This window comes from Vicia villosa, linkage group LG1 (assembly GCF_029867415.1).
Source record: "Vicia villosa cultivar HV-30 ecotype Madison, WI linkage group LG1, Vvil1.0, whole genome shotgun sequence".
NCBI classification, from domain to species: domain Eukaryota; kingdom Viridiplantae; phylum Streptophyta; class Magnoliopsida; order Fabales; family Fabaceae; genus Vicia; species Vicia villosa.
The window spans coordinates 39,016,367-39,088,455 of NC_081180.1; the positions used below are offsets into that span (position 1 = coordinate 39,016,367).

Below are 72,089 nucleotides of genomic sequence, written 5' to 3' on the forward strand. Positions count from 1 at the left end.
CCGTTTCTTCGTGCATATCCGAATTGGCGTAGAGCTAAAGAGGGATCGTAAGTGATGCCTCCTTTGATGCCAAGGAGTGGCACATTGGGGTACTCTCCACAATGGTCAATGATAGTAATGTCTCTTTGAAAGAAGTTGTTCCACCGGATATCTGAATGAGACAAAGACATAATCCTGCGAGACCATTGCATCCTTTGTTCATTTCTCAACACTGATCGGGGAAGGTGTAATGTAAACCATCTAGCCAGTAGTGGTACACAGCACATAAGAGTTCCTCGTTTCTTCAGGGTACGAGTGTGTAGAGAATGTAGAATGTCTCCCAGCAAGGTTGGTACCGGGTTACGGGTTAAGAAAAGGTTGATAATGTGCACACTTATGAACTGGTCGGGATTAGGGAATAAAACCAACCCATAGATCAAAAGAGCCACAACCTCCTCAAAAGCTGGGTAACTTTTGTTTTTTAGTAGTAATCAAGCCTTTTCCATTAAGAATTTAGCAAGCAAACCCTCGATTCCACTTTTTGTTTCCCAATTGGACTCGATTTCTGACTTTCGCAAGTGTAAGGCAGCAACAATGATTTCAGGTTTTGGAATCCTTTCTAAACCAGTGAAAGGTAATTGATCTCGAACAGGTAATCCAATTAGTTCAGAAAACTCTTCCAAGGTGGGCACCAACTGGTAATCCGGAAAGGTAAAACAATGATGTTCGGGATCAAAGAACTGGAATAGGACCCGTATCATGTCTTCTTCAAATTTTGAGGTAACCAAATGGAGTAGATGACCGTGCTTTTCGGTGAATTGAGCATTCCTGGGAAATTCTGATATTAAGTCCTTTAGTTCAGATGGCACTGTTGAGATGTTGATTCGGATGTAATCTTTGGTAGCGGGAGCCATTACCTGCAATAACAGAACAAAGGTAAACTCTTCGATCCTTGAAATGATTAGTGAAAAAATGATATGCTTATGATGCTTATGATGTTATGATGTCAAACATGTGGCACACACAAACAAATCAAACAATAGCCTTAGGTTTAAAGGCTTGCATGAAGTTCATAGGTGATACCCTCCCTACTGAAGTTGAGTTGGTTAAAACCTGTCCTAGAATAGTATTCGGGTTCTATGATCCTTGGAGTCAACATCTCAATACGGCGCTCGGACGGCCGATCAAAATATTCCTCGAGGATAACTAACTTCGATCAAATTCAAAGCTAGCCACTTAATAGGCCACAAGTCAAGTTCAACTAAAGGTTCTAAGACAAATTAGTGTTTAATGATATTTCGGAAGCCTAACATACTCCTTGATCGTTTTTCAAGGGACATCAGTATAAACCAAAGTATCGCACTAACGGTGACTACCAGATCAACCGTATCGGTACATGCCGTACAGTTTCCTTGGTCTATTGTCACATACTTAAGGTATCTCGAGATTCGGGTTAGAATCTTTCACACAAGCAAAATACCCATACAGACCTTTGAAAAAATAGAACAATCAAGTCAAGCAATTGAAAACATCGAAGTGATCTATACTCTAAAGGTAACCCCTTTTGAAAACATTTTGTTTTTAGAAAGTATGTCCCCAGCAGAGTCGCCAGTTCTGTCGCCCTCGGTTTTATACCGTACCTCTCGTGTGAGAGATACACGAACTGACACTCTTCTCTTTTTTGCTTTTGTGTTTTTGAAAATCAGAGAGTCGCCACCGACTTTTATTTTATCCAATTAAGGAAAGGTTTATAAAAGAAACAGAAAAAGACCTTTAAGAAATTATGGGTAAGGGGGTAGGTTATACAAAGGGAAGGTATTAGCACCCTTTGTATCCATGGTTATCCATGGGCTCTTTAATTTGCTTAGCTCACTTGCTTTGAATCACTTTTCTCTTGCCTTGACATGCTTGTATGTGGTTTCAAATACTTTTTGCAAATTGACTTTGTAATGATCCTTGTGCGGATGTATACAAAGTGTTTTATCTTTCGAAAGATGTTTTGAAAAAAAGAACGTTAACTTCGTAATGATCCTTGTTAGGATATATACCAAGTATTGTCTTTTTTTGAAAGTTTTATTTTGAAAAACAACGGTATATGAGACATTTGTTTGTTTTGATTTGAGCAAGCAAATTAGGAGGTCTACCCTAAGTTATAAGGTCTTTTCCTATTTCCTTTAGAAAATTTTCCTTTCACCGGATGTAAACGAAAGTTCGATTTTGCATTTGAAACAGTAGAATTTGATTTTGATTTTGAAAAGAGTAAAAGAAGGATTACCCTAAGAGGTGCAAGTGTGATTGTGTTTTGATTCAGATATTTTATCTTTGAAGTTAGTGACCTAACGCTTCAATTTTTTATCTTTGACAATCACGCAGTTTTATATGTACAGAAATTAAAATGCGGAAATGTAAAATGCGAAAAATAAATCTACGCTATTACATCGATTGTGCGGGAAATGTAAACTACGCTATTTACATGAATTTGACAACCTATACACTTGATCTAGGAATTTAAATTGCAAGAAAATAAAAGAAATATTTTTGGATTTTTTGATGATTGATTTTAATTAGAATTAATGAATGATTAATTTAATTAAAAGGAGAAAGAGGTGGAAATAAAATTTAAACCTAAAAATTAAATTTGAAATATGTTCAAAATGCTTGTCAATTAATTTTAAAATAAAACTAATTTTTTTGGATTTTTTGAAATTGATTTTGAAATTATTAAGTTAAATAATCATATAATTATACAAATAATTACATAAATAATTAAAACTTAAAGATGAAATATTCTAAATATGTACAAAATTAGTCTATAATATATAAACTATATTTAATATAAAGAACAATTTTTTTAATGATTTTTTGATTGGTTGAAATAATTAAAAGATAAATATATACATATTATCTAATTAATTATACAAAATATTTAAATTATGAAGAAAAATAAAATATTTTTATATCAGAAAATAATATATTATTTTATCAACTTAAAAATATTTTTTGTGTATTTTTTGGATTTTTAAAACTATTTGAAAATAATTTTGCAAAGAAAATTAAATAAAATGAAAATATATTAAATTATGATCTGGTGTGGTTGGCTGGAAAGTCCATGGTAAGGACTAGCATGTTTAGTGCGTTGGATTGATGGATGGATGGATCTGATGGTCACTGAAGCGAAGGCGTATGGCACTCAACACACCTGCAAAGCACTGGATTAGAAAGTTTTAAATTTAAAACGCGCGCGCTCTGTCCAATGAGGTGTGGACACCTCATCATCTTCAACCTCTCGCCAACACATTTAACAGCGTCTTTATGAGAAAAGCGCTGTAATAGATGAGTTCTAAACCTGCAAAATAGCGAATAGGGGTAAACATGAATAGAAATTTGGCGCGACATGTCCATTCGATTTGGCTTGATTCACTGAGTTCAAATATGCCATTAATTTTGCTTAATTTTGCTTCTAACGAAAAACCCTAAAATAGAGTTCACAAACCCTAGAATGGTATCTTCGTGTATATGCAACCAAACTGCAATTAACTATCCAGAAATGATCAGAACACCAAACTAAACTTAAATATGAGTCTACATCTTGCTAAACATGCAAGTATGATGAGATTTTTGTAAGTTTTAGTTCGAGCAAACCGTGAGGTATAGGTACGTGTTCTTGATGATTCAAGGCTTGCAATTGATCTGGTTATGTTTAGTGAGGGTCAGGGAACGTGTTTGAGTATTTAGTTTGTATTGAAACAAGCTAGAAATTAAAATTCGAATTTTAAATTTCTTTGAAAAATTCAAGTTGATACAAGTATGTTACAAGCATATGTCTGGCTCTCAGTTCGTGTCTCTCTTATTACGGAAGTGTCCTAGCCCTCATATAAGCAAAGAAGTGCTTAAAAACTAAGCTAAAAGCATTAAGTGCTTTTGTTGAATTTTGGAGTTTTTTAATATATGTAGCTTTGAATTCAAGCAACCATGGCTTGAATTTTCCACACCTCTTGCTCTTAGGCCTGCTGTACTTCCTTTGCTGCAGAGCTTTGATTGATTCTTTGATGACTCATGCTTAGAAAATAAGCTACATATTATCCTTCCATTTTCCTTTTTTAATTTAATCTTAAATGTGATAAAATTAAATCAAAAAAAGAACAAAAATGCTATGGGCTTTGTCTTGGTCGTGGGAGGCCCTTCACATTATGGGAAACATGTTTGGATCATGTAAATTAGGTCTCATTTGGAAGAAAAACATTATTGATCAATGTTGATTTCATGCATTTTCCCAAAATTTAGCCAACTTCAACAAGGCATAAATCCCTCAATTTTTATCATATGAAGGAGTTCTTGTACTTTTTGGAAACCTCAAAGAGTCCTCTAACCAATGTCTTTGGTCTCATATCAAAATGATTTTCCATGCTCCTTGTGTGTCCTTTTGAAAAAAGTGACTTTTTGTTGACTTTGAAAATGACCTGTAATGTCTTGATTCATATTTTTCAAATGGTGAATCTAATGACCATGGGACCAATTGCATTTGAAATATAATTGAATTTCCTTCAAGATGAGCTTCGGTTTGAATTTTTTGGATGAAGGATGAGAGAGTTATGACCAGTCAAAGTTCAGTTGACTTTTTAGGAGAAAACCCTAATTTTGAAACTTAGGGTTTTGTTGATTTTTGATCTTTCCTTGATGAATTATGATCAACCAATGATCAAATGATGAATCTTTTAACAAAATATGGATGTTGACAAAAAATTTCATTTTTGACTGTCTGTTGACTTTTTGGTCAAACGGGTCGTCTGTTGACTGTTTGAGCTGCTGACTGTGCGTCTGAGTGAGTTGAAGTTTGAAAATTTGTATGGTGGTACTTTGAGATATATGGAGGTCCATGAAATCCATTTGAGGTCTCAAAAACTTGTTCTCCTGAAAAAAAACAAGAAACCCTAGTTAGGGACTGTTTGTGTAGGAGACAGTTAAGCGTACCTGATTTTTGTGCAGTGCTGAGTCTATGCTAATCATGTGATATTCAGAAGACTTCTAGAACAAAAATCTTGGAATTTTGAAATGCAAAAGATTGATTTGATTGATGGTACAAAACACGGAGAATTGTACTGTCAGCGGGTTTGATTGTCAACTGACTGTCCGGGTATTAATGTAGCAGTTAAGGTGAAAATTCAACAGTCAAAGTTAATTTTTTTGTTGTTTTTGTTTTGTTAATGGTGAAAATTTATTTACATGAGTTGTTAGAAAAACACAAACATAATAAATAAATAATATACACTGTATGCGAGCAAAATTACCGATAATAACCCTGAAAAACATTTAATGCACAGAAAAATAAATATTTAACTGGAAGAAAACACACAAAATATTATCTGGATAATTAAACTACAGTACAACAGATAGTACGACATTTAATACTGACAGTACAAATATTACATACTATAATGAACAGTACGACGAGTAAACGGTACATTAAGAAATAAGAGATACGACAAACTTTAAGAATGACGATTAATAACCCATGCTACAAATAATAACATATAAATGATTGGGAGTGTAAACATCCCAGGTCCATATTTTTCAGGACTATGCAGACAGAAGAAGGACATGATTACCACCACGGCGGTGATGACCATAAGAAAACACGTTTCCATCCGCTTCACCATTTTGCTAGGGAAGAAGAGAGAATGAATATGAAGTAGAAATTTGAGAGATGAGTTAGAATTTGATGTGAGATTTTATGAAAAAAATGAGAGGTATTTATAGAATGAAAAGAAAGATAGAGACGTTGGGGAATGAAGTGATTCCGTACAAAAGGTAAATTTGAGTGGAAGTAGGATTTGAAAGAAAGTGTATGGTAGGGTTTGAAAAAAGAGATGTATAGAATAAAGTTAGGATTTGATTTTGAAAGAAAGAGATTTTGGAAAATAATAGAATATAGTACAAAAATTAGTGGGAAACAAAAGTTAATAATAATTTACTTGTTACCAGTACAGTCTGAATCCCCGGACTTTGCGCCTGCAAAAAGATTTAGTTCTGTACCAATTGCGTCAGTACTATTTATCTGTAAATAAATCTCAAATAAATAGCGTGTGTGAAGTAATAAACAGTACTTGGCGTTTGTGTAAGAATAAATTCAACAGCGAGCCAAAATACCGTATAAGAAAAATTCTAAAAACCAAGTATTCATAAATCAGGATATTTATGGGATAAAAATCCAAGATTATATGAAGCTCTTAATTTTTAGATTGAAGTTTTTTCTTGAAAAAAGATGCGGGAAAATTTTGGGGTATAACAGACTGGAAGGGATTTGAGGAGGGCCTCATACCTAGGTGAGACTTAGGTAGAAATCATAGGAAGTGTAGTGATTAAGTGAGAAGGGTAGACTGGGACTGTTTAACTTCGAATTGATACTATCGGATATTGATTACATCCTGGATTGATATCCCCTCGAGTAGGAAGGATTGTTCCGAACTAGGTAAACATATCGTTGTGTTATTTACTTTCTGCAAGTTTATTATTGCTGTTCTTATTCGTGTTCACAACTCAGATATAGTGTCGTGACATCTCATTCGACATCTCATATCTGATACTCGAATTTCAAAATGGATTCCACGCTTTTTGAACAATAAACAACAATCAATGATTCACGGCTAGAATCTTGAGCTATTCAGTTCCCTTGCATTAAACACTTAATGTGCTTAAGTATCACGATAATATCACTACATTTAATCCCCCTGTAAAAAAATATCAAAAAGAGATAAAAGGAAAAAAAACAAATACTATACACAACAAGATGGATCCAAAATTACATACAAGCATATAGAAAATTCTATGCAATGACAGATCAATTTAATCTATGAACATCGCAACTGAACACATGAATGCATAATCAACGCAATTTTAGAAAAGAAAGATACAAAATAATGGCAAAATCACATCATACAAAATATAATCCAGATGATCCTAATATCCAAAATGTACCAGAAATAGAATCAAAGATCATCATAGTCATGGACGATAAAAACAAAACATAATTAAGCAGAAATGATAATGATGTTGATGATGAATTGATATGATATGGTATGCTAGCCTATGAGAGGTTATATGGGTAAGGATCAAGAGCAGGCTCAAAATAAAGATCAAGGCCAAAACCCAAACCCTTAAAAGACTCAATGGTTTCCTTGATGCTTGTTACCAAGTTGATCATTTGATCCTCTCTAGCAACCATTCGGTATTCCTTTGCTTTGGATTTAATAGCTTCCGAATTAAGACGAGTAATCAAACGCTCCTCCCTAATCTAGGCCAAATTATGAATATGCTCAACACAAATATTAAAATAGGCCTTCACAATAGGGGGCAATGCATTTAAAGTAGCAACAACAGGATGAGCATATGAGGTTCTTCTGGAATCATAACCTTCCAAAGCTTTATTGGCAAGAAACTTGTCATCATATGACTTTCCATGAACATCCCAGTAATATCTTCCATCTTTATCTTTGTAGTATCTCATACATTTAACAATATATGAATCAATTACCTTAAGACCTTCTAGCATATCATCAGGTATGTGAGCAATGTTGTTGGAGTCAAAGAGGTACTGCATAAATTATGTGTAAAAGAGAGGTCGCTTGGAAGAATTCCTGGACACATTCCTTTTGTGTAAGCAAAAGCCACGTGAGATAGAGATCAAGCTCATCAACTCTAATCAGTTGCTAGGTTTCCTTTATAACACTTTGATGGTTACATAGTGTAACATCTTCATGGCATACTTCATTTGATTGATGTTGAAATTAAAAAAAAAAACAAGAAGACCCTTAAAAAAAGTCTTACAGATTTGCTTGACAAACTCAACACGATCAAAATCTGGAGCATTGAACAAGCATACTTCAATGCCTTTGTTCTTGAGTCCAAACAAAATCTTAAAATCCACAACAATGAACTTAATCAATTTCCTGTCAAATTGACAGTGAATACCTATGGGGGATATCTTAGCATGAAAATATAAGCTTTCAAATGATATGGGTTAAACTTTTGGTGGAGACCAATGAACTTTAGTGAGTTGTGGTCTTCAAATGGTTTTAGAAAGTCAATTTTAATTTCCTTTTCAACATATTTGTCAACATTGTACTCAGCTACTATAGGCTTGTTGATAAAAGATAGACATATGGTTTGTACTTGTGGTTTGATACCAGATGACTTACTATCAGAAACACTTATAGGTTTCTAATGTGAGCATTTTCTTTAGAAAAATGTGTGGGATAAGTGGGATAAGGAACCTTTGAAAGGTTTTGATGATTTGGATCCACTACCCTAAGCGAGAATCCTGACTCTGAAACCTTTGGATACAAACATCTTTGTTCTTCTTCCTGTAGGAACTTATGGATTGTCAGATGTTAACTTCCACTTACCTTGTGGCTTCTAAGACAAGTTCTGGTTGTTTTCCATGATGAAAATTGAGAAGTGAGATGGAGCTTTAGAGATTAGAGGAGTTTTTGCGTTTAGTCCTCTTACCTTATGGCTTCTTGCAAGTTAGCGAGTTTTTATGTTTAGTCCCTAATTTTTATTGTAGGTCGGAGTCCTTATATCTCACTTTTTTTGGTGTTGGTCTCTGACGTTATAATTTTGTTACAAAAACGCATCTGTGGCTAACGGTGCTAACGTGACAAGCTTTTATATTTTCTTTTTTATTTTTGATATATTCCATGTAAGCTATAACACTGACGTGGCAAGCTTTTCTTATTTTGGTCCCTAAAATTTTAAAATGTTAAACTTGAAAAGTGGTCTCAACTTTTCAATACCAAGCTACTCGCCATCCACTAAGTCAACTTACCATCTTGTATAAATAACTGCAATAGTAATATATATATATATATAATATATATATATATATATATATATATATATATATATATATATATATATATATATATATACACACTAGTCAGAGACCAGTGCTTCCGCACGGGTGATTTTTTTTCTGGTGTAGTATTTTTTTAATGATATGAATAATATAAATAAAAGGAATTATAAGCAATATGCATAATTAAAAGGAATTGTTTTACTTGAATAGAGTTAGAGTTTTATTGATTGCTCTGTTATACTCCCAATTCTTTGAAAACCGAATATCCATAGGAATCATTTTGAAATTTGAAAATAAATACTTTAGTTTTCAAATAAAAGTCATTATTGTTTAAAATAAAATAGGCATTATATTGAAAGTGGCCCTTATGATTAAACATTATTATCGTATTCATGTGCTAATTTTGTGTGTAATAAAGAACCATATAAAAAAGGACATGTGAGTTGGAGAAAAAAATAAAATTTTAACAAATGCAAATGTAAAATTGTAAATATAAATGAAAAATATGAAATAATTTACTTAATTGTAAATTTAACAATAATTATATAGAAAACAATGATCCACAAAAAAAATGTTTAAGATAGGTTAAGAACACAATAGCAAAATTGGGTCAGGTAATTTAATAATTGACGGTCCAACAACAATTAAAAGAAAATGATATAGATCACTATGGTTTAATTATAAATGAAAAATGATCATATAAATTCAATTATATTAAATAATCATATAAAAAAATACTATAAGATGGAGATAATAAAAATGAAATATTAACATTTAAAAATAAAAACTATCTCTCAAGTAATAGTAATTGTTGATTAAAATAAAATAGCTACTATGTTGATAATGACCCGTGAAATAAAAAAATAATTTGATGTGATATAAAATATATTTAAAAACAAATGTAAAATAAACAATAATCATGGAAATTTAATTGTATTAAATAATGATAAAAAATCGTGAGATTGAGAAAAAATAAAAATAAAGATATTATCTCTCAAATAAAGACAATGATTGATTAAAATAAAATAGACATTATGTTGATAGTGACCCGTGAGATAATAAATAAATAAATAAATAAATAGAGAAAAAAATTAAAATGAAAGTAAGAAAGTGTGAAAAAATGTGAGAGAAATTTGAAATTTTAATTAAGATAGAGAAAATGTGTAATGATCGATTAAAAAAAATTAAATATTGAGTTGATAGTGGCCCGTGAAATAATTAAATATTTTTGAGAATAATAATTAAATGATCGATTATTAATATTTTTTGCGATAATAGATAAATGTAGAAAAATTAAAATGAAAGTATGGAAAAATGAAATGTGAAGGAAATTTGAAATTTTTAGTAAGATTAAAATTTAAAAATTGATTATTAATATTTTATGTGATAATAAATAAATTAAGGAAAATTAAAATAAAAGTAAGAAAGTGTGGGAAAATGAAATGTAAAAGAAATTTAAATATGACTTCCATCATCCATGGCTTACATGTGATGTCATCATTCATGCAATAAAGTTGTAGGGAAAATGTTATTTAATTTGGACCAATGAAAAGCTAACACTTGGGACATCCATTCAATAAAGTTGAAAGAATGAATACTTAATTTGTTAGTTACAAAAATGACCTTTTATTAGTGCAAATAAATTTTGGTGAAAAGGTAATTTAGGCGATTTGGTCAATTTATTATTATTGAATAGATAGTATATATATATATATATATATATATATATATATATATATATATATATAATATATATATATATATATATATATATATATATATATATATATATATATATATATATATATATATATATATATATATATATATTACATAAATGCTTTAATGTTACTAAAATAGTTTATTAAATAGTTTAATTTTTAACCCTAAGGGTTGGTCTAGCGGTGGAGGATTGGATCTTCAAAGTGCTCCTCTCAATGTCCTAAGTTAGAATCCTGCTAGGTGCTATCAATCTTTGTGTGAGATGAATCTATACAGAACTCTACTCTGGCTTTAAACGGGACCCTCGCTAGTGGACAGTGGGATTGATTCCTCTTAGATTAGTCGGTTGCAAGGCCAGATATCAAGATTTCCAACAAAAAAAAATCAATTTTTTTATATCACATATACATTATTAATTAATAAAATAATTTATTAATTAGTTTATTTTATTATTATTTTATTAAATAGTAAAAATAACATAAATTATGTTAATATTTTATAAACTAAATAATTTATTTACGGTTGAAACTAAATAAACTATTTAATAAACTAAATAATTTATTTATGGTTGAAACTAAATAATTATTTAATAAACTAAATATTTAAATATTATTTAGTAAGCTAAATTTTATTTCATATTATTTTATAATATTTACTAATTATTTTATATTATATTTTAATTTTAATTTAACTAATATTTCAATTATTTAATATTTCTATTAGTATTGAGTAATAATTAAAATATTTAATTAACTAATTATTTAATAAATAAAATAGTTGAACTAAAGTATTTACTTTAAATATTTAATATTTAATATTTAATATAATATTTTATTTTTAACTAGTTTATTAATATTTAAAATAATTAATTTATTAATAATTGATTTAAACAAAACTTAACATTACTATAAAAAATTTAAAAAACTAAATATTGATATTGATATTTGAAATATTAATAAATTATTAAATATAAATATTTGAAATTTTAAAAAGTGAAAATATTTATAAATTAAATAGTTGAAATACATTAGTAATTAAATATTATATAGTTTATTTCAACTATTTCAACTATTAGTCTAAATAATAGTTTATATATTAAATAAATTATTAAATATGCGATTAATAAATAATTTTAAACTAAATAATTTATATTTTATTAAATATATAAACGTTATTATTTCAACTATTTAATATATAAACTATTAAGTATTAAATAGTTTATATATTTAATAAATCTATCAACTATTAAATATAGTTAATTAATAATTAAATTTTTTTAAACTATTTAATATATAAATTACTGTAAATTATTATTTTTTAGAACAAAACAAAAATTAATACTCAAAATAAAACAAATTTTATTTCAAACCAAATTATTGCCTTATGTAAGATATATACATTTGCATTGTTGTTGTTAAACATAAAACTCAAATGGTGTATGTTAAATTTCACAAAACTATCTTCATCTTCTTTCACGGTGAACTTGGAAGATTAGATCAACGAGAAGATGATTCTTCCTTCTTTCATAACTCTTTCACAAAATTCATACACATATAACATAGGAAGGGAATTGTTAGATTTTCATATAATCATCATAGAAAATTTTAGGTTATGGTACAATGTTCCGACTACCTACACACAACTCAAAAGTTTGCTAGTTCAATCCTCGATGGATTTAATTTTATTGAACTTGAATCCTTAAATTTAAGAATGATTGATACACTAGTACTGGAATAATTCCGTTTACTTTAAGTTATTCAAATGATGATGTGAACCAAGTATCCAGATGACAATGATACATATTTTTTTTTTGATAAGCAAATATTATTATTATAGAGTACAAGGGGTACTCAACCCATACAATATCATGAAGCAGTTTACATCCAGCAAAATCATGGTTCATACTACATTATCCACCCTCCACTAAACAGAAAATCTAAACCAGTCATAATATGGAATACCATTGTTGACAGTAGAAGTCAGATTCTGCCATATCCATGAATTTATCTTGCAGTTATTGATAACATCTTCAACATTAAACTGAACCTGATTAAAATTATGATCGTTGCGCCCTTTCCAAATCGCCCACAACACAGCAAGCCATAAAGCAGTTCTGTTTTTCTTCTTCATCCTTCCTTTAAGTTGTTGATTAAACCAGCAGAAATGTTGATACACAGATGCCGAATTTCCTCCATTTTGGGCCCCAATCCATTTTCCTATTTCTCCCCATATTTTCTTACTAACCCTGCACTGGAAAAACAAATGAATACAGGATTCCTCCCCACTCGAACACAACACACACTCACAATCGGTTGCTTGAATTACGCCCCTCTTCAACAGTTGGTCCTTGGTAGGCATTCTATCCATTATGATCCTCCACCCAAAAACTTGTATCTTTGATAAAGTCCCCGCCTTCCATATAGATTTCAACATTTGAGACTTCTCCTCCTGCAGCGTGTTATCTTGAACCAAAGTGTCAATATACCTATCATAACATGATTTAACAGAAAAATTACCGTCTTGCTCAGGCCACCAGCTGATCACGTCCCTCAGTTCAGAATTTAGTTCCACCTCTGTCAGAATCTCCTCTAGCACCTTCAGTTGATTCAGTCCCTCACTATCCAAATTCATCAAAACCTCCCTACTGATTCCTAAATCCCACTTCCACATAAGAGGATCATTACACCATAACTCACAGACTTTGCCCAGTTTGAGAGAAGATTTCTCATAAATCACAGGGAATTCTTCCTTAAGCCTCTTGTCCCCAATCCACCTACTGTGCCAAAACCATGTACTGTTTCCTTCTCCCACCTTGTAATTAATCCTGTTACTAACTAAATCCACCAATGTGCCATCATCATACTTTATCCTACCCACAGACATTACATCTCTCCACCATATAGATGCCTTCTTCAATCTTGTTGGATCCACCTCTGTAATATTCAGAAGAGATAAATCTCCATACCTAGCTTGGAGAATCTCCCTCCAAATTGTTGAACCTCCCTTCACCATTCTCCATCTCCACTTGCATAACAGTGCTGAGTTGAATCTCCCTATGTGTTTAATCCCTAACCCACCTTCCTCCTTTGTCCTGCATACATTCTCCCAACTCACCCATGCTATACCCCTCCTATCCTCATTACCCTTCCATAAAAACCTACTCTGCAACTGAATAATTTGATTAATGATCACCTTGGGAGCTCTATAAAAGGACATCACATAAACTGGCAGTGAATTGAGAATGGAATTAATTAAAGTAATTCTCCCCCCAAAAGACATATTTCTGTTTTTCCAATTGCTCATTTTCCTACGTACACCATCCACCACCCCCTTCCAAGCACTAGCCCTCCTAGGATTTATACCTATTTGAATTCCCAGGAATTTAAAAGGTATCAGTGCTGCACTGCAATGCAGGAATTGAGAAGCAGCATCCATAGTGTTGCTAGATATATTGATACCATATAACTTGCTCTTGAAGAAATTCACTTTCAAACCAGATATCATTTCAAATCCTCTTAAAACAGACTTGATGCTCCATAGGTTGTTCCACTCTCCACCTCCCACAATCACAGTATCGTCAGCAAACTGTAAAGTGTGAATGATCACCTCCTCATTAACCTTAAAACCTTCATAAGCCCCTATTTGTATAGCCCTTTGCATCATCCCATTTAGTCCCTCAGTCACCAAAGTAAAGAGAAAAGGTGACAATGGGTCACCTTGCCTAAGTCCCTTGGTCACCTCAAATTCCCTAGTTGGGCTTCCATTCACCAGTACAGACATGCTGCTCCTGAACACACAAGCCTCCATCCAGCTACACCATTTTCTACCAAAACCACAAACTCTTAACATGTATCTCAAATAATTCCACTTCACACAGTCATATGCCTGCTCAAAATCTACTTTTAGTATCATACAGTCCCTCTTTTCTCTGTTTGCCAAGTCAACAATTTCATTCAGAACCAATACCCCATCTTGAATTTGTCTTCCTGGCACAAAAGCTGTCTGGCAAGGAGAAATCACACTGCCCAAACATACCTTTAATCTGGCTGCAAGAATCTTAGCAAGTACTTTGTATAGACACCCCACAAGACAGATTGGCCTAAAGTCTTTCAGCATCTGAGGATTATTGGATTTAGGTATGAGGGCAATAAAAGCAGATGTAATGGCCTTAGGAAGCACTGCATTCTCATGAAATTCATTCACAAAGGACACTAACTCCCCCTCCAAAAAAACCCAGCATTCCTTGAGAAACCTAAAATTCAGTCCATCTGGCCCAGGACTCTTTTCCCCATCAGACTCCCATACAGCCTTCCTCACTTCTTCTGTGGAAAAAGGTACTTCCAGTTTAAGTCTATCCATCTCAGTTAGGCATTTAAAGTTAAGTCCATCCAGATTAATAGAAACTTCCTCTTGTTGTTTAAATTTTCCTTCAAATTCAGCCACAATACTTTCCTTTATACCAGCAACATCCACCCCATTATTTCCTGACTCCTTCCATAACCAAGCTAGATTACCTCCTTTCCTTCTTTCTTTTATGATGTTGTGAAAATACCTTGTATTATTGTCACCTTCCCTCAACCACTGTTGTCTTGACTTTTGCCTTAATAAACTCTCTTTGTAATGCAGCTTATTCCAAAATTCTCTTATAGCCTCAGATCTCCTCTCCTCCAAAACTACCCTGCCGTGTTCATCAATATTATTGCCATCCTCCAAACTATTAAAAACCTTGTTAGCCTCCTCTATTTTCATGTCAACCCATCCAAATACCTCCCTATTCCACACCCTCAGCCTCCCTCTTAGCACCTTAAATTTCTCCTTTAAAACATAAGCTTTTCTACCCTCCACTACTGTGTCCCTCCAACAAGTTTCCACAAACTGCTTAAAATCCTTGTTGTTAAACCACCCGTTGTTAACTCTAAATGGCTTTGGCCCCCAATCAATAGAATTTGATTTGATCCAAATTGGTGCATGATCTGAAATATTCTTGTCCCCCACCACCACCCCGATAATATTCCACTCCTCTATTAAGTTGTTAGAAAAAAGCAACCTATCAATCCTACTCCTAGCCCTCCCTGATTTATTGGCCCAAGTGAATTTACACCCTATTGTTGGAACATCCTCCAATTCACAGGTTTCTATGAACTCATTGAACTCTCTCACCTCTTCCCTCCCCACAACACACTCCCTGCAACCCATCCTTTCTTTTTTCTCCCTCACTGCATTAAAGTCTCCCCCAACACACCAGAAATTAATGTCCCCCCCTCTTAATTTGAACTTTGCTATACCCTCCCACAACTCCCTCTTTTTAACCAAAAGACACGAAGAATACACATTGATAAATGCATAAACTTTACCTTTGAAATTTGCCACCACTCCGATGCAACCCTCCTTCTGAAAACTGTAGATTGGTTGAATCAGACCTTTTTTCCATATAGTAATGAGCCCCCCTGAAGCACCCTCAGAATGTTTTGCAGTCCACTCCATTTCTGAATTGCCCCATAGACTGCTAGCCAAACTATCATCCATCGCCTGTAACTTTGTCTCTTGAAGAAATACCATATCCGCCTTACCTTGTTGTATGATCCAGTTCAGTCTTCTTCGTTTTAGAAGACTCCCACCCCCTCTTATATTGAAAGATAAGATATTCATTATCCACTTGCAGAAAGCGCCTCCCTTTTCTTCTTTGCCTCTTTATCTCTTTTCTCCATGCTTTTGATTGCTTTGATATAAACCTCGTCATCCTCCACGCCTTTAATGCCTAACTCTTTGATGTTATCCCAAACCTTCACAGCTACACCATTATCAACCTCATCCCAATAGCGCAAACTCAAGTTCCTTACTTCAGCAGAAGTCTGAGTGTCTTCGCATATGATCTCACCGTCAGACGAAGATGAATCGCTATCCCAATTTCTCCCAATTTTCTGAATGTTAGGGTTTGGATTAGACTCTTCCACGTTATTCCTTCTTGGGCTCTTCCAAATGCTTTTAGGATCAAAATATTTATATTCAACTTTTAAAGTCGCTTAGACCTAGTCAAAAGACTAGCTCTGAGACTAATTTTTTGGGTGAGAATGTAGATACAATAAGGTATAGACGAGGTGAATAGATTGTACCTCTTAAAACAATCAATTTCATGTGAGTATTGTGATGATTATGGGGTGGTTGATAATACATTATATATTGTAATAATTTTTCTCTAGTGTTATTATTTAGTTCATAATTTTTTTCTTTTGTTATGAGGTTTTCAAGCTATGTTCTTGTATTGAGATTCTGCTCTTATTATGTTCATTTATTTATTTTTATGTTTGATTTTCTAATATTGATACATACTATTTAAATACAACTTATACACTATATATACTAATCTTTCAGTAATAATACAGATGAATTGTAGTTGATTTGTAGCCGGAACTTTAGACAAAATGGTTTATTGGTTGTGTATATTGTAAGATTTGTACTAATATTTCAAACAGCCTACATGGTGAACTCATCTCCCTAAATAAAATTATGCCACTTTTATCAACCTTATCACAAATGATCTCGTGTCACGATAAAGAACATTGTAGCTGGTCAAAGTTGATGTCATATTATACAAAATCTTAGATGCAAGTTTGATTAAAAACGTAAATATTTACGTGTAGAACCCTCATCGGTGTTAATTGGTTTTAGAGTTGCGTTTTTAGAGAAGGCCAATATACAAACCAAAAAAAAAAAAATTAATTAGTCCTTGGTAACTTACGTTTAATATTCCATGTAACATGACACCAATATGTTCAATTCAAGTCACCATAATTTTAGGGGCACTAAATTTTTTTCTTACCCCTATATATATTGAAAGAGAATTTTCTATTACAAAAATACTTGTTAAAAATATTTTTTTTTTAAAAAAAAAATACTGGTTAACAAAATTATAAGGGCACTGCTTAATAAAAGAATGTAATTTCTCATAAATAAAATATAGAGTAGAATAAAATCAATTAATATATCTATAATTTTAGCAACTAAAGAGTTTAATTGAGACACTAAAATTAAAACAATGATATAGAAAATATTTTATATTATTAATCCCAAAATTAAGAGTGAAACACTACTTCAACTAACTGAACAAGATAATGATCCCTAAAATAAGAGTGAAGTTGAATCTTTAGCAACTCATAAAATTGGAAACTTTGAATTTTTAGTGGCTATGATTATTTCGTTTGAATTGTTAACTGTTGTTAATGAAATTAGCAAAAGTTTGCAACAAAAAAAAAACATTTGTATTGATGTGGCTATAGAACTAGTAAAAGGTTTGATTAAGTATTTGAAAAAGTATAAAGAATCTGGATTTGTAAATGCTACGGCTAGTGTTGAAAAAATTGTGAATGAAATAGAGATTGAATGCGTGTTTATTCAAAAACGTCAAATTAGTAGAAAACAACACTATGATGAAAATCCATCTCAACCCACACAACTAAATCTTGAGTCTACTGAAGAGTTTTTTCAAAATTATTATTTCTTATATATTGTAGATCAAACAAATGGCTCACTTGATAGAAGATTTGAGCAGTATAGCACATATTAAAATATTTTTGATTCTTGTTTAGTATTGAAAGGCTTAGATCATTATTTGATAGGAACTTGAAAGCATGTTGTAAACATCTTGAAACTTGTTTAAAACATGACGATTCTCTTGATCTTGATAGTGATATTTTGTTTGAAGAACTGAAAGTTATTAGAGAAGTTTTAACAGTTGAATCAAAATCAAGCTATATGATATTGAGTTCTTTAAAGACTTTTAATTGTTTTCCTAATGCACATATAGATTACATAGTAATATTGACTATTTCTATCAGTGTTGCATCTGCTGAAAGAAGTTTTTCTAAATTAAAATTATTAAAATTTATTTGAGGTCTACTATGTCACAAGATAGATTAAATAGTCTTGCGTTGATTTTAATTCAAAATAATTTTTGAAGAACCTTGATTAAGAACAAATTATTAACGATTTTGCAATAAAAAATGCTAAGAGGATGATATTTAAATAATTTTAAAGGTTTGGTCAATTTTTTATAGGAAAAAAAGACGGGATCAAGAAGAAGAAGAATAAGTCTCTTTATAGTGGTTTATGTTTTGATGTAGTATAAACATTAATTCAAATACCTATATTTCTATTCTTTTTGCACAATGTCAATTATAGGGGCATCATTCTTTTGATTCGCCCAAGACACCAAAATTCAAAGGACTGACCCTGACCTTAACGAGCCACGTCATCATCTTTAAGAGGGTTATTTGATAAAGTTATTTTTTATTTTTTATTTTTATTTTTAAAATCTCAAATTAATAGGCAAATACAATTTCCAGACTCAAAATTGTAATTTATTCATTTTTCTATTTTTTTTAGAATCAAAGAATTTGAGAATTATATTTTAAAGAATCATCGGCCCTCATTTTTCAGCTAACATCACATCTTTGACTGGATGAAAAGATGTCCAGCAGTATCGTCACAACAATGAGATTCCTAACTCTTCGACAACTGTTACCAAGTGGTTTAAATCGTCGATAGGTCGCCTAAAGTGCAATATTGATGTGTCATTCTTTCAGAATAAAGTAGGTATAAGTGCATGTATTAGAGATGACGCGGGCCATTTTATTGCCGTCCGGACATAATGGTTTTCGCCTTGCACTGAAGTTGTTATTGGAGAAGCTCTAGGCCTTCTGACTTCTATAAATTGATTTCATGATCTGGGGTACAATAATATGAATTTCATTAGATGTCAAGCGTGTTGTGGATAGTGTGAATGCTTTAAAACCACATGACTGGATTTTAGTGCTATTACTGGAGAATGTAATCGATTGATGACTTTTTTTTTAAGAACTCTCATGTTAATTTCATTTGAAGACAAGTCAATGAAGTTGCTCATGCTCAGGCATGAGTGACTCTATCTCTTATTAGTTTTTATAATTTCGTTGATATTCCTTCATGGATTCAAAATATTATAATTAATGATATGAGTTAATATTTTCTTGTAAAAACAAAAACAAAAACAAAAAAATCACCTATTATATCATTAAATAAATTCAATAAATTCTCCATCTATCAACTTAATGCCAAAAATTATAATAATGAAATTATAAAAAAAAAAATTAATTTAATTTCAAAGATTATAGTATTATCGTTTTTTTACTGAGAGAATTTCTATTTATTTTTATCCTATTTTATTTGAGAGATTAATTTTTATAATAGTACAAATAAATAATTTGATTTATATTAAAAATAAAAATAAATTCAAATGTTTTAATCATAGGAAAAATAGTTTTTTCATCCCCTGCCATATAGGCAATATTTGAAAAAATCCCCGTAAAAAAAAGTTGCATGAATTGCCCTAACATTTGAAGATTCTCTCACTTTTTACCTTCATCACATTCAATCATCAAAAAAATTGACGTGACAGGTATTTTTTTTATTTTTTATTTTTTTCTAGTGATGTGGATGACCCGTGTGGCTTTTATTTTATTTATTTGTTAATTTTAATGCCACTTAGACATATCATTTATATTAATTGTTACTTAATATGAGAAAATATATTATGATTTCAAAAATTTATGGGAGGTGGGAATCAAACCCACTTCCTTAACAATGAAACTCATTCGCTCTTTCCACTACACTAGATATTTCTATTTGTTACATAAACGCATTTAATTATTCTTATAGTATATAGTTAGTAATTTCAAATAAGTTAATAATATTAATATTTCAGTAATTGTAGTATATATTTAATAGTTATTTTCTTTTAATATTCAATTGTTTTTAGTTAATATTAATAATTTTCGTATATAGTTGATTGATATAATTACAGTATTTTAATAATGATCAAATTAAATTAGTTAATAATTGTTAATAAAGATAGTTAATATTATGTAATATTACTAATATTTCTGTATTTAATTAATAATTGTAGTAAGTAGTTAATAATTTATATATTTTAGTTTTTTAATTACTGTAATTAAATATTTCAATTCAGTATATAGTTATAGTTTATAATACTGAAATATTAAAAATCATATTTGAGCTATTTATTTTAATATTTTAATTATTGTATTTAAATATTTTATAATACTGTAGTTATTATACTACTGAATATATTTTATAGTACTGTAGTTTAATATTAGTTTAATATTACTTTAGTGTATTTTATAATTAATATTACTTTAGTTTGAATACTGTAATTTAAATATATATATATATATATATATATATATATATATATATATATATATATATATATATATATATTATATTACTATAGTTAAATAATATTTTATAATATTGAAATATTAATGTAGAATATAATTTTTTTTAACCAAAAAATATATTAATTCAAAAAAGATCAATACAAACAAGGCAATCCAAAGGATTCAGCCAAACAAAAAGAAACCTATAGCATTAGATTGGCAATATGCAATCTAACTTTCCTATTCCTCCAACCTCTATACACTATATTCTCAATAACTAGTTAGAGACCCGTGCTCCCGCACGGGTGAATTTTTTTCTGGTGTAGTATTTTTTGTAATGATATAAATAATATAAATAAAATGAACTATGAGCAATATGCATAATCAAAAGGAATTGTTTTACTTAAATAGAGTTAGGGTTTCATCGATTGCTCGGTTATACACCCAATTCTTTGAAAACCGAATATCCATAAGAATCGTTTTTAAATTTGAAAATAAATACTTTAATTTTCAAATAAAAGTCATTGTTGTTTAAAATAAAATAGACATTGTATGGAGAGTGACCCGTAAAATTAAACATTTTATTATCGTATTCATGTGCTAATTTTGTGTGTAATAGGTAGTTTGGTCAATTGAATAGTAATTGCTTGATAGTAAATGATCATAAAAACTCAATGTATTAAAGAACCATATAAAAAAAAGGACATGAGTTGGAGAAAAAAAATAAAATTTTAACAAAGCAAATGTAAAATTTTAAATATAAATGCAAAAAATGAAATAAATCACTTAATTTTAAATTGAACAATAATCATATAGATTTAACAAATAATTTTATTTAAGAAAAAAATAATATTTAAAATAAAAATTCCGTCTCTCAAATTGAAATAATAATTGATTAAATTAAAATAGATATTATGTTAATAGTGACCCGTGAAATAATAAAAAAAATATCAATTGTAATCAATTGTAATTATATATGAACTAATATTGTATTTGTAGTTGAGAAAACAAAATCAATTGTAATTATACATGAGGAAACAACATCTATCTATCATTTCTCAGTACAAATTATTGTACAGATTATAGGTCTATTTTAAAGAAGGCATCTCTACTACAGATTGTGGTGTATCTAAATAACACATCTTTTTGTATAGTTTAATTAAATTTTGTTTATATTTTAATATGGAGGGAGTATAACTAATATAGTAAGATCAAGTATTAATCAAATTAAACTTGTTAAGGGAGTATAACTAACTAAAGTCAATGAAGGCAAATTATGACACGCATTCACCTATTATCGTACTTGTATAATTCCAATTCGGCACCCTTTAAAACCATGACCAAAACATCATAATTTCAAACATTGTACAACATTAATTTTCACAAACAAATTTAAACAATTAATCATAGTATCAAAGAAACCATCAAAATCAGGGCCGTCTCAATTTTGTAGAGGCCCTGTGTAGGTTAGTTAGGATTTAACCATGACAAAATAATTAGAGGCTCCATTTAACCCTATTTTAATAGTGACAAAGATTTATGAGGCCCTATTTAGTAACAGTTTAATCGTAAAAAATTTGAGGCCCTGTGCAGTAGCCCGCCTTGCACGCCCTCAAAGACGGCCCTGATCAAAATATGAGCTATATATGTCAGTGAAGAAATCTCTAAAGAGCCAGAAAAGAAGCTGAAATAGATGGATTCAAATAAGCTGAAAGATGAAATCAAGTTAGTGGCAGTTTGGGAAGATATCATGGCAAGTCACGTATTTAAATTCAAAGATAAACTATATAGTGTGTGTGAAATGATTACAAATTCTGCAGAATGAGTTGTATTTTCTTCTTATAGATAGTTTTGTTCTTTCTATATTTTGAAAATCTTCAAGTTATAATTAATTTCTATATTTACATTTACTACAAAATCTATATTTTGATATACATTTCTGGTATAGGAAATAGAGAAAACAAAAATAAAAATCCAACTTAAGCTTTCTTTATCTCTTGCTGGAGTGTGAAAAAAGTGAGACTCAAAAAACTGAAAAAGCTTCACTGTGATTAAAGCCCCTTAACCTTCATCTCTCCATAGTTCCTTTCTCCTCCCGAGATTGTTCTTAAAAGCTTCTTAGAACATAAATCTTGTGCCTGTGTAGTGTGTTTTGCTCAGTTCGCTCTTACCCAAGCAGGTTCCTACAAAAGAAAACAATGTCTTAGACAGGATATCCGGTCTGCTTCGGGTCAAGCCGAGCTAAAGTCTGGTTTAAGTATAGGCTTTAGAAATAATGATTAAACACAACCATATGCTTTATTGGGCTAGCCCGTTTTCCGACTCCACCTGTTAGTATCATCTCTCACAAAACATCTCTGACATGGAATGAATCATTAATGTCGATATACATGAGAGAAGAAACAATTACCTCGGGAACCAAGCGAGAGAAACCGAACTAAATCAACAAAAGGACATGTTCCATGATTAAAATTGCTGCAAGTCCAAGTTCTACTTTCCATTTTCCTTCCTCATCATATAGCCATACCAAAAGAGAACAGTTGGTGCAAATTAACATCAATATGAGAAACTGCTAAAGTCAAGGATATCCTCAAATGATCAGTGAGATGAGAATTAAGTATAAAGTGGATCATCTAAACTAATAATTGACAGAACCTTCCAAAGTCCTGAAAAATAAATACCTAAAATATGTTAAGCCAGGCTCCTACGGTCGCAGCAGCACGGGGAACAGACCGTCTCAAAATTGCTAGCAGCTTCAGTGCATCTGTCAACGACATAGAATTTCACAAAAGCTTAAAATGAATTAAGGAGAATTTATGGTTATATTTAAGGCAATTGAAGGGTTTTCTGAGGGAACAAGTTAATTAAGCATATTAGAATCATATGATGGAGAATAATAAATTTAAGTTTGTCAAGGTATTTGTACCAGTGGCATAGAAAGGAGTTTTCGTGTTTTTAAATCCTCGAAAAACTCGTTGCATTGCTAATGAAAGAAGAACTGCAGTAGCACCAAGAGACCTCAATTTTAGGTATTGTTGTGCAGGATGTAGCATAGGAGAATCCTGTATAAATAATTCGTTTTAATTTGCAATCATCCAATGCTAATACGAGGCCAAATCACTTAAAAATAAATTTTGTATCGCTATCGCTTATTGGTCTATAAGTAAGTCTCTTGATATTTTTACAGAAGTACTTAGAGAAGTTACTCCCATGAAGCTCAATAAAGGTTTTGCTGCAGAAATAAGTAACATTGCCTGGACAACTCCAAGGATACCTCCGATAAATAATGCGGACGAAGCTGAAGGAATATGCCTTATCTTATGTTCAACATCCTTAACTAAATTAAAGCTTTTAAAATCCGAATCTGAGTTATGAACACATTCATATGTTACTAATCAGGAGGTGAAGTGTAAGGATGAATAATCTTCAAACAGTAAGTCCATTATAGCAAATTCAAATATACAATCTAAGTTAATTACACTAATTAACACGTCAACACTAATAATAATTTGGAAAATGAAATTACTAAATGTAACCATATGTGTCGATGCGATGATAAAATACCTATTTGCCGATGAATGCGGTGTTAACCAATGAAGTAATAGGATCAGTTGTCAAATGAAAGAACATCAACCTTGAAATGCATCTGGAACAATTAGAGAGGAAAAAATAAGAGCAGAAACAATAATATATCAGTAACAAAAGTGCAAAAAGTATCCACAAACCCTAAATCTCTATCAAAATCACGTTCTTTGCATAAACATAGTAAGTATGACTACAAAACAATAGAAAATCAGTTAGAAAAATCAAATCTTAAAATCAAAATCGCAAAACAAAGTTGCAGAAAACACATACGGAAATGATTTGCGCAAATCTTGAGCGTCTTGGATTGCCTCATGAGAAGCCTAACTTTATCGGTAATCTTATGCTTACCAGCCCCTCTCTCCTTCCACTGATTTCCATTCTTATCAAACCAGTAAAGCTTTGATTTGCTGCGATCAATGAAACACAATAAGAGATGTAAGATAAAACCCTAAGCATCCATTCAATAAAATTGAAAAATGGGTAAGTTTAGAAACTAAAAACACATGTTAAAGCATAAAAGTGAGGGCGGAAATGTTGGTACTGTTGGTCAGATCTGGAAGCGTTTTCTGGTGGTTGTCGTGTCTTTCATTGTCGGTGCAATCGACCAAAACCTTCAGATTTCGCACCAAGATTTTTTGCAGTACTGCATCACTTCCATAGATAAAAGGGAGAAATAGGATCATGAAGGTGTTAGGGTTTGAGGGGGAAAGAGATAGGAGAATGAAAACGGAAGAGACAGAGAGAGAGAGAATAAGGGAAAGTGTGGAAAGAGTGGGAATGTGAATATGGAAACAGAGAGAGAAGAGAAGACGGAATAGTGGTTACAGATGAGAGAGATTATGTGTGTTATGTTGAATGTAAGGTTGGATTGTAGGTAAAAATGTTATTTAATTCGGACCAATGAAAGGCTAATACTTGGGGCATCCATTCAATAAAGCTGAAAGAGTGAATACTTAATTTGTTAGTTACAGAAATGCCCTTTTATTAGTGCAATTTAATTTTGGTGAAAGGACAATTTAGGCACTTTGGTTAATCCTTTAGATTCTGTCTAAAGGATTGTTTTTATATGCATCATTGCTAAACACAACTGCATTTCTATACAACCATATTTCATGAACATTTCTATATAATATTTTAATAATACTGTAATTAAATATTTCAATGTATATATTTTAGTATTTTAATTACTGTATTTAAATATTTTAATATTTTAATTATTGTAATTAAATATTTTTAAGTTTATTAAACATTTAGTTTAATAAATATATTTGAGTTATTTATACTATAAGAATACTTAAATTGTTATATGGAGAATCAATTGTAAGTAAATTTACATATAAAAATTCAAATTCTGCAAATAAAATTGCATATTTCAAAAATATTATATACACAGTGAATTTCAAAAAATGTATATATTTTATAGGTACAAAATATCTTATAGACTTGTGAACTGTAAGTAATTAGTTTTGATTGATGTTAAATAAATTATCCACAACTCTTCAAATAACAATCAAGTTTCAAATTAATAATTTTATCCCATACAAAAGATAATCACATGTGTGTTTATGTAAGGAGGACAAACATATAATGGTGCATATAGCACATGCACCCTCTTTTTTGGGTCAGTAGTATATGAATTAAAAGGTTCAAGGCCCGAATACCAAACGACACATACATCTTATTTCATGGGTTCACACATAGTTCTATTGAAATATTTCTGAGATTCAATTAGGTAAATACCAATGTCACCCCATAAATTACACCCCCACACTTCTGAAAATTTAAAAATGTTATTGTTAGATTCAAATATGTAATTTTGGACGCAGCTAAAATTACGCCCGTGTTTATATTTCAGCCAATCCACTCCATTTTTTTCAAAAATATAAGTTGGAGACATATCCTCATACATGGGGTTAGGGAAGACAAAAATATCCATATGTCTGCGGATAAAAGCCGTCACAGATACGGGGCGGATAGTTTAAAAGATATTCGCGGACAAAATAAATAAATATTTTAATATCCGTTTATTAATGGATATGGATACAGGTTTAATGTTATCCATATCCGCGGATATCCGTATCCGTTAATAAATTATAAAAATTATTTAAATATTATTAGTTTATTATACTCTATCTTTTTATCTTTTAAAAAATTAGAAAACTAGTCTCCTTAATATTTTATACAAATTTTATTGGTCATTTCATATTTAAGCTTCTTCTATACTCCATATCTCCCTTCAATAATTTTACTGTCCAATCAATCAGTACCGCTCTTTTTTTCGTCCAACCAGTGTCATCCTATCTTCTAAAAAACTAGAAAACTAGTCTCCTTAATATTTTATACAAATTTTATTGGTCATTTCATATTTAACCTTCTTCTATACTCCATATCTCACTTCAACAATTTCATTGTCCAATCAATCAGTACCGCTCTTTTTTTCGTCTAACCAGTGTCATCTTATCTTCTAAAAAACTAGAAAACTAGTCTCCTTAATATTTTATACAAATTTTAATGGTCATTTCATATTTAACCTTCTTCTATACTCCATATCTCACTTCAACAATTTTACTGTCCAATCAATCAATGCCGCTCTTTTTTCGTCCAACCAGTGTCATCCTTTCTACTTCTCTGTCGTCCACTCTTCCACCATAACTCACAATCACAATATCATTATTTTTGTTATAAATAAAATGTATGAATATTATGCTTAGGTGAAAATGAAGGAAATTAATGTGATGAAATTTTGTTGTTAAAATAAGAGAGATTTGTATAAATGTTATGTGATAATAATGTTATGTGTCTTTAAAAAGTTGAAAATATTTTTTCAAAACATAATTTTAAAAACATAGTAATATTCACGGATATCTGTAAATATTCGCAGATATCTTAAAATCCGCAAATTACCCGTTTAGCGGATATCTAATGGATACGGGGCGGATATGAATATCATATTTATCCAACGGAGCAGACACAGATATCATATTATTCATCCCCATGAATTTTACATTCCTACCTGGAGTGAATCTGAAGATATATCTAAAAAAACCTCACTAAATTCAATTTAAGCTTTTAACAGTATATTTTTTACACATTATATTATGGAGTATTAGATATTCCAAAAATGCTTCTTCGAAATCCCCTAAATGTATTCTAGGTAACAACATTGTTAAAAAGAACATTGACATTTTTTTAAGCCAACTAACATTTAGTTCATAAATGAAAAACTCATATTAACTAATTCAAAATACTACACATACATTAAAAAATAAAAAATATATTAATTAAACAAAATTCAAAATGTATCAAACATACATAAATTGTTCTAAAAATACAAAAGCTAATGCAGACGAACATAAACTACTAAGTATGTTTAACCCCTCGACTTTTCTCTAGGACCGGCTTTAGGACAAGACAAGCAGATCCACAGTTTAAAGCCTAAAAAATAATGGAGTCTCAAAATTTAAGTTTATGGACTTTGTAAATTAAAGAGAAATATATTAAATATTATATTACACCATTATTACAAATCAAATAAGTGGCTTAGTGGATGTGAATGGCATTTTGGGAGCCAATATTGTAGTATCAAGTTTTGTATTTCCATATTTTGTCAATTCAATTTTTTAAGTTGTCCTATAATAATTTTCATAATGAATTCAATTTTTTAAATTTTGTTATAATTTTTATAGATTTTAAAATATCATTTAAATTTAATGTTATATTAAATAAAAAAATTAAAAAGATTATTTTTTAAGTATATTGTTTTAAAAAAATATGTGATTTATATTATATTAAAATTTTTACTGGAAAATATTTAAATATTTAGATTTTAAACATATTTTTTTAATTTATGGTATTTCATAAAATCATTAAATATTTCTCATAAAATCATTAAATATTTTAACGTATTTCATATAATTAATTGTTTTAATTCAACAACAAAGTTATTCTTTAAAGACTTCAAACTTAATTTCATTTTAAAACCACGAATTAACCTGCATATTAATTTAGAGTTTTTATAAATTATTTAGAATTATCTTTGCTCGTCTCTGCTTTTATATTTATATATAATTATTTTTTAATTATTAAAAATAGAATTTAAAAAAATTTAAAATTAGTTGCTCAATTTTTTATTAAGATTTATTTTTATTATTTATTCTGGACCTCTAAAAAATCATGACTGACTTAGCTTCTCCCCATCTATACTACAAGATATTCCTACATCGACAATTATATCTTCTACGAGAGCCAAGTGAGGATTATGTTCTTAAAAATTCTAACATATATGTTCCATCTCTTTATATCCACAAACCGCCGATATGTCCTTGACGTGGTCATTATAAGGAAGAATCATGCAACACAAACATGAGGAGACGTGCCAATGAATTTATGTTTAAGGAATACATTGAATAAGAATTTAACTCGGAGCACAACTCTGTCTTCATGCAACCATTAAGTATAATTCAATGAATAAAATGTTTTATAGGTATACTCTCCGCAAATATATCATTTTTTTAATCATTATAAATATATTATTTTTAGTTTTTAGTGTGGTGTTTAAATTCTGACAAAATTTGTTCATTGTAAAATTAATTAATATAATAGATTACATATTTAATTTTATTTCATAAAAATAAAGATTAAACATGTAGATCACATTTAATTATATAAATGGTCCTAGGTTTTCAGAGGGGGTACATGCAGAATTGCAAGAGTGCAACATAGGTTTTCTGAGGTTTTGTAGTTTTGTAATAATGGTCCAACCATTCCACCAAACCAATTGGCTCACGATTAATTACTTGCACTTTTATTTATTAATATCAGTTTGTTTTAGCATGTCATGACTACTTCAACCAAACAACAATAGTCTTCGAAATCTAATATACATGCATATATATAAAAATCAAAGTATTTGGAAATACCACCTATAACCTTCTGATTAGTTTTTTAAATTTTTATGATTCCAGAGACATATTAGACTTTTTGATTCATTGCTTGCACCATGTTGATTTGTCATTAAATGTTGCTGATATGATAGACTTATAAAATTTTGTTAAATTTTATATTATGTTTATTCTATAATTAATATCACCAATGATACCTTGCATTTATATTGGAACGAGAAATTGAAAAGGTAGAAATATATTATTCTTGCAACTGACATTGCAAGCCACCCTTTTCCAAGATTGAATAAATTAATTTTAGGTAAACCATATTAATATCCTTCCATACATATTGTTATGCATTCATACGTCAAAATCCTCTCTACTACATCTCAATTCTTTTTAGGGTTTGAAGTTATGTGAAGCCATAACCCATAGAACGTAGCTACTATCCACCACACCGCACAAATCCACGTACAAATCAGCGTTCCTCCATCCATGATTTCGAAATTAATATAAAGCAACTTTGTCCTTGACGACGACAACACAACCCTCTGTCCACCAACGATTGCGCTTGTCCTATTCCGGTCACCACGCTGCATTTTCTCATTGAAAACCGAGATATTATCATGTTAAAGTGATGATTTGAATCTGTTTGATTGTAGGTTTGTGGTTGATTTAATGAATAATAATTTGGAGAAAAACATGTACTTAAATAGTTATACAAAAGTAATGGTTACTTTTAGTAATAAACTAGTAAGGTTAGAATAAAATACAATTTATAAAATACAATTTTAAGTTTACTACTAATTGGAGAAATATAACACTAATCCAAAAATCAATTGGAGAAATTACTCACCCCATTTTGTGGAAAAAACAAGGACAGCTTAGTCTTTTTTGAACAATACTCTCACCAGATTACCAGATTGTTTGGGCATTAATTTTGTCACATATTATATTTGTTTTATTCATTTATTTGTTTTACATTTAAAAAATTGGAATATTATAATGATTACATTTGAATGTAGTATTAACTTTAATTTAATAGTAGATGGTTTACAACAATTACTTCTATTCCTTGGTCAAAGAACATGATACAATTATGATTAAAAAAATACATAAATTTTTATGAAAATATAAATTTATGATTCTTTATACATTTATACAATGATGTATTATCATTTTATTTAATTAATACACATAACATAAAGTTTTATCACCGTATCAAAAGTAAGTTTTGTCTATTTATAAAAATGTAGAAAATAAATTTTAACGGGGTATTGTCATACATTTTAGATCTGTAAAATTTGTAAATTTAAAATTTGACGGAGAACTGTCATATATTTTAAATTTAAAAAAATGAGCTAACATATAAAATAGGTTTAATAAAACTTTAGAGTTAACTCATCTGAATTCAACTTGGATTTGTTAACTCATCTGAATTCACGGGTAAATGTGAACGTATCTATAAGATATCACCTTCATTTTCATGTCCATCTTTTAAATCTTTGAGTTGATGTTGTTTAATATAATTCAAGTTATAGAATTGGTTGTACAGTTTATTATAAGTACGGACCAAAACTTTAAAAGCAAATACATATTATTAGCCTATATTTATAACAATGTAAATTTTAACCAATTGAAAAATAAATTCATACTTTACGAATGATAGTTTGATAGACGTGTAATGTAGATTCCAGATAGGACCCGGCGGTAACATGAATTTCTTACTAGGAAATGAAATATAAATAAAAGTATCATTCAAAAAGTTGAATCAATAAACTATAAAGATATATCTAATATCTAATGTATGATTTTATTGATTGCTTAACCATAAAGTTTGTTGCTTGTTTTAACTTGTCATTGAAATTTGTTTATTTGGTCCAATAGTTTGGTTGAAATTAAGGAATGTTAGCAGTAGCAACAACAATTGGTCGTTTTAAATAATTCCTTTGCATGAAACAATGAGTTCTTTTTAGAATGAGACATGATATTATTTTACTTTTTAAAAATTAATATATAAATTTGAATCAAAATTTATTACCAATAAAATAATATAAATTGTAGGATAATAATTATTTGTTTCTAATTATTATTGAAATAAAATGGCAAAATACCCTTTTTGTCCCTTATGTTAACCTTGGGGTTCATTTTGGTCCTTTAACTTCAAAAAGTGTTATATTGGTCCCTTAACTCTTCAAAAGGTGTCATTTTAGTCCTTTTTATCATATTAGCGACGGAAATAGCGACCGATTTTTGAGTTTTTCCGTCACTAATGTGACAAAAAGGACTAAAATGACACATTTTGAAGAGTTAAGGGACCAATATGACACTTTTTAAAGTTAAGGGACAAAAATGAACCCCGAGGTTAACATAAGGGACCAAAAAGTGTATTTTGCCAAATAAAATTGATTAAAATTGTTCATAAATTAGACAGTTTTAGCCCGCATGGCAAAAACAACCAAATATATTTTCCCATTAAAATTATTCTAATTGTTCGCAATTTTAATGAGACCATGTCAACTCTTTACATTCATATACATCGGTTTTGTCGTTGAAATTATCGTGCTCATCTAAAAAGAGCGCACACTATATTAATATGTTGAACAAACGACTTCAAACACAAGCGGGGTGAATTGTGATTATAAAAAAAAAAACTAGAAAGCTAGAGAAATAACACACTTTTCAAATAAGTTGTTGGTGGAAGATAAAAGAAGAGGAAGATGATTGATAACAAACTAAGTAAATAAAAGAGACAAGGGAGAAAAGAAAGAACACACCATATTTATTTTGATTTAAAATCACGAGGTCTAAGTCTAGTCCCTAACGATAACGCATTTGAGATTTTTCTTCTATCAATCAAGCTTTTAACATAGGTTCAGCTCACAATATTCATACTAATTTTTTTCACACATGTTCAACTTGCAACTTTTACACCAAGAATTTATCACATGATCAACTTACTATTGGACAAGTGACTTCAAGCACAAGAGGAGAGATAGGGGTGAATTATGGTATTTAAAATTCATGATTAATTTTAGTATTTTGTTACTTAAGAAACAATTTGTGTTAGTATTTTTTAAGATCATAGTAAGTTGAATAGTGGAATGTAAAAGGTGGAAAACATCTAAAGCACACATATCACATAATATCAAGTAGAGAAAGGGGATAAGAATAAGGAGAAGAGACACGAAAGCATACTAATTCATGCATGATTTATTTAAAATTCCTAGTTTAGTTCTTATGAAAAAGAAGTTTTATTTAGGAAGAGGTTTTTTAAAAATATTTGCGAGTTGATTAGATGAGGTCACAAATTCAAGTATGCATCCCTCTTTTTCAATGTGATCCCTAATGACGGGGTTTCTAAACTCAATGTGTTTGGCCCAAGAGCTAAGAATCGGGTTTCTAGTGAGGTTTATGGCTCTAATGTGTCGCATCTTATCAGAACAACTCCAAGATTAACATCGTAACATTAAGTTGTTGTTTCACCAAGATAATCTGAGAGCAACAGCTACCCACAATAATGTATTATGCCTCACCTATGGATAGTAAACACTTGCTTGTTTCTTGTTTTTCCAAGAGACAAGTGATTTTCCAAGTAAGTGACATGTCCTCTTGTGCTTTTTATATCCAATATGCACCCATCAAAATCAGAATCGGTGTACCTAAATAAGTCACAACCCACTCCATCGGGGTAACATTGGCCCATTTTTTGTATGCTAGTGAGATATTGCATAATGTGTTTGACCGCACTGAGTTGTGATTCTTTTGGGGATGCTTGAAAGAGAACACATAGACAAACAACAAATATAATATCAGGGCGAGATGAAATAAGATAGAGAAGATAACCTATCTTACCTTGATATTTTCTTTCCTCAATTCGTTCACCATTTTTGTCCTTGTCGAGGCTGCAAGATGTTGACAATGGGATTGCTATCACTTTGGACTTCTCTATGTCAAGTAATTTTTGCATTTATTTATAGTATTTAGCTTGATTTATGAAAGTTTATTCTTTAGTCTGATGAATTTGAAGTCTTAGGAAGTACCAAAGCTCTCCCATCATTGACATTTCAAACTCATTATGTATTATTTTAGAAAATTCCTTGCACAAGGATTTGTTAGTAGCACCGAAAATGATATCATCTATGTGAATTTAAACTAATAAGATTTTATGTTCAATTTTCTTGATAAAGAGAGTTTTATCAACTTGTCCACTTTAAAATTTATTTTCAACCAAGAATTTGCTCAAACGATCATACCAAGCTCTAGAAGATTGTCTCAGTCCATATAGCGCTTTCATAAGCATGAAAACATGATCTAGAAAGGTCGAATTAATAAAACTGGAAGGTTGATCAACATATACCAACTCTGGGATGTAGCCATTTATAAAAGCACTTTTTACATCCATTTGAAATAGTTTTAAATTCATGATGCAAGAGAAAGCTAGTACCATCCTTATGGCTTCTAATCTAGCCATGAGGGCATAAATTTGATCGAAATCTATTCCTTATTGTCTATTGTATCCTTTCACAACGATTTTGGATTTATTTCTTAAAACATTGACATTTTCGTCTAGCTTGTTGCAAAAGACCCATCGAGTGCCAATCACTAGATTAACTTAAGCTTTGGGAATGAGCTGCCAAATGTTGTTTCGTTCAAATAGATTTAACTCCTCTTGAATGACAAGAGACCAATGTTCATTGATTATAGCTTCGTCAATTCCATTTGGCTCAATTTGTGAAACAAAAGCCATAAATCTACATATCTTATTAAGGCATCGTCAAGTAGTGATTCCCTTAGAGATGTCTCCAATACCATTTTGAATAGAATTTTCTTTTATTGATCTCTATTCTTTTGGAAGATCTGGATGCTTTGGTGGAGTATCTATGATTTTATCCTAAGTCGGTTCTTCATTTGTGACTTGATTCTGGCTTTGGTCTTGAACTGGTTCTTGATCCTTTTCCTTCAAATTTGTCTTTTCCAAGATACCTGCACAATTAATCATTTATGCTTCTAATGATTTAGGGTTAGATCTATCAAAGGTAACATGAAATGATTCTTCTTCTATTATATTTCTTTCGCTAAATACTCTGAAAGCTTTACCAGAAGTGGAATATCTTATGAGTATGCCTTCATTATCTTTTGCGTCAAATTTTCAGAGATTGTCTTTCGCGTTGTTGAGGATGAAGAATTTGCATCCAAAGATATGCAAGTCAGAGATATTTGGCTTTCTTAATTTATATAATTTAGAGGGTCTCCGCTTTATAATTGGTGTTATCAATACACGACTCGTAACATAGCAATCAATGCTTACAACATCGACCCAGAAATCATGCAGTATTCCAAGGTACATGAAGTTTTTATTATAATTTGTCAATCATATCACTATATGAAATTATGTGTGTTTATTTGCTCTAACTATTTTCTTCTTAACTTATATGATATCATATTTAAAATAAAATATTTTATATGTTTCCATAGATTATGGTCTATAAGTTATGATCCATGATTTCTATATTGTTACCTTTACTTTTATCTTTTTTTCCTATTTTTTATAATGCCAAAGGGGGAGAGAAAATCACACATATATATATATATATATATGTGTGTGTGTGTGTGTGTGTGTGTGTGTATGTGTGTGTGTGTGTGTATGTGTGTGTGTGTGTGTGTGTGTGTGGGTGGGTGTGCGTGCGCGCGCGCTTGTACGTTTTGCTTTATTTTTGTGTTCACTAACTTTTACAGCAAATCAATCAATAAAGAGATATCAAGTTTATGGGGAGATAAAGGGGAGTTTTTGTGAACTCAAATATTTATGAAGATATCAATATTATGCTTCTCAATTGTCATATTTGTCATCATCAAAAAGAGGGAAGAATATGAAGACAAGTTTCCAACATGTTTTGATGAAGACAAACTCAACACTACCTTATCCAAGAAAGAGAAAAAAGATCTATGAAGATATGATTTGGTTCACAAGATTTTGTTCATCATCTTAGGTATATGAATTTCATATCATATATATTACTTAGTGCTCAAAATATTTTTTATCATGCATTGAAAAATTTATTTTTCATGTTCGAACCATGTTAAATCACTTTCAAATATAATCTATTGACTTGGATCAATCAACAGATGTTGCATAAAGTTTGCTCAAATACTTGGACAAATTTTTCAATTTTTAAAACATTTTTGTTTTTGGTAAATTGTGCCATTTTAAACCGTCGTAACACCACCAAAAAACCACCATAATTCACAGCGGTCTCAAACAGTTTTTAAATTTCAAATTTGAAAAACATTGCAAACTTGTTAAATCAAGTGACCGTTTAAACTCACTTAAGAAGTCTTGTACACAATTCAAAACTCTGTCTTTTTGATGAAGTATGGTCATTCTAAACTATTGCAAACCTTTATGAAAATGTCTCAAACTTTTGCATTAATTCATAGAGGTTTCTTAGGATGTATTTAAGGAAAAACACATTAGTTTTCATAACACTTCTTTCAATCAAAATTATACAAAACTCTCTACATAATTTTCATTACAAATTTCCAAACTTAGATGCTTTTTGAGAAAATGTTCGTATCATTCTAAAAGCATCATTGAGCACTTAGAGAGTTTATGATATTGATATTTCATATTTGAAAAAGAACAAGACTTTGTTCATTTGATTAAGTCTTGTCCATTATATAAACTTTCTTTTTATACAAATTATTGCTGTGTTACAAATTCCTAAGTATCAAAGATTGTTTGATATTAGGCGTGTTTACTTATCATCCATGATTGTTGGAAATAAGGTTACAAAAAAAGAGAGGATTGTTTTCTTTTCTTGTGGAACAAGTTTCAAGAGAATTGTTCTTGATAACTTGGTTAGAGTCTTGTTTATGAAGATCTAACAATAATAAAATCTCTTACATGTGGTAAGGGGACTAGACGTACTCTCGGATTGTGAGGGGAACTAGTATAAATATTTGGTGTTCTTTATTTTCCTCACTTTACTCCTTCATCACCTATCTAAACCAAGATTAAAGTGAACATCATCTCTAAAGAAAAAAAAAATCAACATACCTAATTCACTCACTCTTAGGTGCACTTTATACTTATACTGTGCACTACCACCTAACTCTTCAATCTATTTCATTATTCTTTCTACTTGGGTTGCTTGCAACTAAATTATACATTGTACTACCTCTTTATCACATTCATATTCAACTTCTTCAATGGAATTAACAATTACTTTATTCACCAGTGATGATGGTGACTCATTTGCAGCTACTTTTTGAACAATTTCTTCCACTACATCAACTCTATAACACTAAGGATTTTCTTTTTGATGTTTCATGGCCTAAAATACATTAAAAACAACATGTTCCTTGTTGAATCTCAGAATCGATTCTCCCATCTCAACATCAATCAAAACTCTACTTGCTGCTAAGAAAGGTCTTCCTAACAGTAATGGTGTTTCAAATTCTTCTGCCATATCGAGGATAAAAAAATCACCAGGGAATAATAAATCATCTACCCTCACAAGCACGTCTTCTAGAACTTCGTATGGAAAAGTGATAGATCAATCACTTAAAGTAAGAGTCATGTGGGTTGGTTTTGGTTCTACAGATTTCATCTTCCTTATCGTTGATAAAGGCATCAAGTTGATGCGTGCTCTTAAATCAAAAATTGCATGACCAAACTTCAATGGACCAATAGAACACGGAATAGTAAATTTATCTTGATCATTTACTTTTGGTAGTAGATTGCGTTGAAAAATTGAACTACATTATTTTTATAATGTAATATATTCTCCATACTACATATACTGGCATTTTCTCAAGAGATTACCATAATGGAATATTGACTTGTATATTTATAAGCATCTCCATAAACTTCTTAAATTTCCCTAATTCCATTTCTTTCTTTGGTTTCTTCTTTAAGATGGGGTAATGTGGTTTGGCATAGTATGGTAGTTATGGGTTAGGTTAATTGAGAATTTCTTTTTTACATTCTTCTCAAAGGTGAGTTCCAATCTATAAGCTTATCAAGAGTACCCTCCCCATAACAATTTTTTATCTATTTCTCACCTTCTCCCCCCTTTGATTTTTTTCGCTCCCTCTTTTTAAACTACCTTCTCTTCTTGACTTTTCTTCTCACCCTCACTTACTTTTTTTCTCTCACCACTAGCACTAGGGATTGAAGGTACTGCTCTATTTCTTAACTTGGTGACTTTGCGACTCTCATTATCCAGGTTGTCTACAATATTCCCACAAAAGTCCCCTTTGGAACTAGGTGTTGTTACTAATTGTCTAGATGAATGGCCAATTACATCTCTAGATTTTGATGGAAGCTTCAGTGTTCTTACTCATAGTCTTCTGATTCTTTGTCACGGCTTCTTGATTCTTGCTTACTTTCTTAAAATTAGCTTGAGTAACTTTCACAAACTAAGTCATGGCTTCATCAAGATAAGATGGTTTCCTTTGTTGTGGTGCTTGTTGAACACCTTGATTTGCATTTACTGTTTGATTGTTCCTCCACTTGAAGTTGGGATAATCTTTCCATCCAGGCTTGTAAGTGTTGGAGTAGGGATTATTCTTCTGAAAATTTGCATATTGAACTTCTACACTAGTTCCTTATGGTACACACTTGTCATTAGAATGCCTTTGTCCACAAAAATCACATTTTAGTGTCTAAATATGACTAAAATTGGCTACAACAATGGTAGCTCCAACTAAATGTTTAGTAATTACCTCTAGTTAAGCTAATACTGCATTATTATAATCCAGATCGAGTACACCCTTTGGTTTGACTATTCTTTCACTTTGTGAACAATACTCATTCAAACACATTTTCTCTATCAACTCTTTCACTTCATATTCATTATTTGTTTTAACGGTACCTCTAAATGAGGCATCCACAAAGCATTCTTGGTTGAGCTATTAGACCTTTAGTGAAATGTTGCATTTGTTTTATACTACTCATGTTGTGATTCGGACTTCTTTAAAGTAATAGTTTGAATCTATACATGTATCAGATAAGGACTCAACATCACCTTGTTTAAAATTTGAAATATCAGCTCTTCTTTACACGAAATGAATGTTCGTGAAAAACCTTTGCATAATTTGTCTTCCAACTCCTTCCATGTCTGAATAGTCTCGTGGATAAAAACTACAACCAATATTTAGCTCTGCATATTCTTGAAAATTTGAATAACCTTAACTAGATTTGACCATCAATTACTTCATCAGGTTTTCACATCTAACATGTCTCATAGAAGTGAGCCAAATGCTCTCACGGGTCAATGATAGCATGTCCGTCAAACGGGTCATCTCTCAAACTTGAAAGCACACAAATTTTAATATCAAAAGTAACAGGGTTAGCAAGTTGAAATCCCAAAGAAATATGTCCAACATCAGTTCTCTTATAGTAGTCTCCTATCCTGAAATATGTCCACCATCAGTTCTCCCAAACAAGGTTAGCAAGTAATAAATTAAATTCGTATCAACAGGGATTGTTTTATATTAACAAGACGATTAAGGTGATATTGAAAGTAAAATTGGGGGTTTTTCAAATGTTCGGTTTGAAAGAATAATTGTGTAAATACAAACTTGTTAAAAAATTAACCAAATTAAAGACCATTAGGTCTTGCTTTGAATCCCATGTTTATCACTGTTGATGATGGATTATATTAGTCGTATGTTGATTCCTCGGTGATTATGATGGTTTAAATTAGTCTTTATACTTAATTCCTTCGTGTATAACTCACTATTCTACACCACAACTCCCTAATCCCTTAGACCAGTTGCATAGTTAAAATAGATAATATTTGGTTATTAAACCTTAAGTTACAACTTATAATTTTTTATCCCTAATCAATTACTAAGTTGAACTGTTAATTTAGATCAAACTCGTATAGTTATAGTTAGTAATTGATACATATCAAAGTTTGATATATGAATTCATCAACACATATAAAGAAATAAATATGAAAATAATTGAATAAATATATTGAATTAAGCAAAAGTGCCAATAGTAAATTACGCAAACATATCATTTGATAGGTTCATACAGGTTCGTCAAGAAATCCCTAATCATTAAAAAGTTATATACTCATACTCATAGTAATCATAACTGAAGAAATAAAGAGACAATACATGAATATCTAGTTAGAATTTGGATTTCACAGATGAAAACCTTTGTTCTACAGCTCCAAACCTTGTCTTGTCGTCAATAATCTGTACCAAAAACGTCCACCTCTTGTTCTCCTTTCTTTATCCTATTTATAACAGTAAAAACGTGACAGAAAAAGGGAGTGATCACACCGTGATGCCTTTTCATCTCGCTATGATGTAATGTCCATCTCGCCACGATGTGGCAATGATTTTTCGTGGCGTTAAATGTTCTTTTTTACTTAAAAGTCTCTTCTTTTTCCACTTTTTTCCTAAGTCTTTCACTTCTTCATTTTATTTTTATTTCTTGATCAAACTTAATCAAATCACCTGAAAATGATTAAAAACACATGCATATACTTATAAAAATTACATGATGACAGAGTGTCATAAGTTGACACATATGATAGTTGAGCACTAGTTAGTGTTGTGTCTGCCATATGTGCCTGGTAAGGCTTAGAACCAAGAATTCTTGGTTCGCAATGATAAAGAAACTGACTATGCCAATTTGGTGTTATTGGGTACAGACTCGGTGGCGTGGCCCAAGGTTATAACGGTACACTTCATGATGGAAAGGCCCACCGTTGTTGTGGTGATGAAAAATGGCGCCCATTGTTAATATTGTGATCGACCACTTCAATTTCCACCTCGAATCTTACCATAACCACCACCCATATTTCCTCTGGTGAATTGTTACGGCTACCGCGATCGCTACTTTCATTTGTGTTGTTATGATTTTGACAATTTGAAGAATTGCCTACGAATTAAATTATCACCTTGAGATGCGAGAAACAGGAAATTATATGTGATGGTTTCTTCCTTTTTCGCCCCTTTCATTTCCTCCACATCATTGAGAAAGCTTTGTAGAAAGGAGGGAGTGTATCTCCATGTCGAATTTTCAATCTGACGATAGCATAAGAATCAGCCAATCTAGAAATAAGTTGGAGTATCAATTGCTCATTGGATACAATAGCACCAATGTTGGATAGTTGATTAGAGAGCTATTTCATATGTTAATAATACGTTGAAGCATTAGGAAATTGCTTCATTTAAGATCATCAAAATTCTTGTTCCATATAAGCGCCCTTGAATTTTTTCTTTCAATTATTTTTCTTAAAGTAGACTACTCCAAGCAAGTTCAGCCACTAAATCACGTTCAATGATTGTGTTGAGCAAATCATCAGATACATACTTGCAGATCCATTGTAGGACAATTGCATCAATACATGGTCGAAGTTTTGGATCAATTTCTTTGAGAGAGGGGTCAATCGTATCATCCATATAGGAAAGAATGATACGATGAATGACTTGGTAGAATTTGACATAGATCTTAAAGAGTTATGACCATGTATTGTATTGATTATTTTTCATATCTAGCCTAACTTTGATCGAGTATGTGATATTAGGGGCAATGAAGGTATGATTAGTGACATGAGTATTATTTTGAGTTGGGACCATAGAGAATTTTGGTTGAGAGGAAGCACTTGGAGAGGGAGGGTCAGATTCAACAACGAGGTTGGAGGAAGCAATTTCAACCGGCGATTAAGGAAAATAAGAGAAAAAGATTGTTGACAGTGAATGTAAAAGTCTAGCGTTATAAACCAAAGCTTTATGATGTCATGTAAGAAAATATTTAGCTTGGTGTTGATGTCCGACCTAATAATATCAATTTTTGGTAGTTGAATTAGAATTTAAAGACCCATATAAATATAGCTACATTAAAGATATTTACATATTGTAATAAAATTATTCTTCCTTCTTTATAAACCATTTTTGATAAATCATCTTCATTTTTGACATAATAGTTGAATGATCTGTGATAACTAAGCGCGTAAATAGATCAGAAAATCAAATTAAATCAACAATTTAGACCAAATCAAATTGAAATAAAATCGATTGTTTTTTGTTCGGTTTTAAAACCAAATTGAATCAATAAAAAATGATGTGGTTTGGTCCGACTCTCGGTTTTAATTTTTAGGAACTGTCAAACCGATGAACTAAACCAATAGATATAATTACTCTCTAAATCTTTTATTCCAGTCATCATTAAGCCCAAATTTTGTACCGGTCCAACCATTCTCCATCTTTGTTTATACTTCTTTTCAGCAAAACACGCATCTAGAGTCAAACTCTAAAACATAGAAAGTAGAAAGCATAAGTCAAAAAAATTTCTTTTACTGAAATATTGCTCTCCTTGCCTGCCAAAAATGTTGCTCTCTCTATCTATGTTCTAATATATTATGATCGTCCGCTTCGTATTCAACTTTTCTTCGTTAATTTTCATTTACTTTTTTTTGTTTCTTCTTCTTCAACAAGATTCATTTTTGTCTTGTTACAAATAGTTTTTATGTGTGTTTGAGGTATCAAACATGTTAATTGACATGTGTTTTATTGTGTTCTATTTGTTAAGACTTAAGCTTTCAAATATCTTTCCAACCTTTTGATGTCAAGTGTCAACTTTTATATTTGATAGTAAACTTATTTCATGATGCAATGAAATTCATGTCAATGTTTCGTATGGATTAAGAGCAACTTGTAATTTGTTAGAAAAAATAGAGCATGAAATAAATTACATGAAATGTATTATTTTTAAAAATAATAGCATAAAATACATCGAAAAACACGATAGTAAAAAATACACTGATGGATATGATGTTTGAAAAAAAAAATTGTAAATGGATCTATCGAACCAAACAGAATCAAAACTATTACCACCTCTGATCCTGTTTATAAGAAAAAAATTCACTTTTTAAATATATTGAATAATTAATTAATCTGGACAATATATATACCAGATATATTAGTTATTCAATAAGTTTAAAAAGTATAATTTTTCTTATAAATATAACCAAAAAATTAATTTAATTTAATTCTATTTTTTAAAAATATCAAAAACTAAATCAAATCAATCCGATAAAAATATTATAGATTCAAACTATTTTTAAATCTAAAATCCATTCAAACCGAATCAATTATGCTTCTTGTGATAACCCGGTCGAGAAACAATTTTATTTGGGAGCAAACAACAAAAAAATACAAGAAAATGTGTGTTTCTTTTATCCACACATTAATGAGTCATGCTGCAAAAAATTATCCACACCTTCATTACACCAAAACCCCGACACACCAAATCAATCATAGCACTCTTATATGAAAATGAACAATCAAAAACATATGATTAACATCTTAGAAGTGCTGGAAGCAAAAGAGACAACTATCATTATTAATTCCATTACTCATTAGTGTGTTCCTATAGTAGGCAGATGGTTCAACAAGTCCCTCCAAATGAATGCAACAACTTTTGAAGGGATCATTGTCCTTTAAATTTGATTTAAAATTTATTTGAATTCCGAAGTGAAGGATAATTTAATATATATTTGTATAAAAAACTATATTATATATATTTGTTATCCTAATAACTCAATCCTTCTCAAATTGTTACTTTTAAAACTTTTTTTTTTTCATAAGCTTCATTATAAATATCGCATTTGTAATATTTTATATTTCAAATTAATTATTACTTAATCAACAAAATAATTATTATTATCACTTTAAAATATTAAAGACCATTAATTGTGTTCCACTTATATACTATTATTTATTATATTTGAATTTATCTGATTAATTTTTTTTATATAAAAATGTATTAATAAATAAAAGTCTTGCAGTTCACCAAATTATAACTTTAAAATCTTCTTTTAAGATTTTATATATATATATATATATGAGGGGATCATTTGACTCTAAGATAACTTCGTTTAAAATACCTAATCTTTAGAATAATAATAATAAACGGGTAGGATTTGGTGTCATAACACCTTAGTGTCAATTGATCTTATCCCTCTAGTATGGCAGAAAACCTATCATAACAAAGGCCAAGACTTTTGGTTTTCAGAAGATAGCCAAAAATCCCTGTGATGGCCTTCCAATGCTCACTATTTGGATCTGGTACATTTGTGAAGGCTAGTAAATCTACTCATTTTATTTTTTTTATTTTTATTTTTGAAGGTTACTAAATCTACTCATTTTACTAACTGCAAATGATATATCGGATCTGGTACATTGCATGAAATACATTAGACAATCAATTGCACTTGCATATTTCAATTGAGCCATATGTCTTCCAACATTCTTTTGAAGTTTGACACTAGGATCAAATAGAGTTGTCACTTCCTTAAAGCGTAAGTGTTTGAATTTATCAATAATTTTCTCAACATAATGTATTTGGCTAAGTTCATAACCCATATTATTTCTCTATACTTTGATCCCTAAAATTTGGTATACTAGTCCTAGATCTTTCATCTTGAATGTGGAAGTCAGAAATGTAACACCCTTCTAAACTCCGCGGCAAATTAAATAAATTTATTCAGAGTACATGAAACCAAGGGTGCCACAATTCAATAATTAATTAAACATCATTCAGTTATGTCATGCATTCACTGAGGCAATCATCATCAATTAAAAACATTTCATGTTAACACAGCGGAAATTAAATCATACGGATTAAGTTTAACATCTTTAAAACTTATCCTTCAAAACATCAAAACATAATCAGAGTCATAAAACATAAACTCTAAACATCGTGTCCCCAGTGTTACAACTATCAGAGCATGACACCTGACGCTAACTAAACAACTGACTCATGAGCTAATCCTCACCGAGTCGAACAACCGCTATCCTCAATCTGAAAATGACAACATGTAAGGGTGAGTCTCATCATAATTAACAAATGTTATAAGGTTATAAAGCAATAACACGTCATAGTTGCATCATTCACCCAATCGTTTCATAAATAGACATTCAGACAAGTTTTATCATCATAAGCAACCAACCAACACATCATCAATATTTATAACACTGGAAGAACATCCAATCATGTTATAAAAGTATGTATATGAAATTAACTGACACTATGCATGTGGTACCAACATCATTAAATGGGAATAACGCATGACCGATCCAACATCATCAAGATACGGCCCTGCCAGCACAGATTCCACACAATTGGAATCATGCCCTTTACTGATCCAACACATCATCATGGATACAACATCAACAATGAATATGAATGAATGCAAACATACATGAACATACTTATACCATCGTCAAGTCTATGAGTAACATCATCAAAATACTCATTTCATCATAATCATCATCATCATCAAGCATGTTTATATAAATATGCATCATTTAATCACAATCACATCATTAATCATCGCATAGATTATTTCACAAGGTTCGTTTAGCTCGAAATGACACACGAAACGGACCAACGGTTCAAAAGTTATGAGTTTTACAAAATACTTCATTTTTCAAAAACCTTCAGTGGTAATCGGTTACCTAAATGCCAGTAACTGGTTACCCTATTTCACGAAACACATTTCCCTATTTTTTGTATGGGTAATCGGTTACACCCCTTTCAGTAACCGATTACCGACTCCCAGCCAGCAATTTTTGCCATTTTACACTGCAGTAATCGGTTACCCTGCCCTCATTAACCGGTTACTGCGTACCTGCAACCCAAAATCTGCAGAAATACAGTGTTGTACACATTTCAATTCCATCCTAATTCCACCTGAACGAATTTAAGGAATCAAAACTCATATACAACACAACATACACATCATAGAACACACAACAAGCATCAATTGAAGTCAAAATAACACAAACATCATAGATTCCAACAAAATGATCAATTATCATTCAATTAATCCAAATCCCTAAATCTATCATATGACTCAATCGACACGAATTCTACACCTATTCAGTACTATCAACCCCTAACCAGATAATAGATGTTAACCAAATAAGTTCCCCCTTACCTTAAGGTTGACCTTGAGTCTTCCTCTCTTCGCGCTTCTTCACGTTCTCTGCTCTTCTCACGTTCTGAACTTTTCTTCTCCTTTGCTTCTATTCTCTCCTTTTCCCAAGTATCTTATTTTATGAAAATAAAGAAAAATAACTTTAGTAATAGGGCCTACCAATCACACCCCCTCCATTACTAACCACAACTTGGCCCAATAACCTTATTTTACACAATTTCCAACTTAAGTCCAATTTAAAATACCAATAATCCAAGAAATTAATTTAAACTCCAATTAAATTAATAAATATAAAATATGGGGTGTTACAAGAAACCTCTTTGTTTCTAAAATTACATCCATCTCATTATTAATGATCAACATGTCATCAACATAGAGACAAAGAAACATTATAATATTTTCACGCATCTTTGTGTACAAACACTTGTCGCAATAATTGGGATTATGAACTTAGTATGACAAAGTCAAACTTTTGATGTTATTATTTTGGTGCTTGTTTTAATTTATATAAGGATTTGACAAGCTTTCACACCTATTGTTCATTTCCAAGAAGCACATAACGTTCTAGTTGTTCCATGTAGATTTCTTCATCGATATATCCAATTAGAAATGTTGTTTTAACATTCATTTGCTGAACTATCAGGTCATTTAAAGAGGCTAAAACAAATACTACTCTAATCGTTTTCATCCTTGCTACTAGTTCATATGTGTCGAAATTGTGGAACCTTGTTTTGCAGGTAATATGACATATACTTTTGATGATGACAACCACCATGATGACAACTATGATAAGTCAAGTATGAACGATTAAGCGGTTAAATATGCAAACCTATGTGTTATGGTTTGATAAGCTTGACTATCCAATAAAAGTATATAATAGAGGTATACTTGACAATTTTAGTCAATACTATACCATTCCTTTGAATTTCAACAACATTAATGAGGAATCATACATGTCAGGTAAGCATCTCAAGTGGTGGGTGAGACATGGTATGTGTATCATGAATACAGTCAAAGTGAGTTAAGTATAGACAAACAGATTAATATATACATACAAACTTAAGTATAAGGGTCATGGAATGAAAGAGAACCATCTCTTAATATCAATCATATCATGTATGATGATGAGTATGGTGTATATGATCACATGGATGAATATATGGGCATGTGTCTCATGTATGTGTGGTTAATCAATAATATCAAGATAAAAGTATATAACAGAGGTATATAATACAAGTATATGGATCAATCAAATATGTACACAAGTAAATAAACAAGGTATGATCATTGAAACAAGGATTGACAAAGTCCTAATAGATGTCAAGTATAAACATGGTATAAGACAAACATTTTAGTTCTTATAAACATTCAATCACACAAGTTTAAAGTTTAAAAGACATGGTTGACTTTATCATGGTATAGGCATGGATATGAAAGTAATGATCATGACATTGATGAATAAGTTAATATCAATAAGTTGTTGTATTAAAATCATAGAAAAAGATCATGGATCACAAGTTAGGGTTTTGGTATACAAACAAAGTTTATCCATTTAGAAACAAACTAAACCCTAGATGAAAATTAATTGGATTCATGTTATCATCTTCAAAAGAGGCTAAAATTAACCCTAGTGTAATCACACAAGTTCAATTAAATCATTTGATGAAGGAAAAAAAATTGAGGAAAAACCTTTTAAAAGGTATAAAAAGTACTAGTTTTGATATGATTAAAAATGATCAAATAAATAATATTTTTGGGATTTTAAAATATATTCTAAAAATAGATAGTATAAATGAAAAGTGTGCAAAAAATCAAGTTAAAATGATTTAATTTGCTAGGTTAAATAAATAATCAAAGTTGTAAAAGAAAGTGAATAAAACTAGTGATAAAAATATATTTTTGTGGCCAAATGGTCTTGATCTTGAACCCACGCCCTCAAGATCACCAGTCAAAATCTTAACCAACACACCATACGCTAGTGGTGAACAAAACATGCGTTCAGTTAACAAAATACCAAAACATGTGTAAGATTCTTAAAAATTAAAATAGCAAAAGGTTTGGGGCGAGGGGGATTCGAACCCTATACCCAAGGCTCAAATGTGACAATAAGACGTGCGCTCTACCACTGGGTGGCTATACATCCATTATTAAAACTGATTCCATTTGATTATATGTAAAACAAAGACCTAAATTCAAATGTTCAAACTTCATCTTCAACCTCAAGATAAGCCATTTTTAGAATTTCGAATTCATTCAATACTCAAACAAATGCAAAACTATAAACATGAAACTTGTGTAGAATCTCAACACGAACTCAAATATGTATCATTCATCAATTTATTTAAATTGTATCTCTTGAATTTCTAAGAAAACACTACGAATCCTAATTTTTCAAAATCAAATTAAATCACATTAATCAAAGATAAATGACAACCAGTTGAGGGTTAATGATCCTTACATCCTAACAAACATAATAGAATCGAGATTTATTTAAAATGGTGCTCTTAACATGAAGTTCAAAGTCAAGTTAACTTACCTCTGAAGGGAGAATCGAGTATGGAGTTAGGGCACTCCTGGAGGTGATGTGATGATCCTAGCTTCAGTGAACTCCCAGGAAGGTTTTGCAATTCTTGCTTTGGACTGAAAGTGTTTCAATCCTTCTGGCCAACTCAAGTTGCAGTGATGGAAAAGTGAGATTATGAGATGTTGATCAAGGCATTTCAGTTGATTTTTTATGCATACAGAAGTTCCTATATGATATATGGAATGTGTTTGAATGATGAATTTGCAAGAAACTTGCAAGAGGAAAGAGTTTCTAAGAATTGGCTCTTTGAAGCTTTAATGGAGTTTCAAAGACTAATTCTAAGTTGTAGAGAGTTTTGAGGGATTTAGAGTGTGTTGAGGCGTGTTAAATGATGTTGTGGAGACCTTTATTTATAGGAGATCATGCGGGGATCAAGGCTGATCAGTTTCCACAACTTTGAGTTTCATGGTTTGATTGAAATGTAACTTGAAGTTTCATGGAATCCCAAGACAAGGTACAAGGCTCCTTTAGGGTGGTTGTCACTTTAGAGGTGTTGCTTCTGAGCATCAAAGTTGTTTGAGTGCAAAAGAAAAAGCATCAAAGTTGTTTGAGTGCAAAAGAAAAAATGTAGGCACTCAAGACAGGTTGACTTTGTGATTAAAGCTTCTTTATGCAAATGGAAGTGTAATTGTTTTGGCAAAACATTCCATAAATGGTATGAACTCTTGAATAATGCTTCAAATTAATGTGTAATGCATTAAAAACTTGTGCAATCTTCTGAATAAGGAAATATTTACAAGGAATGTGACCTGTAATAAAGGGATATGCAGATTTGGTTTATGATTTGCTCAAGTTCATGTCTTGCAAATGTCCTATAATTCAAGTTTGAAAGTCCAACATCATCTCTTCGAATCTCCTAACTCACACATGCTATGAATGAGTTATTGTACTTTTTGGAAAGCCCAAAATATACTATACAACTTTAATGTTTGGATTTTTCTTTAAATCATAAGGGATCATTGTTGAGAATAACCTAAAATTCAAACACTTTTTAGGATCAAAACTGCCTTGAAAATTTCTCTGTGTTTTCATTTGAGACATCAACTTCATGGCTTCATAACTCAAAATCCTTGCTCCTTTTGGGAATTCATCCTCTATGAAAAAGTTGTTGTATGAAACTTTCTCTTTAATTTGATCATTTTAGCATGAAAAATGGTGACTTGATGAAGAAGTTACAAGTCTCCTAAGTTGAGTACTTGAACATGCAAAATTTCCATAACTTAGAAAAAATCCTCAAAACCCTAATCTTGACTTTTGATTGATTTTATTGATTAAACTTGATTAAATGACTTCAATAATCATAATTTCATGATCCTTAACCTTAGAAGTCCAAAGTTGACCAAAATTCCAAAAGTCAAAGGTAAATCTTGAAGCGTTGACTTTTTGCCAATTGAATTGCAATCTTTCTAATACCAATTGAATCAAGCTCTTCTAGCCAAATGAATGGTAGGAGTGGGCTATAATGAAGTACTTGTGACCCTTGAATCATGTTTTGAGCCATAAGACCATGCTTTGACCAAAAGTCAACTTTCCCAAAGAATTAGGTCAAAATCCTAATTGGTGTACCAGATGAATTTGAAAGTTGATGATCTTGAATTAAAGCATTCTTGAGCTTAAATTTTGATAAGTGAAATCACTTGGTCAAATGAGAATCTTGAGTCCCTTTTTGAGTCATAAAACCCTAATTGCTTGAGCTTTCTTGATCAATCATCTATCTTGTGAAAAAAGCAAACAAGCAAACACTTTTTTTTGTTTTGTATTTTTTAGGTAAGCAAATGATGCGTGAATGAGTTTATATGAAATGAATGATGATAATGATGATCACACTCTTTTAGATTCAATGTAAATGAAGTGGGATCTTAGGGTCAAAAATTAGGGTATGACACCCTCCAAATCTCCTTAATTTTGAAGGACGCTAAAAGTGTGTTTTGGAGGAGTTTTGCTCTTCTCTCCTCCCCTCCCATCACCTCATAAAATTTATACCAAACAGATTTAATTAAAATTTTCTCCTCCCCTCTCTTCCCTTCCATCTACCCCGAACCAAACACACCCTTAAGATCTCAACTTCATTCACATCATCAAGAGAACCACTCCCTTCACATGATCCTTCCACTATCCTTTGTTTATGTGTTCTCGCAATATTGACTTCCCCCTTCCCCTTGCCTTTAGCCTTGCGTATTCCTTTCCCCTTTCCTTTTTCCTTTTTCCTTTTCCCTTTCTTTTCACTTGGTTTTCACATGATACTTCCTCGTCATCAATTATTATCTCTCCGTCAATTCCTTTATCATTTTCTGAGTCTTCTAAGTTAACATTCAAAGCACTATTTTCACTACCATCAGTGATCCCCTCCACTTTCACATCTCCTTGGTTAAAGTTAACTCCCTCAACTTCTTCATAGTTACAATTTAGTCCCTTAGTGATACCTCCCACTTCCACATTTCCTTAGTTAAAATTAACTCCCTCAAATCCTTCCTTGTTACACTTTAATCCCTTAGTGGTCCCCTCTACTTTCATGTCTCCTTGGTTTAACTTCTTCTTAGTTACGGTTTAATCCTTTAGTGGTTCCCTCATCACCCACATACTCTTCCATAATAGTGGTTTCCTCATCACTCACATTCTCTTCCATTACAGTAGTCCCCTCATCACCCATATTCTCTCCATCACAGTGGTTCCCTCATCACCCACATTCATTTCAAACAAATTGGCCTCCTCATCACCCACATTCTCTTCCATCATAGTGGTCCCCTCATCGCCCACATTTATTTCAAACAAAGTGGCCCTCTCATCACCCACATTCTCTTCCACCACATTTGTCCCCTTATCCAAGTTGTATCCTTCATCCACAATATTTTCAAACATGATAGGGACCTCATTCAAGTTGACTCCTTCATCCACAACATCTTCAAATATAGTCGGAATTGAGTATTCTAGTGAAAGTATGGGTTCCTCCATAATGCCATGTTGTGAAAGAGGATGAGTAACATATAAATGGCATGTCTCAGTCATCAATGCCATTGTTTTAATCCTCTTAGTTCCCTTATCATCTTCCAACAGAACAATGTCATTAATATTCATTTCATCGTAATACCAAAGCTTATCTACAGTTGGATAACCTAACTCTTTTAACTTGCCCAAAATTTCAAAATATCTCCAATAATCATGATCAACGTCCCAAATTGTCTCTAACCTTTTATAACCCGATTGGGTAAAATTAGCAAACTCCTTAGAAAACTTACCAGAATGATGCACAATACATTCAAACCCATTCTCAATGACCTATTCAAGCTACATAAGATAGAAGAAATACTAAGGAAGATGGGTAAATCTAAAATTTTGCATTTTTAGTAACTTACAATTGAGTATGATCGTATTAGTTGCGTCGTCAACGACACCAGGGCTCCAACTTTCATTTTGTCACACTTTGTTTCGTCTTCAACTTTGTTTCGTATTCACACTGTGTTTCGTCACACTTCCTTTGATCTTCAGACTGCAAATGATGTTTATCTCACTGAAACTTTGCCCTAATACGTTTCAGCTCCGCTTCTTGTTTTATTTCAAAATTTTAAATCAATATAAAATAAACAAAATCTAAGTCAGTTACTAAATGTCTAGTAAGGCAAGACTTAATTTTGTTTTATCAAAAATTAACGGAAGAGACAATTTCATATAACAGAATGTTAGTTAAAGAACTATTTTGAATTATTTGTTATTTAAGAAATTAATGCGAAATATTTAATTAAGTTAAAAAAAATCAAAAGACGTATTTATTGTTAAAAAAAAACTTAACAATAATTCATAGATCTCTAAATGGTTTTAGACTAAACACGTGTCTTACATGATAATTTGATATAATTTTTATCAATTACTATTTTATATAGTTTTCATAGTTAAGAATATCCAAACAGATTGTTGATAATATATACTCATATTTTTAAAGCATTAGTTAGTGACAATGAATTTGAAAAAAGATATTTTTGTTTCCATTTAAGGAGTAAGCAATGAAGCAGTCGTGCGTTAATTACTTTAATCAACAAAACGGAAGGAATTAAAAGCGGGTTGGGTGTATCTGCAATTGACAGTTCTTTTAGGTTGGTTGGTTGAAATTCAATTGTTTTGGAGCAATCTCTTAACTCTCAATGGTTTGTTGACACGCACACAAAACGACAAAAAATAGTTAATGGTTATGCACACATGTCATGAAAGGGATGTGTCGATAGTATGGGTCCTGTCTATTAGATCCCAACATATTCAATCCACCATGATCTGGCATTGACTCTGCATCATGACTCTTTTTTCTTTTTACAATTTGTAAAGTAAAGGAACATGTTACTTTACTATCTTAGAAATAAAATATGACCTCAGAATCAAAAGTAACAATTGTTATTGTCCAAATTTTTAGTAATTATATCAATTATTAAGAAACATTATAAAAACATTAATTAAATAAGTTTACTAAATTGACATTTTTATTATTTTTTATGATGTTATTTTAGTATAAATTTAGTATTCCAACTATAAAATACTAATCTTTTATGTTAGAGAAGATTATAATAAATGACAAAAATATTTTTTTGAATATTTAACACTACTGCATGTTGAAAATTAGATTGAATTAAGTAATTTTTATTAAAATAAGAAATATTTTGGATCTTAATCAAATATTAATGTTTAAAAATTGGATCAAATTGGTATAATCGAGAAATGGAAGAGTCGCTGATCTGATGTGATTGACGGATCAAGTAAATTATTTAATTAGTGAAAATCAGCTAAAATCAATAAAAATTGACAAACCGACATATTTTAAAAATTGAGAGTTAAATGTTTGTTTTATTCCTCATGTAAACAACACCGCTTTTGATAATTTCTTTTAAAAAATTAAAATTAAAATATAAATAAAAACTTTATTCGAAATAAATTTTTCTTTCTCAAATCAGTTATTCTATTTATGTTACAATTAAACCTTGTTCAAAATTTATTTGAATTTGTATTTTGTTGTGTGTAATGACTACTATGTTTAAAATTTAAATTTAAATAATGAACTTGTAAGACTACTATATTTCAAAAATTTGCAAGTATTGTGATTTTTTTGAGATCAAATCTTCTGATTCGATTAATTTAATATATTATTTATTATAAAAGTCAATTTATCCGAATTAAATCAATTTAACTATATGATTTGATTAATGACCCAATAATTCAACGAAGACGACGGGCCAATTTTTAAAAAACATCAAATACTATCGTGTAAGGAGAAAAATAGTGTAATTTTAACCAATTTTAATATTTTAACCAATTTTTTTATTTAGTGTAATTTTGTCTATGAAATTTTATATTTAAGGACGGAGAGTAGTATCTTATTATTTATGATATCTTAAATCAAATTATATATCTAAGGAGAAGAATAATTATGAATTGTGAGAGAGAGTGTCACTATTGACTATTGAGTCTAGTCATAGAATTGTAGGGGCAAAATTAGCTTAGTGACTATATGCATATGAAGACAAAAACATTAGACATGTGTCACATTAACATTGGAACAAAGTAAAATGAGTGAAAAAATTGTGGAAAACTATACACTCTCATTGTCCCTCCCCAAAAATAGAAACACAAACTCACACTACTTACATTATCACTCTCCAATTTCCATTCTTCATAGAATCAATCAATGAGTTTTTAGTCCTAACACTGTAAAAAATCTCACTCTAGTAGTAACTGTTTTTCCTTTCCTTTTCTTCACTCCTTCATCAATGGCTTTCTTTTCCCTTTTCTTTTTCACTCCAATAATAACAACAACTTGGATTCTAGTTCTCTATTGTTCATCCTGACACATTCATCATTATATTCACCTATATTTCATTCATTCATTTCTCCATTTTCATCACGTGTTTTTCTGACACTTTCTTTTCTTCTTTCTCTCTGTAGTTTTTTACAGTTTTCACTCCCTCTCTCACTCTCTTGTCGCTACCCCTCTTCAAAATATGCTCTTTCAATGGTTATTATGCTAAAAAGATAAACTTTTGCTTACTGCATCATTGTGGTTTTTGTGGTTTTTTCTAGTTTTCTAGTTCCCTGATTCTGTTACATGTGATGGAATCTTGGAGTTATATATCTGAAGAAAAGGGTTATGTTTCCAATGAGAATCAAGGTTCTGGAGAAATGGGTTTTTGTGAAATGTTAGGGAAACAATTCTCAGATGATTTCAATTTCATTGGGAGTGTTTCAAGCAAGAAACTTGATGCTAAATTTGGTGACCCAAATGGGTTTTCTTTGAAAGGGGATTCAAATTCCAAGCTTTCTAACTCTGTGGTGGAAACTAATGGTTGGGATTCTCTTATTGATTTGAAGCTGGGACATTTTGGTGATCATGGTCATGGAGTGCCTATTTTGTCTTCTTGTGAGTCATCAACCCCTCCCAAGAGAGTTAGAGTTCATTCTCTGACTGCATACTGTCAAGTTTATGGCTGTAACAAGGATCTAAGTTCTTGTAAAGATTACCATAAAAGGCACAAAGTTTGTGAGGTTCACTCCAAGACTGCTGTTGTCATAGTGAATGGAATTGAGCAGAGGTTTTGTCAACAATGTAGCAGGTTGGTCAATTTTTCAAGACTATCACTTCTTTCAATTCATGTGTGTTTGGTTTTGGGGCGAAGAAAATTGATTTTGAGTTAATTGATTTTGACTTAAAGTAACTTGAAGTGATTTATGTTAGGATAAATTATTGCAAAAGTGAGTTGAATAGTAAATTTCAATGTAAAAATCATGTTTAGACTCAAAAGCTACGAATCATTGTTCAGATAGAATTATCAATTCTGAATGCTCACAACTTGAAACCAAACATATACTTAGGCAAAATTGATTCTAGAGCTATTGAACTGTTTTTGACATGTTTGAATGTTCTTGAGTATAATTATTTAGTTATTTGAATAGAATTTGGAGTTGTTGTCTATACAATAGATTTTTAGCCTTAAATTTATTGTTCAGGTACATGTATAAAACATAAATCTCAGTACCCTCAACTCACTTTTTGGTTAGAATTAGTTTTCGATATCGTAGAACTAAACACACACTTATAGAAAGTTAGTTTAGCTTCACAATGGTATGTCTTCTTTTGCTTCAGTGATGTTTGTGCTTAGGATGATAAGCTTGAAATAAGAAGCTGTATGGTTATGATATATAGGTCTGTTTGTAATGTTTAGCTTGTTATTCAGGTTTCATTTGCTGTCTGAATTCGATGATGGTAAGCGCAGTTGCCGTAAACGACTTGCAGGCCATAATGAGCGTCGAAGAAAACCACAAGTAGGCGCTCACTCCGCGAATTCCAGGCGATTGTTTCAGCCATGTGGTGGTAATAATATATTTATAATGAAAACATATCATGATTGAATCGAACTCTATTCTTCATAATCCCTTTTATTTGATATGCAGATTCATTTGTTGCTTTCTGCAGTCATTAAATTACATTGATTTCTTGCAGATATAAGGTTCCACGGAACCAAGCCACCACAGGCGTCTTTTATCTGTCCAGACGTGTTCTCGAATGGTTTCTCGAGACCGATTAAATCAGAACATGAAACCGGCTTTAGACCTTTATCTTCCGTGCCTGTTACGAATGGACATCATCAACCAAGGTCTTTGTTTGCTTCGTACAACGGCAAACAATTTCCCTTCCTTCATGAAAATGTTGCTACATCCACTACAGGTAGCAGCATGTTCGGTGAAAACAATAACCATTATGCACATGCCGTCGGCAATACCTCGTTAGGAAGAGAAGACTTCAATGCTTTTCATGCATCAACCGTTCGAGGATTATCAGGAATTTCAGACTCTTGTGCTCTCTCTCTTCTGTCATCTCAATCCAAGAACACTTCAAGCAATTCGTCGGGAATTCCATTTGATCACCCTCCGGTTATCCCTACCAGCCATAGCCATCTCTATAGCATAAGATCACAAACGACATCCTCAAGCCGAGTGTCTGATGGATTCTTATCAGAATTAAATCCTGCAGACGGAAGTCATCTCAGTCCTTTATTGTTACCAGTCAATAATGACATTGTGAACTTCGAAATGGCAGATGGAATCTTCCAAGATTCAGATTTTGTGAATGCTAAAGACCGTCTTTCGTGCGAAGATGATGCAACCATTGACTTACTACAACTGTCGTCGCAGCTTCAGCGAGTCGAGCATCATAGACAATCTCTGCAGGTGAAGAATGAGAGTGATTCTTCTTGCACTCTCCGGATTACTTAAGGTGATTATCATGCACTAGTTTGAAACCATGTTTCTACAACCAATTGTCTCACCACATAGTTCATTTAAGACGACGATTAAAAGACTAATTTCATATTCCATTTGATGCAGGAAACTGGTTGTGCAATATATGACAGACACCTCAGTGTGCCAGTTATCTTAGACAAGTTAGGCCACAGGGAATGGAAGTAGAAGCTTGAAATAGTGCTATTCTCTTCTTCTGATTCAATTCGGATTAAGAACTTATTAATCATGTTAGACTTTATCAATGATATTTCTAGTTTTGAAAGTTGGGATGCAATTGTCCCTCAGTTTTTAATATATAATCATGTTGATGTAATAATCAAAGGCCTCACATGTAGCAAAATATGCTATTCAGATCATAGATACTAGTGATACTGTCTGATATGTCAATTAGTTACCTCATAAAGCATCAAAACCTGGCCATGGATTTTTTGGTATATGATTTTTTCTATAACCAATACTAGTATTAAACTTACTCAAACAATAACTGTGAGAATTGATGGGGACAATTAAACTTTCTGTTTCTAACTAACTTTTTATTTATGAAATTGTTAGTTACAAATAACTGTTACTGGGTTGCTTTTATACAAGCTACTAGTTGACCTGTAATAGAAGGTTTTGAGTACGTTCAAGCTGATGGGTGTTACTCTTGAGATTAAGCCTATTATTAGTATTAAACTTATTCTAATATTCTTGTTATCTGAGAATTTCGATATTAAAAGTGGGGTATGGATTTAAAGACTACTTTGTAATGAAGAATATAATATGGAAGTCGACAGTTGTCAGTCGAAGTTGATCTAGTGTTTTGTCTTGCTTTCAAGAACTTAGCATATTTTTAATGATGATTCCACACAACAACTATGAGTTTCAACTACGAAGCAATTATCCCACTTACGAAGCAGTTACCTCACACCTTACGCTCTAAAAATATTTTTCTCACTATCTCTCACTTAGAAATTTAGTCGTAGTGCTTTTAAGAAAGTTCTTTTGCAAGTGAGGTATTTGTGTAATTCTAGAAGGGTGGAATTGTAAATTCACCAAGGAACATTAGTTTCTACCTTAGTTGAATAATTTATCCATTTAAAGATTATTCATTTGGATTCAAAGCTAAACCCGTTAAAAGCTTTGGTTTGAGAATTTAGTTACTAAGTCATTGGTCAGGTTCGAAGGCTCAGGCCGTTCAAAAGTCTTCATAGGTTTGAGATCATCCCGATATTAAAATCTCAACTTAGTAAGCTCTGGGCCGTTAAAAGCTTGCTAAGGTTGGAGATAATTATGGTATAAAATCTTATAGGTTCGTGACTTAAACTCAGATTAAAAATTCACACTGGTTCGAGATTAGCCTGTGCAAAATCTATGTTTAACTTGAAGACTAACTGCTCCAAAGTTGGTATATAGAAAAAAGACTAATTACATCAATTCGTCGTTTGGAAGGAAGACTCGCCACTTCTCTCCTTGTTCTTTGTTTGGTTGGAAGTTAGCTAGAAACTTCATTTCCCTTGTATAAAGGGGTTCAAGAGTTCAACCTACTAAAATCTCTTAAGTTTATTGGATCCTCTCAAAAAAATCTTGGGGAGAGAATTAGGTCTTTTCTTTTTTACCGAACCTCTATAACTTCTGGATTTATCTCTCTATCCCTTAACTCTCTAATTTTTGCATCTTATTTTCCGCTATTTATTTCTAAAACTTTTTTTAAAATGTTTTCAAACTTTGAATGTGATCCAATTATTTTTCAAACTACTGTTTTTCTGAAACAAACAAATCACGCCCCTCTTGTGTGTGTAGTCACAAGTCTAACAAGTGGCATCAGAATCTAATTCATGTTTAAGGACTAGTCGTCTCAAGACGAAGATGACTTCCAACACATTTTTAAACAAGAGTTCTTTCCTAAACACACCTCCACAGTTTAATGGTGCTAGGTTTGAAAGGCATGGTGAGATTGTGGAATAAGTTTTTTGTTTTGTGTATTTGGAAGTGGATAAGGTGATGAAAGAGCTTAATGATTTAGACATTGTTGCTTCTAATGATTCTTTTAGGGCTTTAGAGGTTGTCAACGCTAGAAGGGTGACTTCTAAGTTGGTTTGGGAGACTATGCAACATAGGAGTATTTTGAGGTAGAAATCAAGGTTCAATGGTTCTCTAAATGATATTCCAATTCAAAGTTTTTCATAGTTACATGAAGAATAGGTTTAAAAGGAACAATATTTTAGGTTTAAACTCACCTTGTGGCATGGTGCTGGTTGTTGCGGAGGTAAAACTTGATATTAAGAATCATTTTATGTCTAGTTTTACCGAGCCTACCTGAGATAGGCTCATGTTGGATGGTGTGTGGTTTAATCAGTTGTTTGGAAGAGATAAGGATTTTCTTGTAGCTCCTTTTTTATTAGAGGAAATTAAGGATGTTATATGGAATAATGATGGTGAAAATAGTCTAGGACCAGATGGTTTTAACTTTGATTTTTTTCAAGAAATGTTGGGATTTTATTCAGAAGAATTTGATTAAGTTTCTGCAGCAGTTCCATGATCAAGCTAAGTTACCAAAAGTTATTACTGCTTCTTTGATTGCTTTGATTCCTAAGTTCGATAACCTGCAAAAGGAGGAGTTTTGGCAAATTTTCTTGGTTGGTTGTTTGTAGAGGATTGTGCACAAGATTTTGGCTTCTAAACTTAAGATGGTCGTTGCCAAACTTGTGTCTCTGTGCTAATTAACTTTCTTGCAAGGAAGACATATTTTAGATGGGATTTTTGTCCTTAATGAAATTTTGGACTTTTATAAGAGGGACAAGAGGGAGTGTATGCAGGTGAAGGTTGATTTTAAGAAGGCTTACGATTGTGTTTTGTGGGAGTTTCTTAGATATGTTCTTAGGAGGGTTGATTTCGGCGTTAAGTGGGTGTCTTGGATGGAAGTCACGGTGTTTAAGTTCCATGTAAGTTTTGGCGAATGGTAGCCCTATAGATGATTTTCAAGTCTCTAGGGACCTAAGACAATGTGATCCTTGGTCTCATTTCCTCTTGGTTGCACGGGGTTTAATTGGTTTCTTACAAAATGCTTTTCAAGCTGAAGAGTTTCTTGGTTTCTAGGTGGATAATTCCACTCACTTTGAATTCTTACACTTTGGCGACGACATAGTCCTTTTGTGTGATGGTCTGTGATCTAATTTGCGGTGCATCAAGTCTATCCTCTTAGGCTTTGATTTAACACCAGGTCTTTGTATTAATTTGCACAAAAGTATGTTATTTGGTATTAATTTGAAGGATGAGTTCTTGCAGTAAACTTCCTCCTTCTTGGGTTGCTATTTAGGAAAAAATTCATTCATCTTTATTGGTATTCCATTGGGGGCCAATCCTAGAAGATAGGAAACTTGGAATCCTATCATAGTTAAGATCAAGAGTAAACTTTCTAGTTGGAGCAAACATCTTTCATTGGGTGGAAAAATAGTATTGTTGAATGGAGTTTTGATTAAGTTGCCCATTTATATGTTATATTTTTTCAAGACTCCTAAATCCAGTTAGGAGGAGATTATTAAGGTGCATAAGGCTTTTTATTGGGTGGTGGCGAAAGTGTTAAGAAGATTAATTGGGTTAGCTGGAATAGGGTTTGTATGGCTAAGGATGATGTTGGCTTGGGTATCAAGCATTGTGAGAAGTTCAACCTGGTTAGAGTCACTCAAATTCAGGTACAACTACTTTCATTCCATCCTCTTAGAAGTTGGTCTGTCTGGTAATGTCAAAAAGTATTCTATTTGGTGAAGGGATCTTAGTAGTGTGTGTATTTTTGATATTGTTGATCGTGGTTGGTTTTCGGGTAGCATTTCATGTAAATTAGGGAAGGGGGCTTCTATTGACTTTTGGAATCACATTTGGTTGGGGAAGGATCCTTTGAGTATTCTTTTTATTGGACTTCATTTGTGTGCTAGTCAGCCTCTTGCCAAAGTGGCAGACATGGGTAGTTGGTCTGAGAATGATTGGCATTGGGATCTTGGTCTAGTAGAGCCTAATATTTTGAAGGCTAACAAAGTTCAATTGAATAAATTGGAGGAAATTTTGAAGAGGGTGGAGTCTATTTAGGAGTTTGAGTACAAAGTAATGGGGTGGAGGAATACCAATGGATTTTCAATTAAAAACAATTATTTAAGACTTTAGGAGTTGAGTAATGTCAATTTGAGCTTGGATGTTAGATTTCTAGAGGACTTGAAGCTTTTGCGCAAAGCCAATGTGCCAACCTTGGTTAAATTATTTGGCTGGAGACTCATTATTGACAAGCTTCCAACTAGGCTAGAGCTTGCTATGAAAGGGGTTCTTGTTGGTGAGCAACATTTAGTTTGTCCAATCTGCTCCAGTGGTGCTGAGTCGGTTCACTGTCTGTTTTTATTTTATCCAATCATGGTGCATGTGTGGACCTTGGTGACGGATTGGATAGCTCTCTGGGAGTTTAAAGTGGTTGATCTGGCTATGTCGTGTTTTCAACAGATATGGGGTTGGATGGTTGAATTTGTAAGAAGCTTCTTAGTCTGGTGTGGCTTGGATTTTTCGGTTAGTGTGACTGGCTAGAAACGAAGTTGTATTCAATGTTAAGCCTAGGAATATAGAGGAAGTCTTTGATTTTATCAAGACTTTGCCTTAGGATGGGTTGGCTCTTTGTTTTAAGGGAAAGGCGAATTTGAAGTGGGATGCATGGAATTCTATTCTTTTGTGTTACATGTCTAGTTTGAAGTTGTCAGCAATAATTCAGTTGGCTTGACAGTGATTCTGGGTGAATTTATGCACTTGTGTATAGTTTTAGTCCCTGTTTGTCGTCTTTTTTTTTGTAGTATCTATAAAAAAGGATAGTCAAAAGTAATTGAAAATGGTAGTAATCGTCTGTCGCGGCGGGAAAATTGAGAATAAGTTATTGATTAACTTATTTCGCAAATTTTAGTCTTTATTTTTTTTATATAAATTAAATTGTATATAAAAACATTTTTTATGACCGAATAGGCGGTCACAAAATTTGGGTCTTTAAATCGGCAGTTAATTTATTGTTTACAAATAAATGCTGTTGCCAGGATTTGAACCCTGAACCGACAGCCTCCTTAACTCAGGTAGCAAGTGTCAACTGAGCTACCTCACTCACCCGGAAAATAATCTTAATAATACGACCATAAAATTGTGAATTTTCAGTATAAATAGGAGAAATCTTAAAAGTTAAATTCATATATCTGTTTTCTTTGTTGAAGGACTTAAACACACCATCATCATCATCATTATTATTATTATTTGAGAACCCTTTCAAGTACAATTTTCGAATAAAAAAATTGTAAACCCTCTCTAATACACAACTACTCAAATTTCATTACACCTACTAGGCTAAATTTGGTGTGGTAAAATTAAAACCCAAAATAACTCTACTTAATATATTTTCTTTCTTCTATTCGATGTGAGACTTAAATGAATATTTACTTTATTACGAACTTCGTCTTCAAAGAGTTTAAGATCATTATAATTTATAATGATCAACCACATTTGTACTCTACAATCTTGTTGTCTTCTCTTCTTCTTTTATTATTAAATTTTTTACTATTCTTCATTCCTCTCTTGATCGAAACATTTGTTTTCCTTTCTTCCTCTCTTGATCATAACCTTAACTCTAATATCAGTCGTTAGGAAAGTAGAAAAAAAATTCTACACACGCAAAAACACTCTCATAAAAGAAGTAATGTAAACAAAAATCAATAAATATATGATTCATCATTTTATTATGGTTCAAGACTTTATTACTTACGTCTACAATATCTCTTCAAAAAAATAATTATTCAACTTGTAATTTTTAGAATGAAAAATTACAAACTCTCGCATATAATTGAAATTTTTACAAGTTCAAAATTGCAAACTCTCTCAATTATAGTTTTTTAATGAAAAAAATTATAAATCCTCACAACTATAATTTTTAGATGAAAATATTGTAAACTCTCTCAACTATAATTCTTGAAAGAAGAAATTATAAATCATCTCAACTACAAATTTTAAACAAAAATTGTAAATCCTCTCATATGACACATAACTACCCAAATCTCATTATATTCTTAGAGTCGTTTTGGTATAATAAACTCAATCTAACCCTCTATATTTATATAAACTAAAGGTGATTCAACAAGCTCGGCGAGTCAGATATGATTGTTTTGCCAGTATTTTTTTACAAACCGAATTAAAGTGTTAAGGTTTTAAGTTCGTACCATGTTTGTCACACCATCCCTATTTTTTTAAGGACATGCGTTAATTGACGGGTAAGAAGTGGGCAAGGGCTATTGAATGGATAAACAACATTCATCGGGAGAAGTGGGCAAGGGCGTATGACGGAAGATCGCGCTGGGGACACGTGACAACAAATCTGGCCGAGGCAATGAACTTTGTTCTTAAGGCTACCAGAAACCTTCCAATCACTGCTTTGATTAAGGCATCATACTTTTGAATGGGATCGCTCTTTGGTAAACGAGGTCACCAGTGGACAAAAACTTTGGCATCTGGTCAAACTTTCACAGATAACTGCATTAAAGGAATGGCTGAAGAAGTGAAAAAAACTAGCAATCATAATGTCATGCAATTCGATCACGAGAGATTCTATTTCATGGTGGCCAAAATAATTAACCAGAACGACGGTCGACCTATTGGTACCTATAATGTTGATCTCAGGAAGCGAATATGCTAATGTGGAAAATTTCAAACGTTTCATTTTCCTTTCTCCCATGCTATAGCAACATGTGCTAGCATATTGCCAAGACCACACCATTCACATATCAGACGTGTTCAAGATTATTACTGTTTTTAAAGTTTACCAGGAAAGCTTCCTTGGACTTCCACATCAAGAAAACTGGCCACAATACACAAGATTTACTCTTTGCCATGACGAGACAATGCGAAGGAAAAAGAAAGGACGCCCAAATAGTAGTAGCATTAGAACTCAAATGGACGATTATGAAAGGGAAAAGAGAAGGTGTTGGATCTGTCGTGAAATAGGCCATATGGGTAGAAAATGTCCAAATGTAGCAGACTCATCTAATAGGCCATAGTTTTTTCATGAACGTGTTTAGCTATGTAATGTCATGTCTTCTTAATCTTTATTTTCATCGTTCCATATCATGTCTTTTTAATTAATCTTTATTTTCAACTTAAAATACAGCATTCGGGTAGATCGAAATAAAAACAACCACTCTTAAAACAACAACACGATAAACAAACAAAGACAACCACTCATAAAAAAACAACACGATAAACAAATAAAACGACTAAACACATCAACATATTTAGGAGATTACAACCATCAAGACAATATCATCTGGTCCTAGCATCATCATAAGGACACCAACGTCATTTTTTACGGGATTCCAAGAACGAGTTACTCCATTTGGACCGGACACCGTAACTTGCCTGTCAACTCTCCTTATCTTTTCACCGTCGATAATGTTTCCGTCTAGGCAGCCAATCAAGTGCCTCTGAAGATGCTCGAATGTCTGCTTGTTCCAGAGTTTGATCATCAACGAAGGCTTTGTTGCTGAAGAAATAGTGTTGCATCTCTTTTCATAAATGAAAACATTGAAAAGGTGTCTGAAGACATCTTCAAGAATTAAAATAAGATTTTGGATGTATCTTATGTGAGAACAAAATGAGCAAAACATCCTTATTTATAGACAACCAAAAATTAATAAAATATTAATCCGCTCACTCAATGAATGGTCGAACATGCTCTGAATATTTTTTCAAAGTGTCACATTTTGGTTACAACTGCTCGGCCAAACAACGGCCGAACAAAATATTATTAATCTTTCATATAATATTAACTAAAATGTTAAAATAATAATTACTAAATATTAATAAAAATATTATATTATATTAAAATATTATTTCTTATAATTATTAAATAACATTAAATATTTTTAGACATTTAAAATCATTTTCTAAATTGTTAATATTAATTAATATATAAAATATATAAATTAATACATTAAAAAATCAGAAAAAAATGAAAGAAAAAAAAAAACTTTCATGCGCTCATCCAATGGATGGCCGAGCGGGTACATGGACGCATCTTTTTCACCCGCTTGTTCTCCTCATGGCCGAGTGTAAAATACAATGTGTGGCATATTAAAAATTTATTTTTAAACTTTGACATTTTGAAACTAAAAAAATCAAAGGGTGGCATAGAGGTAAAAAAAGAGAGATAACAGAGAGAAATAGGTGATTTCTCTTGCTTCTCTTGCTTGGTGCATAAAAGAAATGTAAGGTTATGTATAATGGTTTTATTATTCAATACTCTTCTTTTTCATTTTTTATACTACACATCATCTTCTCTTTCTTCCACCTAATAATTCAACACACATTTAATTTATACTCACTACAATGATTTTGTTTAATAAAATTCAACATCCTATTCCACCACCATTCATAACACACTAAAAAATCTAAACATTCAAAACAACCAATAAAATTTTACAAAGTATTTTGTGGACCTCACTCTTTCCACATTCAACATGTTGAAAACTTTCAACACCAATTAATACACCTCACTTTAAACACCATATTCAACACCCTCATTACAAGAATTCAACTATTGAATTTGTTTTTCAACACTCCCATTATACATAGCCTTATAGAGAATTCAACTACTAACTTAAAAATTGTGGCTTCTATTTAATAATTAATGAGTTAAATCAAAATAAATAATTAAATAAATAATTAATTTAAATAATTATATAATTAATTATTTGAATTAATGTTAACTATGAAATTTAACTTTTAATACATATTTTTTAAATTAGGGATATCTAGTTACTTTCATAATTAATCAACATTTTTTCTTTCTTCTCCCTCTCTCACATATTTATCTCTTCACAACTTTTCTTCACAACCAAACACGGCCTTAATGTTATGATTGTTGGAAAAAAGCATTTGCCAAAGTGAAATCCAACAAAAACAAATCCCCGAATTACGGAATGTGGGCGATAAGACACAAAACGTGAATAATATAATATACATCTGTCGTTTTTATCACGTTATAAATAGTAATCTGGGGTATTTATATGGGTGATGGAGTTGATAGCAGAGGGACTAGGAAAGGCTGTGGAAATGGCATAGGGGTAAGGAAATACTCCACTGCCCTGCCCAATCCATCACTTTGATGGATACTAATCAAACTAATGTTTTCGTCTCCATAAATAAATTGCATAAGTTTTGACTATTTTGTTATCATCATTGCCAGATTGAGAAAAATTGTAATGTAGCTTAATTAATGCTTTCTACTGATTGGCATTAATGATGAATATCATTAGAAAAACAATTTTACGATATGCTTGTTTACAACATGCTATACAAATGAACTAGAAAGATATGTCATAAAAAATAAAATTATATACATTATATACCAATAAATATTTAGTATAATAATCATATACTATAATTATACATATAAATATATTATAAGTAATTGTTAATATACCTAAAAAATGTAAAATATACTCTATTTTTTTTAAATTATATACAATTATTTTGTCTACTTGTCTATTATAAAAAATAAAATATGTATTTTTTATAAATATAGTGAAAATAATAACAGGTTAAAAATAAAATAAATAATAATCATATAAAATTAATTGTATTAAATAACCATACAATAAAAACTCGTGAGAGCAAAAAAAAAGAATCTAACATTTATAAATAAAATTTTATCTCTTAAATGAAAATAGTTATTAATTAAAATAAAATAATTATTATTCTGATAATTAAAAGTTATTGTCTATACACCATTATTGAACATTCAGACATCTCAAAAGAACAAATTTATAAAGTATGTTTTTTAAAAAGTATATTGTTTTTTAAATTTATTTTTGATTTTTTTAGTTTGAGATGAATGTTAATGAATCTAACGATGAAATGATGAAGAAGCAGAGGAAAGAAGATGAATATATGTAAAATATATTAGATGTTGATATTGTTATAATTAATAAACTCTTATATTAACACTTCAATAGTTAAAATTTAAAAAATTGATAATGTTTAATGTTAATAGCAAACAAAATGAATTAAATTAACTGACAAAATAATTTTTAAACGAATGTAATTTATTAAATAAAATCTTAAATTAAATTAAGAGACCGCCAAACTAATTAAACCTAATTTCTTCTATGTACATTAGAGTATAAAAATTTTAATTTATTTATGTATAGTGACGTGGCAACACGTGGAATTTGAATAAAGAAAAAAAAGTCAAAGAAAAGAAAGCATATTTGCCTCCATGGATGTGTGGGAACCACCACATTCACGGACTAAACTAACTTAGGCCGCAAGTACCAAGCAGGATATACCACTCACTAACCTCGTTAATGACGCACTTGCTGGCGTCTCCTAATACAAATAATCTTTCTTTTTTTCAAACTAGACAAACCCAAAAACATACAAAACAAAATATTAAAGTAACCCTATCTATGACTATGCACGTCTCTATATTGTTGTAATTTCCCCAAAATTGATAAAGAATAAAGTAGTAAAATCTAATCTTGGAACAATAACAACCTCTTAAACATTATTTAATTTTTATTATAGATTATAGACTTGACCTCCCTCAGTATTCACATTCCTATATTATTGACTATCCAACACAACGAAAAGGCCATTGCTTCGAAATGGACGGACTTAGAGGCGAAAGAGCACCTCTCTTGGAAGCTGAACGCGGCGGTGTAAGTATCTTCTTCATTCTTCTTCCTCTTCCCTACTTTCAAATTCACCTTCAACTATTTCACTATCATCATAAATCACTTCTTCCTTTCAAACGTTAATGCTTCTATGCTTCACCTTAGTTTTTCTCGATTATGCATGCTTTCTTGTTCATGCTTATTGGTTGTTATGCACTTATTGCAATACTATAAACTGCCAAAATCATTTTCCTCATTCGTTCCATATATTTTAGGGAAGGGGAAAGAAACGACATGATTCCACGGAAGATCAAGTCTCAGACCTTGAACATGGTGATGCTCCGGTAATCACTCTCTACCTTACACTACTTCTCAATCCATCATGTTATTATCAAGGTTTTAAATATCGGTTGCAGTCGCGTAAATGCTTTTGCGATTTTGGTCGGTACAGATGTTGTGACACTTATTGCGCTTTGTGAATTAACCACAATATGATAAATAATGAATAGCGGTATCGGTATCGGCAGGTTGCGACGGACCGGTTTTTAAAACATTGGTTATTATTGTTATTGTCAGCAATTGTTAACTTTATGTATTGAACTTTCAGGCTGCACATGTTGGATTCTTTAGAGTCTTTTCACTTGTAAGTAACTACTGCCTTGTTTAGATGTATGTACTGTATTCATATTTTTGTTAAGATTGTTAAATTTACTTCTCTTTTCTGTTTTGGAAAATAATCACAGGCAAAGCCTGAAGCTGGAAAGTTGGTCATTGCTACAGTAGCTCTGTTGATTGCAGCCACATCAAGTACCTTAGTTGTATGCATCATTTACTATCTTTCTCTCACAGACACATTATAAGTTATATATGTCAACATACATATAGCTTTTATAAAGTGCTTTCTTATGAACATGGAAATATATGTTACTACTACAGCAAAAATTTGGTGGGAAGATAATTGATATTGTCTCCAAGAATATCACATCTCCTGAGGAGAAAGATGCGGCATTAGATGCTGTTAAGAACACCATATTAGACATCTTGCTCATTGTTATTATCGGGTTAGTATCATCATTGTAGTTTTATCTTATGATTTCTTACATGTCACATGATTTTCTTTGGATGTAAAATGGTCTCTTTGAATTATTCGAGTTTTACAGTTCAATTTGCTCGGCACTTCGAGCCTGGCTTTTTTATACGGCCAGCGAAAGGGTGGTTGCACGCCTGAGGAAGAATTTGTTTAGCCACCTTGTAAACCAGGTAATTTGTTTCTCTTATTGTCTTACTTTTGGTGACTTGGAGAATAGAAATTTTCATTTTTGTAGCTTTTGAATTAGTAATTACCATTTAGCCCACATTAAATGCTTGTTTATTAGTTTATGGATGATGGGTTTTTCAGGAAATAGCCTTCTTTGATGTTACGCGGACCGGGGAACTTTTAAGTAGGCTATCTGAAGATACACAAATCATTAAGAATGCTGCAACTACCAACCTCTCCGAGGCCTTAAGAAACTTGTCAACTGCATTTATTGGTCTTAGCTTCATGTTTGCAACATCATGGAAGTTAACATGTGAGTAATATGTGCAACACCTACACATCCATATCATTGAACCAAAACAGATCAAATTTCACATGAACAATGGCACTTTTTACATGTCCTACATGAAAAAAACTAAATAATACCAATCCTTATGTGGACCCTGTATGTGAGATTTTTCTCATTTTTATTTTTGATGGAATAAAAAATAATCAAACCGACTTGTCACCACTGGTTTTAAACTGGTTGAACAGGTTCTCTGATTGTCAGGTTTTTCGAATTGTCTGGAATGATTAACCAGATTTTTGGATGATTTGAATGAATTGACATGGCTTTTATTTATCTAAGATTTATCCTAACTTGTGTTCTCTCTCTTGACAACATCTTATAGTGTTGGCTTTGGTTGTGGTACCCCTTATATCTGTTGCTGTTCGTCAGTTTGGCCGTTTCTTGCGTGAACTTTCTCATAAAACTCAAGCAGCAGCTGCAGTAGCTTCTTCAATAGCTGAGGTATGCCTCTCCCACTAAACATATTAGAACAGCTTCAATTCTTTTTCATAGGAGAAGAGATGCTAACTAACCGGTTTTAATTTTGTGTGCGCTGCTTAGGAATCCTTTGGTGCGATAAGAACAGTTAGATCTTTTGCTCAGGAAAACTATGAAATAGAACGCTACTCTGAGAAAGTTAATGAAACTCTAGCACTTGGACTTAAACAAGCTGTGAGTTAGTCATTTATTATTTTGATCCGTGTGGTTGTGTTTAGATTTATTGCCTTCCCAATATTTAATTTGATCTAATTTGTGATACAGAAAGTTGTTGGAATCTTTTCTGGAGGTCTTAATGCAGCATCTACACTTTCAGTTATAATAGTTGTTATATATGGAGCTAATTTGACAATTAAAGGTTCCATGTCCTCGGGGGATCTTACATCTTTCATTCTTTATAGTCTCTCAGGTATTTTCCTCTTTCTATTTTTCCTTATCCATGTGAAAGGATTCTTATGATTTATTTTAGTGGTGGTTTGATCTGTCATATTCGAACTGCTAGTTTTTTCTTATGTTGACTCAGTTACTTTGCCTTGTAGTTGGATCTTCTATATCTGGTTTGTCAGGATTGTATACTGTAGTTATGAAAGCCGCCGGTGCTAGTAGAAGGGTATTTCAACTGTTGGATCGTGCCTCATCCATGCCCAAGTCCGGAGATAAATGTCCTATAGGGTCAGTTGCATAAATTTCTAAAAATATATTTTCAAGTGCTATTTGCTGAGAGTTCAGCTCTCCCTTCTACTTGTTTCACTCTTCATATTATATGAATTTCTGAATCATTGCATATAGACTGAACATACCCTCTTAGCTTAAAATAGTTTTTATACAAGATTGGCGATCTCTTAAAATGAGAAATGATGTTAAATGTTTATTATTGTAGTGATCATGATGGGGAAGTTGAATTAGATGATGTATGGTTTTCATATCCATCGCGTCCTAATCATATGGTGCTCAAGGTAGGTGTTTCCTTCTAGTTTTATGTTCTGGTTATACAACTTCAGTGTAAATAGTTAAAATGATGTATAATTCCCTGCTCATTTTTAGGGTATTAATATAAAACTGCAACCTGGCTCAAAGGTTGCTCTTGTTGGTCCAAGCGGTGGCGGAAAGGTTAGTCCATCTCTTGTGATCATCTTCTCTTACTTTTTCCTTTGTTCCTGTGTTTATTTAACATGCTGGTTTGTACAGACTACAATTGCAAACTTAATTGAAAGATTTTATGACCCAACCAAGGGAAAGATTTTGGTGAATGGGGTTCCTCTGGTTGAAATATCACACCAGCATTTACACAGAAAGGTATGTTCTTCGTTTTTTTTTTTTATAATATTTGATTCTTAAATTTGTTTTTTATTTCTATTTACTGCCAAACACTTTAACCATGGATTAATAACTCGGTAAAAAAAACCTGTTCCACCATATTACCATGGTTTAATTCCTTTTTGTTATTTCAACAACTAAAGTTGTTTGCTTGCATATTTGCAGATCAGTATAGTGAGTCAGGAGCCTACACTCTTCAATTGTTCCATAGAGGAAAACATAGCTTATGGATTTGATGGCAAAGTTGATGCCGCTGATATTGAAAATGCAGCTGTAATATTCAATATCTTCTTTCACTAACAAAAATATCTCTCCCGTATTTCATTCATTCATGATTGGTTTGTAACTGTGCAGAAAATGGCCAATGCACACGAATTTATATCAAAATTCCCCGAACAATACAAGACATTTGTTGGAGAGCGAGGTATAAGGCTTTCAGGAGGACAGAAACAGAGAATAGCAATTGCCAGAGCCTTGCTTATGGACCCAAAAATTCTCCTACTGGATGAAGCCACCAGTGCCTTAGATGCTGAAAGCGAATACTTAGTGCAGGTGAATTAACGCATTGAGTTTATTTTTCCAGCTTCATGAACATGTAAAATTTTCTTATTATTGTGTTTTGCACAATATGCTAAAATATGCGATGGATTTGATGCAGGATGCTATGGATTCTATCATGAAGGGAAGGACAGTTCTAGTCATTGCTCATAGGTTATCAACGGTGAAAACTGCTAATACTGTTGCAGTTGTTTCTGATGGTCAAATAGTTGAGAGCGGTACTCATGATGAGCTTCTAGACAAGAATGGTGTTTATACTGCACTAGTCAGGAGACAACTACAGACAACGAAAACCGAAATCTAATCTGAGCCTAGCAAATTATGCACAATAGTTACCGCGGTGCTAGTGAGAGCACTCTAGTCTGCCAGCAGACCGGAGATATGATACTCTGAGACACAAATTGCTTGGAAGGCCTTCACTGTGACAGTTGCAATTTTTAAGTTTAAGTTTATGAAGAAATTGTAGGTACTAATTATGAATTATCCCTCAAGTTTAAAGTCAAAACCTTGCTTCTGATAATGAGAAATATATATTTTTTTGGCACTTGAATTGAGCAAGTTTGCTTGGCATATCTTAACCGAAGAAAGTTAGCTTTGTATGCTTGTCAAATAACTCAAAATGCTTGAAGTTTTAAATGAAGTTGCTTAAATCAAATGTGACATAACTTGTGGATAAAAATAGTAACAATTATAAAAAGCTTAGTTTATGCATGACTTCTAGAGTGCAACCATAGGAAACGAGGAGCTAGGGGTTTCATAAAAACTCGGAACTCCTATAAACGAGAGAAAATTATGAATCAACACAATTCTATTTCTTTGAATGAGTGTGATAAGTATATTTCTTTCAATGAGGAACAACTATCATAGTAAGTGTGTATATAGCAACTATATAATTTTTTTAAAAGGTAAATAGAATATATATTTTAAGAAAAGGCACTAAAGGCCTAACTACGATGAAAGAAAAGAAAAAAAGCCACAAGATGTATCTAACTCCGCCCTCGAATTAACATAACAAAACTCAAAAGAATAATAGCCTCTAACTCACCTAAAAGAAAAAACATATTAGCATGAACCACACTTACACCAAAATTTCCGCTAGTCAAAATTTAAACTCTTTTCAAAGACCTTAAAACTTTTAATTTTGAATTAGAGGATCTATTCACCCCCTCTCTAGATAAGGTCTCGTCGTCTAACAAGTGGCATCAAGAGTTCTGGTTAATTTCGTGCTTCAAACACTTATTATATAATGGCAACCGAACCTAAAGTGGCGTATAATAGAGCGCCTATTTTCACCGCTGAAAATTATGGTTATTGGAAAGCTTATATGCGCATTTACATAAATTCATATGATAAGGGTGTGTGGGACGCCATTATAAACGGTTCAATTCAAATTACTATGACAGATG

The 72,089-nt window shown here is 31.5% G+C and overlaps 2 protein-coding genes and 1 long non-coding RNA gene across 16 annotated transcripts; 2 read left to right on the forward strand and 1 right to left on the reverse strand.

Annotated features, from left to right (window-relative positions):
- Nucleotides 1-21,851: 21,851 nt before the first annotated feature.
- LOC131634705 (uncharacterized) lies at nt 21,852-25,216 on the reverse strand. Of its 13 annotated transcripts, none has more exons than XR_009293662.1 (6): nt 24,896-25,216; nt 24,625-24,761; nt 24,495-24,544; nt 23,696-24,415; nt 23,180-23,533; nt 21,852-22,952 (listed from the first exon to the last, which is right to left on the reverse strand). It is a non-coding gene; the product is annotated as an uncharacterized LOC131634705 (long non-coding RNA). The 13 variants fall into 13 exon arrangements; XR_009293666.1 differs by having other exon boundaries at nt 22,028-22,952; nt 23,696-24,133; nt 24,334-24,415; nt 24,495-24,761; nt 24,896-25,215; XR_009293667.1 differs by lacking the exon at nt 24,495-24,544 and having other exon boundaries at nt 22,034-22,952; nt 23,696-24,133; nt 24,334-24,415; nt 24,896-25,214.
- Nucleotides 25,217-53,409: 28,193 nt separating this feature from the next.
- Nucleotides 53,410-56,500, forward strand: LOC131634742 (putative squamosa promoter-binding-like protein 19). Of its 2 annotated transcripts, none has more exons than XM_058905374.1 (4): nt 53,410-54,379; nt 55,001-55,137; nt 55,267-56,040; nt 56,142-56,500. In XM_058905374.1, exons 1-3 carry the CDS (start codon nt 53,880-53,882, stop codon nt 56,037-56,039), a joined length of 1,410 nt encoding a protein of 469 aa, XP_058761357.1. In that variant the 5' UTR covers nt 53,410-53,879; the 3' UTR covers nt 56,040; nt 56,142-56,500. The 2 variants fall into 2 exon arrangements, with proteins under 2 accessions (XP_058761357.1, XP_058761352.1); XM_058905369.1 differs by having other exon boundaries at nt 53,412-54,379; nt 56,151-56,500.
- A 10,115-nt stretch (nt 56,501-66,615) lies between these two features.
- LOC131634755 (ABC transporter B family member 25) lies at nt 66,616-71,227 on the forward strand. Its single transcript, XM_058905383.1, has 17 exons — nt 66,616-66,769; nt 67,000-67,068; nt 67,332-67,367; nt 67,468-67,542; nt 67,661-67,785; nt 67,885-67,984; nt 68,124-68,295; nt 68,654-68,772; nt 68,872-68,982; nt 69,073-69,217; nt 69,348-69,480; nt 69,689-69,764; nt 69,853-69,918; nt 69,997-70,104; nt 70,291-70,398; nt 70,480-70,677; nt 70,784-71,227. Exons 1-17 carry the CDS (start codon nt 66,716-66,718, stop codon nt 70,985-70,987), a joined length of 1,899 nt encoding a protein of 632 aa, XP_058761366.1. The 5' UTR covers nt 66,616-66,715; the 3' UTR covers nt 70,988-71,227.
- The last annotated feature ends 862 nt before the right edge of the window (nt 71,228-72,089 follow it).

Coding starts and splice junctions, on each gene's coding strand:
- LOC131634742 (XM_058905374.1), top strand. CDS start 53,880: ATGGAATCTTGGAGTTATATATCTGAAGAAAAGGGTTATGTTTCCAAT. Junction 54,380..55,000: donor TTTTGTCAACAATGTAGCAG/GTTGGTCAATTT, acceptor CTTGTTATTCAG/GTTTCATTTGCTGTCTGAAT. Junction 55,138..55,266: donor ATTGTTTCAGCCATGTGGTG/GTAATAATATAT, acceptor GATTTCTTGCAG/ATATAAGGTTCCACGGAACC.
- LOC131634755 (XM_058905383.1), top strand. CDS start 66,716: ATGGACGGACTTAGAGGCGAAAGAGCACCTCTCTTGGAAGCTGAACGC. Junction 67,786..67,884: donor TTGCTCATTGTTATTATCGG/GTTAGTATCATC, acceptor CGAGTTTTACAG/TTCAATTTGCTCGGCACTTC. Junction 68,773..68,871: donor TAGCTTCTTCAATAGCTGAG/GTATGCCTCTCC, acceptor TGCGCTGCTTAG/GAATCCTTTGGTGCGATAAG.